We start from the raw sequence: 61,988 nt of genomic DNA on the forward strand, positions 1-61,988 counted from the left end.
AGCGAAACCACGACCAGCTCAACAGAGGTAAAGACGCGCCAAGTAGGTGCTGAAAGGATGCAGGCAGGGGACTGGAGCACAGTAAACAGTGGGCGGAAGCATCCTTCGAGGAGCAGAGAATGTGGAACAGGATACTGCCTGCATCCCCTGCATCGGGGTGGAAATTGTTATGCCCAACTTCCTTCTTCGGTCCTTTACCCTTATTACCTATCCCCCGTTTTTTGTACAGTCGTGCAGAAAGTGTTTACTCGCATCGGATGCTATTTTTGATGAGATGCAAATTGAGGATCTTCAGGATGATTCAAAAGATACGAAAAGAGAAAACTACAAGTTTCAAAAATCTCAAGTAATGTTTACTTGCGCTAGTAATCGTCAACACGAATTATTTAAAAATATTTATAAATCTTAGCTTATTCGAATAACACATGAAAAGATATCATCAGTTTCAGAAGAGGGTTTATCCTTGGAACGTTCTAAATAATTAGACTCTGGTGTGTTTGATACGATTCTAATGATTTTCTACTCATTTTACTCGTTCACCAGATGACCGAAAGTTCTCTGAAAAAGATAAACGAAATCTGACATTACAGTATCGTCGTAACAGGTGAAAGATACTGTTGTAAATGTTTTTTGAAGACTCTTTTCCTAACCATTAATATTCATCCCTAATCTGCTTATTGGCTGGTTATCGAACGTCTGTATCGCTCTCTCTCTCTCTCTCTCTCTCTCTCTCTCCTACATTATTATAACGACGTTGTATCGTTAAGCAGTGTGCATGCGGAAAGAGGTAATTGGTTAAGTTCCCTATAACGGGGAGAAGTACGTTGTATACCTGTATAGGTGTACCCAAGGGGAACTCGGTCAAGGCTCCGGCGTATAACTCAAACCAATTAGCTCGTTACTCACGGTTCAAAACTCAATTTATTTCCAACCGAGATGCAGCCACTGATCTCAATTTTTCATCAAGTTATCAGTTCAAGCGAGCGAAAGCGTATCTAGGCTCGGATGGTGGCTGCAGCTAGCTAGTCTCATTGCATCCGCCGCCCCGTCGACCGAGATAATCGAACTCCGATCCGCCGAGACTAAAGATAATCATCCGATTCATGGAAATATCATGGAATGAAGTTATTTCAACGCTGGTCGGACGTCAATTTTTCCATACTAATATCGCGGTTTGCCACGTTATAATTGAGAATTCTCACGAGAGAAACAAGCGTGTTGCCTTAACGGGACACGTCAGTGAAACTCTAAACTTTTTCGATTTGCTTGAAACCATGAAAATTGCAATCCAACAAGTTACCACCTAATTTTTATAATAATTGGTAATTGATAATATTCAAAAGAATTCATAGAAATTCACAAAAAATGTCAATTACCAATTATTGGGACAATTAGCTGGTAACTTGCCAGATTGCAATTTCCGTAGTAACTTTTGTTCACTACGCTCGTCTAATAGTTGTGGAATTTTTTCAGATTTTTACAAAGAGAATTGTGGCGCAAGGAGCTTTTTTCTGACGTTATTTTAAATAATAACTGGACACATGTGGAACGGAACTGATTGGAACCGAATAAAAACTACTTGTTTTATGGAGCTTTATTATGAGTTTAAGTTTCAAGCAAATCGAAAAAGTTTAAGAGTTTCACTGACGTGTCCCCTTAAAATTCATGGATTCTTGTTAGATCCATGATCTACGCGATTAAATCCACCCAAAGCTATCACTATCCGCCATCTTGTCCAAAAATGATTGCAGCGATAGTGAAAATATCAATGACTTTACTCCTGCTCCCATTGAGGCGATCATCGTACGATAATTTGGAAGCTGTTCTAACGATCAGGCTCAAATCCTCCATTTGGTAAACAATATTACCGGCTTAGCAGCTGACGATGTTTGAGCCTCAGCTTTCTTGACTGCTGCAGGCAGGACGATTTAGACTAAGTTGATAAGCGCGGTATTATCGCAGGGCACGCGGTATATAATATACGGTTCATTAATCATCATGAGACATTTCGCCGCAAACCGAAAGCGGTTTTATACCCTAATTGGTGGATCTCAGGGCCGCAGCTGTTTCTTGGCAATAATTTTCAATTCAACGCGTCTAGATATCTTTATTTTCCCTGACCTTCACGTTCGTGAATAAAAACGAACTTGTTTTTCATTCGTAATCTTAATGGTTAATTTTCTTCTCTAATTTTCTATAGTACGTTAGAGCGTATATAATTAAACCTACAAGTTCCAACCTATAGCCATCTTAAATGGAAATCATCTAGGGGTTAAACTTTTTACTGTAGGTGATAAAACTTTCTACTCGATTAATTGGTAAATGGGCGTCACTGCTAGGTCTCGCCACTCTTGACTCAGGGTAGTTCACGTTTTTCAACTCCACATTCTTCGTCTTGTCAATTATTTTCCCGGCCATGTTCCGCCGATAATCGTTGCGATTATATTCGACTAACGAACGAAAATACAACGCTAATAATCATGACACACTGTATATGCTAACCGAGTTAAAAACTTGATTTTTTGCTGATTGCAGAACCAACAAAAGATTGAGGATGAACCCTACAATGGACGCAAGAATTCTAAGGCGAAGATCTTACAATTCGGAGTGAAAAATTGAGATGACGATTAAAATACGGAAGTGAAAAACTACCGAGAACTATGAAACCGAGGAAAATGTCATCCCCGAAGTTTCTCACCCACGACATAAATCCGACCTAAGAAAAAAGATAGCTATTCACACATCGCCCCACGCCTCTGAATAAGATGGAAACTCTGGCTACGGAGACGCTGCCTACCTCCGTAATGGCCGAATTTACGACGAGCCTCGTGCCAGCGGTGACCAGGGTTGACACTCGACCGGAAACCAGCCCGGTAGCAGTGATCCTAGCGGTTTCCGTCGTCTTTATACTGTCGCCGTTAACGGTCAGCGGGAACTCGGTCATTCTCGCCGCCTTCTACAGGTACAAGAGGCTCAGGACAGCGTCAAACTGCCTCCTCGCCTCGCTGGCCGTTAGCGACTTTGGGGTGAGTTCCAAAAGTTAATTTTCAAATCCGAGAACAGAGTCGAGAAACCATGCAAGCCTGAAAATCAAATAAACGATTCGAATTCATTGATGTTGATTTCGGGTGATTTCTGCTGGTTTATACCATATCGTGTGATTCTTTCATTATGACTTATAGTCCGATATGACAATTAGTGATTGTTTCCATTAATTTTGCCTATTACCTCTGATTTTCAACGATTTCCATGTGCTCTGGGTGATTTTTACTGATTTTCTAGACTGGATTGAATCACAGGACATTATCTAGACGATGGCGAATCATTTTAAATCAATGAAAACAAATTGTTAAGCTAGAACTCAACGGAAGTAATGATTTCTATGATTTCAGTTATCCCGATTGACTACTATTTTCAAATTACATTTCAGTCATTCAAGTTGCTTTTATTATAACTCGATTTCCAAGTTTTAAATTTATCATTTACGCAGGTCGGCGTCTTCATGCCCTTCGGAATGCACCTCGAGCTTTCCAGCATGCCTGAGGACGGTGTTTCCTCCCTGTGCATCGCCCCTTACTGCATAGTCATCACCCTCTGCAGTGTCAGCGTCCTCGTCACCGTCGCCATCGCCGTTGACAGGCTCACTTCTCTGGCCCAACCTCTACGGTACAAAAACATCATCACCCATAGCAGCATAGAGAAATACATTGCTGTATTTTGGCTCTACGCCATTGTCGTCGGCCTATCGCCCCTCATTTACGCCAAAGTAACCGGCAGCACCCAGTCGCACAGGTAAACCACCTTTCTGAGCTCGGAGAGTATATGAAATATACAGATTTATCCATATACATTAATTTTTCATCATAATCTGCAGGACATTCCATTTATACTTATACTTATACTGCAGGGTGTTTCCGAGTAAGCGCCGCAGTATGTGTGGTTGCCTTTGCCTCAGGGGAATAAATATCGGTAAAAACTGTTATCAGCAAGAAGAGCGTTTGAAGTTTTCGCGATCGAGCTGAAACTGTCCCTGTTACCAAATAGTGTGGATTTGGCCAAGTAGTTGTTTCGTTGTTTATAACGCATGTTAAAGCGTTCAGCGATCGCGTTCCGAAGTCACGTTAAAGTGATTGAACGGTGACTTGACTCAATTGGTAGTGACTCGGTAGCTCTGTTTTACCGATATTTGTTCTCCTCAGTGGTAGGCAAGCCAACATACAGCGGTGCTTACTCGGTAACAGCCCATATGCAGAGTAATTAAATACCTGCTAATATTTTCAAGTTATATTTACCTACTTCGCATGCGTACATCGAAAATCGTCAAGGAAGTAATTGTTTCATTCTTATGTAAAAATTGTAACCTGGAGTCGACGGGAATGCTACTTTTGTCGTGAAAATCTTTCTGCAAGGAATGCAACGCGAAGAAAAGGTCCCCGGCAGTAATCGACGCCAATAATTTAAACCTCTTAGGAATTTCATTCCGTTCAAGGTGCGAAATGGTCGTCGATGCACCCTGTGAGAGATCCTATTGTCAATATCCTATTTTCCGATTCCCCGAGAGCGTATATACCGAGAGAAAAGAGGCAGGTTTCAGGTCAGGTCAACGGCTTCGAGTCTCAGAGTGGGGCAATTTTCAGGAACATAGCAGACAAAGTAGGTACGTGCGATGCAGAATTTATCGGCTTGTGTAGACGTGCAGCATCCCGTTATCGTGTATTGTAGATATCTTTGTATGTGTAAAGTCTCAAAGCCGGAACGTAGATGTACTGAATTCCGGAAGCCGCTGGAACTTATCGGCGATACGTGAGGTGCAATTTCAAAGTGCATTTTCCGGATCTGTTCTTTTTTTTAAAAACAGCCATTCAGTGGGTACAGCGGAAGTCAGCATTGCGCCATCCGTTCCACGGCTTGTATTGAAAATCCTGCGAAACTGGCTGGCGAAATTATACCAATTTTTCAAAATAAACCGGAGGAAAAAAGAATGCACCAGTATTTATTAACGAATAAATTCTTACCAAGTTAGGAACACGGCAATAAGCAAGGAATTTATAGCATTCTCAAAGATGCCTAGAAGCCACTTTATGCGGAATATATATCACGAATACAATAAAAAGACACAGTAAGACTTCCGCATAAATTGGCTTCTACGCATCTTTTAGAATGCTCATGACAATGATCGATCCTTTGGCTTACTGCTGCATTCCTAACTTCGTGAGAATTTATTCGTTAATAAAGTGTGGTATATTCTTTTTTCATCATGGATGCACCGTTGTGAATTTTGTAATCTTCTGTAATTTAGATCCACGGTTCACAAGACTTTGGTAAACCCGAGAAGAGCAATTACCCCTTGAGAATTACTCTTCTGTGATCTGTAATCATCCTGGAATTGAGACTAATTTGAGAAACTTGGGCCCGCAAAATGTTTCCCTCAAACTAGAATGAGGATAACTCTGGTGCGGAAATCTTCTTGCATTACCGATAGCTTTCCACTGTTCGTAAAGCCCAGGATCAGTAGTCTGCACCACTTAATTGCAATTTGCATTCAATTACGTTATAATTAGAAATTACATGTGTAATATAATGGAAGGAAATGCAATTTACATTTTCTAATTAAAATGTAATTAATTACAAATTGTATCTCACCTCAATGCACGTGTAATTTTTATTTCATTTTGTCGTAATCAGAAAGTATGAATGTAATTTCCCGAATTCACATTATGTTGCCATTTTTTAATTAAAAAATCAATACCACCTACGCTATTCTGAACGAACAATGAGACGATTCATTTATAAATAAATTCTTCACAAAGCCTCCGAGATTGACGTTGAATAGCAATTAAACTTATTTCTTGCTGGGTTATAAATTTCTCGTCGATAAATTACAACGGATGTGTCTTATCTGATTTTTTCACCTGCGACTAACGAACGCAAGAAATCTCTCCGAGAAGATTCATCCGACGGAATTAATCAACGAATAGAAAGATCTATTTATCACAAAAATTGGATGAACAAAGTGGATTTACATGTAAAAAAAATAGTCAAGTTATTTGACGTACGAATTTTTTGATAACAAGACGTTAAAATTTAGTGTTTAAAATATTTGTCCGCATCACAAGAACTGTTTTTTTAAATTGCACCTAACTTGGTGAAATTCAGTCGGAACTTGAAAGCTCCTTCTCGGCATATTTTTTTTTTTCATTATTCTTTCCACTTCTGTTCCGGCAGATTTTTCATCTCACCGTTCGTCTCGGAAGAATATATCCGGCGATTGTTTGCAGCGTTTTACAAAACGGAATCACGTTCAGTAAAGTTGAAAGGCCACCCGGTTCGCCCCTCACCATATTCATCAAACAATAATGTTTGTCCACGTGATTCGCCCCTTCCGCTTTTCCCTGCAAGCTTTCTTCGAACACCCCGGAATCGAACGGTCGACAAACCGCCCTCGGGGATATTGTCAAGGGAATTTCCTACTTCCTCTCATTTTCCCTCAATCGGCTCGGTGTTACACGTCGATGATTTCCTTCCACGTCTCGTTCAATCAGCGTCACGGGATAATATGTACCGGGAATGAATAACGCCTCGTGCACGCCGTGATAATCTCAGAAATATCTAAAATTACGCCCGAAGCTTATTTCATTAGAGATTAGAGCTTGCAGAAGCACGCCACGGCCATGCTGGTTTTCGGAACTGTAAAATTACAGACTTTCACACCGTTTTTGTAAATTTTATCTTGATTTTTCACTCAGAGACGCAAGTGCACCGGTCGAGCTTTCCCATTTTAATGAACTCTCCGCGAAGTTGAAGAGTTCTTTGATGAGCAAATAACCGCGGCCAATTTTCAAGCAGAGAGATATTAAAAATGATCGACTCGCTGCACTCGTAAATAGCGAAGCAACAGGTTAACGACGCGGTGCAAGCTTTCGTACGCATTCGTACATCGTTTCAATCTCGTTTACTCGTCTTCGGTGCAGATGAATCGTAATCAACAGCAGTATTAGTTAAGTGCAAATGAGAAACCGAAGCCATCCATTTTTCTCACCTTCCATCAACGGTCCAAAAGTTAAAAGCCCGCGTTCGATAAGTCGAGAGTCGAAGGCCTAAAAGCTGCTGTCAATCGGTTTCATCTCTTTACCGTGAAGATCAAGTGGGTTGGCAGGTTGTATACAAGCTATTTTTAACTTGGTCTGAGCTCATCGATTTCGACTTGAAGCAACACGCTACCTTCCACCTTTCACGCGCTTTTTCGCTCCTGCCGTTCGGTCAGGGTATTGTAAGGACGAAACCCCTTTCAGAGAACGCCTTCAGCCATTTCTCTTCTTCTTTTTCTTCTTCTTTTTCTCGGTCTTCTTCCCTGGTGAAGGATTCAGCGTCTACCACCGATGCGACAAGCTTAATACTACCTGCCTAAGTAGTTCTTTCAACTTCCGCGTCAATGAACTTACAACCTCAGCACAATCCGAGAGTTCACAGAAGCGACTAATTATTGTCAATCGTATGATTCCAGGATATTTCAGTCAATGAACAGACGTCGGGAACAGTCTTTCGTCGTACCAATTAAGAAGGTGTACCCAGAACGTGAAAATTATTTACTTTTCGAGTTAGCAACGTGATTTGAAATCTAATAAGAATTAACCTGAGCACTGGTATTATATATATACATCAAGTCAAGTTTTGCTAAATTAAATGACAAGCACCGTATCTGGTAGCTGTAAAGAAGGCTCGTTTTCTACGGCAATAGAAATTCTTATCTCCTATTTCAGTAGTACCAACACTTCTTCTCATTCTTCTTCGTGTAATGCATACCTACATACCTATAAAACAACTCAACGTTCCACCGAACTTCTATCACCAGGTTAGCTCGAAATTGCAGGACGAGGATCGGTTATTTCCTGGACATGACAACAGAAGCAGTGGATTCAAGCTCCTTCCAACTCACTTCACACAGCGCTTGCACCACTTCGCAATACCTCGCCAATATATTTTCACAGCAGGATATATTCCAGTACCGGTTATTCCCACGTCTCGACGTAAATATTCCTATCCATTATACGACATGTGCGATATACCGGGAAATATCACGTAGGTATAACCCACTCAACCGATAGTGAATGAACTCTCGAAATGAACGCAACTTTCACTACAAGATGTGTGCTTGAATAAATTCGCGATGTTTCCTCTATAAATACAAATTACTCTGCAGTATAAAGTTGGAAAATGAAACAACGAATTGAGTATATACCTAGTTTCAATTCTGGGGTCTGTTGCGATGGTGATAATTTTATTCAAACGTTTCTTTGTGGGTAAAATTTCTTTGCTGCTTCACATTTGTACCTTACCATAAGGTAATATTACAGCTCTGTATACATATATTTGTGATATAAATACAGCCATTTCATATGAATAAATTCATGAATATAAATAAATGGGCAAAAAATATACGCCGATTTTTGATGCTGGTCTCGTCCTTCTCGAGTGGTAGTTGCGAATTTTTTACCTGTCTACGTTTGCATGGCGTCTCCGACACACCGTCATGAGCTTGAATTAATTAACAAAAATCTTTAAGGCTTAACTCGAAATTTAAATCTCTAGACATGCGGTGACTAAAAATTTTCTTCCACTTCGACAATTTTGCTAATTCGACGTGCATAAAGGCGGCCAAAATCACACGCACAACTCGGCTGTGAATAATTTAATCACTGTGCACGAGCGGTTATAAAGAAGTGGGAAGAGCTTGTACGAACTGAACCTGGATCACGAGCAGTTGTGACGTATATACCGGATACGCAGGATGAATAATTTTATCATGTTGAAGAAAAACTGAAGCTGAAGCGATCGGAACCTGCGAATTCGCGAACTGAAAGCAACTTTTCAATACCGCTGAAAGCTCCTTTACCGAAGGGATGGGGGCGAAGTTCTGAACCGAAAGAAACTATTCCAGACTCTAATACGTGCGACACAGGAATAATTGAAATTCCGCACCGCCTGAGTACGATTAATTTAAATCACGTGAGAAAAAAATCACGAAACTTACTCCGCGCGGATCGAGGGAATCACGAGCAGCGGATCATCCTTGGTGTTTCAAATTCCATCAAGACTATACCCGATCCGCTGGTAATTCTGTCTTCGATTGATCCCCGACGTAACTTTTTTTCCTATTATTCGAAGCTGGTCTAAAAACGCGATATTGAAACGGCTCGTAAAACTCTCTCGTTATTACTACTCGCAAGTTGATTTTGGCACAAGAAAAAACTCGACGATTTTATGGAGAGTTTGCAAATAACGATAACAATTTCGCCCGCCTAGATGCACCAATTTGCGAATTTAATTCGTAATGCATTTTTGGAGTGTGAAGAAAAAAAACTGCGAAAGTGCCTACAAATTTTCCTTCATTTCTTACGCGGCTTAATGAACTCGTGAAAAGAGCGAGCCGTAGTGGTATATGTGTGTTCGTAAATCTAAGACACAGAAATGCTCTTAGTAATTTTCACACTATAGCCACGCAGCCCTGTCTGCCAATTATCTTTGCCCTTGGCTCAAGTTCGTAGCTGGTAATCACATTTCCGGGTACATTTACTAAACGATAACGCTTTCCAATTAGCTAATTGGCATGTAGTGACCCCGCCTACCTTCGCCTATCAATTCACTGACAAATATTTCATTTATTAAGTATACCTACTGAAATAGATATCTTGAAATTGAAATTTTAAATATCATTGAAATTGGAGGAAAATGTCTTCGAGTAACTATTCAACGTTATTATACAGTAGTCGATGCTAAATTTTATGATGATGAAACATGAAATCCACTTGTTAAATTTACATCATTTTTTCTCGTTACTTAAGCATCAAATTTCGCAATTATAGTTATAACAAGAAACTATAATACGAGTGACTATATTCAAAAATAATAGCAACACAAGTATACTAAAATTTCTGTTTGCAGTAAAAAAAAAAGTCGTTTTCATTTTGAACCAAAATCTATAATATTCGTTGGTTACAGGAAATGATCGACCGTATAAATATTATAACCACAACCGTAAATTTTCTGCGGTGTTATAAACCCAAGTCCCATCAGGACGTATAACAGGCTCGAATGAAGACACAAAGGTGATCGGTTTTCGCCATAGAGGACAAAATTCAATTTCCACCATCGCGTAAACTCTTTCTCTCTCTCTCTATCACTCTATAATCATATTCCGATCCAATTTTCCCAAAATACTCGGAAAAATACAGCGATAAATTGAGCCTCGTAAAAACTTGTCACGATAGGTAATCGACAGGCGATAAGCCTCGAACAAATTTTTTTACATCAAATTTTTCTATGTTACAGTGGCAGCTGCAGGTTCAGCGCTGCGGTTTTACCGCCCGTCAGGGTTTTCCTCGTCGTCGCTGTCTGGGCGCCGAGCGCTTTGGTCCTCCTCGGGTGTTACATGTACGTCTACCTGGTGGCCCGGTCTCACGCCAGGGCGATATACACCGTAGAATTGTCCTTTCGACACCAAACCCAAACCCTGGCCTTGCCAAGATACGGCCAGACGCTGGCCCTGACGGTCGGCGCCTTCCTGGTGCTCTGGTTGCCCTTTCAGGTGAAATTATTGAAATTTATTAAAATTTAGTCCATTTTTTAAATAAGAAATTACTTTCCTCAAAGTCGCAGCCTGATGGGACTTCCGAATTTACGTTACACAGAGAGTTCTTGGCTTTAGCTTCACTTTTAGCTTGCGAAATTACTCGCGTTTCTTACGTCAATTTCGAACTTTACACAGCCGTTTGATTTGGTTAAAATATCCATATATACTCCAATACGCGAATGTTGAAGCACGTCTGTACTTGCCTTATATATTTCAGAACCACTTTTAACTTTACAAAAAAAGAAAAACAGTAAAGTCAAGAGCGAAGGAGGAGAACAAACCCCAATCTACTATACTCATTCCTGTGTAAAAAAGAATTTCGCTCCTCTTGTTCGGTCACGAAAGAGATATAATAACTTGGAGTAGACTCGAAGTAGAGGACAGAAATAACACCGAATTTTTGGGTCGCGAAAATACGGTCTATATATATATTTATGTATAATATAATATGGGGCATTCCAAGTTAAGTGTAGGAGTCATTAGCCTCATGTCATCAGATCCTTGAATTAATTTTCTCGCTAGAAAATTCTTTAAAAAAATTAGGCTTCTTTTGAAGTGGAATCAATGCGAAAAAAAGTTATGCAAGGATCTGATGACATGAGGCAAATTCCTCGATTTCACTTGAAATGCCCCATATATATAAATATTGTACAGGAACTCGAGATTTTTCAATTTCTTAAATACAATTATATTCGGATGAAAACATTGCAACGAAATTTCTGATTAGAAAGATTGCCTCGTTTTACCGCAAGTGAATAAGTCTGATACATCGATGTTTTTAATATTAATTTTATATTATATAATCAGATGAAAAAAATATGAGATTATGTGAAAGAAGAAGTAAAAATTTTTTTTTAAATCTGCGGTAAATTTCTAGTGAAACTTTGCAAAAACACAAAGCGCAGAACTTTTAATGGAATATTAAGTAACGCACAGCTGAGAACGTGAGCATACATAATGCGAGGGTATGAAACGTTTCGTGGCTATGCGGCAGCTCAGATCAAGGCAAATGTATGCTGACGAATATTTTCATTTCCTTTTCTTCTCGCGTTAGTCTTCTGCATATACACTCTGGACATATATGTAAAGCACCTGAAAACGTATAATATTACGTACGTCTCGATCATACCGCCGCGATATTCGTGGGGGCAAATAAATTTTCAATCGCCGCGGGACAGAGATAGAAATTGATTACGCATTCAGACAAAATTTACATCCACTTTTATGGGGAATTTTATTCAAATACTAGAAGATCGAATCCATTACATTGTCGGGAACTTTTATCCGTCAAAATTTATATATCGTAGAGACAAAATCGAAGCCCACGTCCTGTTGCTTATACAGGGTGTCCAAGCTACAAGTGATCAAACTGATAGGAGTTACAGAGGAGGTCCAACTGAGTAAATTAACCCAAAGAACACGTGGTCTCCGAAGTTGCGTTCACGAGATACAATCGATTTAAAAATTGTCGCTAAGCGCCGGCATGTAGGCAACCGAGCACACAGCTCAACGTGGATAAATGATAAGGCTATTTCCATCGCACGTCCTCGTTGTTGGGATTGGCGAAAATTCAATATCAAAATTGTTTTCGTTTGAAATTCGTGAATTTGAAAACGTTATGTTTCGTATTAATAGTCAAACGCGCATCCACAAGACCGCTGCCTGCTGTGTACTCGGTTGCCTATATGCTGGCGTTTAGTTTGCGTGATTACCTACTTGCCGGCGCTTAGCGGGACTTTTTTAACCGGTTGTATCTCGTGAAGGTGACTTCGAGACCACATGTTCTCTGGGTTAATTCACTCACTTCGACCTTGTCTATAAACTCTATCAGTTTGGTCACTTGCAGCTGAGACACCCTGTATACAAATATTAAAAACACCTTCGTAATCCAATTTCAGCTATTCTTTATACGGTACTAAAAACATGTGCCGCCAAAATTCAGAGACTGGGTGCAGTAAAGGGATGAAAGATGAGAAGGTTATACTAACTCGTGAAACCCACCTGGGTATATAGGGAAAGTTGGCGTACATGAAGAAACGGTGCGAGCAAAGTTATATAATAAGCAGTACGTTTTACTGTATATTGTATATAATACACACGCTGTAGGTAGAAATAAAAGCTCGGCACGCATATGAGGGACGTAAAGTTGTGCGGTTCCGTTGATAAGCCGGTATTTATTATACACGCCACTGCAGCCTTTAGCAGCCCTTGCAGTTTACACAGGGATATGTGTTGTTGGTCAGTTTCACCCCTGCGTGCAATTATCCGCCTCGATTATCTATCAGCGTGTGAAATTCTGCCCCGAGCTGCGATGTCAACAGAATTATTGGTTCAAACGCAGGTGAGTTTAGTGCTTTGTATATAACAATCCACGCGAATCAAGTTTACAGTACAATTGATTCAATCGAATTTGGAGTACACATTTTTTCAATTTATATTCTCTCATTCGAGTCTACAAACACGGACGTAAAATCGCGAAATTGTAAAAATTGAGCTCTGAACATTCGTTGATAACTATACGACTACTCGAAAGAAATACAGAGTTTTAGTAAATAGAAAAACGCGGCCATTATGTCCTAAATGCGTCCACGTCTTGCGGTACACGCGTACCCACTCTGGGGGAGGGAAAAAGGAAAACTTGGAATTCGGCGAAAGCACAAGGGACAGGAATCTCACACGATACCTACACCATTTGCCAGTCAATTTGACAACGGAGAAAGGTTCGGGCAGGATCTCGACGAAGCGCGACAAACGACTCCAAGGCATGAAACCGCGTCTGGAGCCGAAACCTCGAACATTCAGAAACTCCACTCGGATGAAAAGGGTGGCTACATAAGCGAACTCCGCTCTCCAACTAACTAAATATATAGTATGGAGAAAAAAAAATGTACATAAAAAACATTTCTTCCACATCTGTATAAATTCGAGTTACTTATATTCATACGTATGTCGCATGCTCGTCGTTCTTCCATGGGAAACATTTTTTTTTTTTACATAACCAAATATCTTTACGAATTCTTTTGCAAGGCAATGAAAAAAGCTTTTTTGTATAGAAATGTAAAATTATGTACAGGTTTGTTTTGTACTTGTTAAAAGTACTTTTACAACAATTTACATTTCTGTATTTTTATAAAAAATTAAAGTTACAGTTGCTGAATAGAATGTCAATTTACAGGATTCTGAAAAATCTTTACAATTTTGCCAGTGAATTTCACAGCTGAACATGAAAATTTTTACTCGTCTAGATATGATCGCCTCCCTGGATTCGTTGTATTTCAATCTCGGTGTAGATTCATGGCTTTCAGATCTTAAACCGATTTCCACCAGTGGGAAAAATTTTCAGACATTTTAACGCTCAAAGAGACTTTCGACACAAGACACAAGAGACGAATCGATAGTCACAATGAGTTTTGTAGCGACGTAAAGCCGAAATTCTGCACATTTAGCGAACGCTTTGTAGTCGATGCGTCTGAACTAATCACTGAATTTGATGTTTAAGAGCCGTTTATTTTCGTTCCTTTATTTCATAGTACCACTGGCTATAAATAATAATACCAATTCACGGATATTCATATTATCATAAATTCGATCAACTGCCATTTAGCCACCGAAGGATCCTACAGACTTGATATTCATTTTTACGTTAAATTCCGTAAAAAAACGTCAAAAAGTCCAAAGCTCCATGCGACTTTTCGACTTCTAAAAATACGTTCAGTTACCTCGATCTCTATTTCGTAGGGAAATCGATTATTCATTGAACCGTACGTCTTCTTATTTCCAAAATGAGTAGAAGGTGAAAGTAAAATCAAGAGTCGATTTATATTTGGTTGAGAAAAAAAGATTTCCAAAATGAACACTGATTTTTTAAGTAATCCGATGACGAGATCAGAGCAGATATAGTCTCACTCTATTGTGTGTGTGCAAATGAACCGTCAAGCTACCTCGAATAACGAATACCTGGTATTTCGAATCTGACTACGTGTAAAACGCAGCTGCTAACATTTTACCTCGTTACGTATAACTCGAGGCTGATTTTCCTGAGTATAAGGATAACAATACAAATCGATAACACCTGTGAAGAACCTAAAAAAGTAGAGAACTTACGCGAAGCTAATCGGTTGGTGAATATTTCTGTTGCAGACCTGCATGCTCGTCGACATATTCTGCGGGACGAAGATCCTATCTGAATGGGCGGTAATCTGGCTCGGACTTCCGATCCTGGCCCACAGCGCGGCTAATCCTTGGATCTACGCCTTTCATCACGGCGAGATGCGCGTGGCCGCCGGAAAGATAGCGGAAGACCTCGTCGCCCTGGTCGGAGTGACGCCGAGTCGTTACGGATGTTCGCCGACGAGGAGAGGGTCGAATACGAACCTTGAATTGGCGGAGGTGATAAACAGCAATGACGGACACAGACCGCGGCCGGAAGACTGCTTCGCAGCGAAGCACCACAGCGTATGTGCGAGCCGGAAGTGCCTCGAGATGTCGAGCAAAATGGCAGACATATCACCGGAGAGAGACGCGGTGGTTGGTAACTCGTCATTGGAGAGCAGGGAGGAGGATATAGTCGAGGAGAACATCCACGACCTGACCAAGATGCTGGACCCGAAGTACATAGTGGACCGGAACCACGTGATAGACTCCAACCACAACATCGACAAGATAAAGAACCTGAAGTACCTGCTTGATCCGACCTTCAACAAGATCCGCCACCTGCGCAGACTGAACCACAAGAAGATGAGCGGCAAGAACTTCCCCAGGTTCCACGACCCGAAGTTCATATCATACCAGAACCTGAAGAGCGACGGAACCCTAAACCCCAAGCTACTTCAGCTCAACACCATGTCCGATCCAGTGCTAAACGCCGATAGTCCCGCCGTCGAGACGAAGGACTTCAGCGAAGCGATTTGCGCACCGAGCCTCTGCAGTCAGCGGAGAAATTCGAACCTGGCTTCGATGTCGGACCCAAACCTGAAGGCGGCAGCGGCCGGAAACGCGGCTGAGGTCAATCTCCGGGTCTTTCCTGCTTCCAGGGTTGTCCCCGAGAGTCACAGGTACTCGGTACAGAGTCTGGACCACAAAGCTGATCACTGTCAACTGCACTCCCGGCACGTCATACAGTGTCGACAGCTGATAGAGAACCAGAGGCGGCAGAACGGCTACGTGAAACCGCAGCTGACGCTCCACAGGCACGCGGATTCCGTCAGCCCGATACTCGACCTGCGGTTTCAGAACAGCGTACCGGTTCACACGGAGGACGGAATATCGTCGAGGTCCTGCGGCGCTCGGTTTTGCCACCAGCACCAGGTACTGTCCCCGAGGAAAATGACCATCACGACAAACAGGTTGGCCAACTTTTATCACCCGGAGTCGAGCACCGACCCCCTCAGGCGACTAGAACCTAGTATGGATCCCACGATGCGGTTGCTACAGGCGAGGCAAAAACTGGAAATCCTCAAGCACTCGGAGTCCATAAACACCATCGAGCCCATGTCGCATGTCCGACTGCTCGAACCCTCCAGGGTTTTGAACACCTTGACGGTGCCTACGATACACTCCGAGCCTCCAAGTCCCATAGAACCGATACCACTGGACCCACTCAAGGAGGAAGAGGCCTTCAAGGGCTTGGATTCTGGCCGATTTACCATGGCCGAACCCCTCAGACCTGAACCGCCGGTTCGCCGGAAGGTGAAAAGTCCCACAAGGCATTCAGACCCGATAGTCCCGCCGGTTTTACTCAACTTTGAAGACTGCAGCGACATTCATCCTACGAACAGGATTTCCGCTAACGGATGGGACAGCGATCGGGAACTCTTCGACGCGGAGAGCCTGACCGATGTCCTCGTTGATTCCGGCAAATCGAAACTTTCGGAGCCTGTTTTTTCGGAACACAATTCCACCCGGCACAACTCCAGAAGACCGTCTGACTCCCGGTGGTCCGAGTCCTCGCGGAGCCAGGAAATCCTCTCGAACATCACCGAACATCGCATGTTTCCTTCGTCCTACTCGGTGAACAATTTTCAAAACTGCAACAGCGGCAGTGACCTCAACGACGTGGAGTCCATCGACCCCTTCATGTGTCCAGAGGCCCTGAGCTCGTCACTCCAGGAGTCCTTCTTCAGCGCTGAACCCTCGGTACCGGGTTCGGACATATTCACGTCCTTTGACGAAACCGACGAGATCGGATTCACCACCGATCTTCAAGTGGAGAGGGAGCTGCCGGAAACGCCGGGCTGCTTCACCTCCTCGATGTCCACGACAAACCTCAAGAAGACCGAGACCTTGGAAATCGAGACCCAGAGCCGGTCGACGGAGTCGGTTTTCAGGGCGAATCTCGTTCCTGATCCCTGCGCCGTCCTGAGAATCGAACCATCGATACTCAGGCTCGAACCGTCGATACATCGGAGCAGACCTCATATACGACCCGGGAAGGGCTACATCCTGAAGGATCCCTCCAGACGGACTCTCAGACTTGCTCCACTCGCCATTCCCACACCGACGGACATCTCGACGCCAACTTTTGACTCAGTTTCCGAATTCAATGGTGAAAATGGCGTTGGCGTTGGCGTATGAGACTTGCGAAGGTCTGATAAAGTTCCTTCATTTTTCGCCAATGCCAAACTAAGTAATTTTACGATAGCAATTAAATCGAACGAATCGCTTACTTGGAAAGTGAAAAAAAAAGTTGAACAATCTGAGTCAATCAGTATTTCAACAGAAATCTGATCCTAGAACGGGACGCCTGATAGTATCAATTTGTTGTCATGATGTCCTTGGACGCGTCATCTTTAGTTTCATATAAGCTGTACTTTTCGCGCACTATCGACCGATCCATCAGCTATTGTCAAGGGTATGATATGCAATCGTGCGACCCTATTGTAAACGGGGACGGAATATCAATTGTATACAGCCTGTGCCTGCTGGATAAATAGATAACGGTTCCAGCAGTACCGAAGGTTAATCCGGAACGTAGATTGAGCGAGCCATTAGAATACATATTTACGATAAGCGGAACTCACGATCTGATTACCAATTGATGTGAGCCACGCGAAAGTACAATTTCGTATATTTCAGGTGCAAGGACGCGGCATGGATTTACCATTATCGAGGAGAATGCTGCAGTGCCAGCTGCAGTCTACCGTTTTCTGTTGGGGCAAAATTTTATAGGATATTATGTAAAAGTTGACGTTCAATAAGCGTGTATCATGCAAAGTGAATCGTCCACTTGATCAGCGTGTCTGGTTCCATAAATACGATCATCTGCATTCTGCGATCGGTCAAGATTTAGGAAATTTAAAGAAGTTATAGTGATCTTGAGGAGGATGTCGTGGGAGGAGCAGAAATCCTGAAAAAAAGGATGTAGTGAATGGATGGACAGGCAAGAATCAAAACTAAGTTTTAAGCTGTAAAGGAGATGTTATACACGTCGGGAACCCAAAACACCAACAAGATTTTCAAAGAATCCGTACTTTGATTTAACGGTTTGACTCTCATTGAAAATCTCCTTATTTCATGTATATCATATCCCATTTGAAAAAGTAAAAACCAACGATTTTGAAAAGACTGCGCAGAATGCAACTCTGAATGGTAATTAATTGAAGAATCTCAACTCGAAAGTTTACAAAGTAATCGTGGTGCTTACAACCATTGGGATTATTCACTTTCAGAGTAAAGATGGTGTGCTTAAAGGTAAATTGCTGCGTTATTCAGACGGCAGATCCGACTTTGTGATAACTGATCGAAGTGTCTATTGTCATCACTTACCTACTCTCTCTAATGACATGCATTGGAAATTCGGACAATGGTAAAATATATGATGTTGATTTCTTCGATTAGTGATCGCGAGGTAAAAAGAATACACGCCAAGTTTTATGTATATTGTCCATGTAATTGGCTAACGTACACAAGGGACTTGTCCCAAGCGAACAATAAATGATTATCATTTTTATTGTTATTATTATCATTATTATCGCTAGAAAAATTTTACCGTCTAATTGCGGCAGTCATGCAGAATTGATATACATTATTATACCTCTTAAATAATTTCGACGTTTGACAATAAAACGATCATTTATCTGTACCTATGTAAAATTGAACAATTCACGAATGATAATATGTATGCCATATAATAACATACCATAATAATATCTGAACAACGAAACTCGATCGTATAGTGAAACTTGAGAAGTGTATCTGTTATGCGTAAAAACAGGGTCTGATATAATATCGATTCGTCAAGGAGATTCCCATTTTGTTCTGTCAATTACCACGTAGGTGTTATTCTCAAACGCTTGCGGCGGTGTAATATTATGTTTAAGGGAAAATAGTTGGAAATTGTTTGAGAAAAAGAAACAAAAATGATCTCCCAATGTTTCTCCCCATACCGTATACGTGTACTTATAATACATAGATAATATGTACATACATAAATATCATGTAGCTAGAACGTAGAACAGTTCTAATATTACATTGTTAATTATTATTACTATAAATATCAATTCTATATTATAATATTATTCAAAACATTTTTCGTATTTGGAATTGAGAATTTTTGTAAAAACATGAGTAACTTTTACCGTTACTAGCTGGAAACTATACAAATGTGTATATCCGTGTAACCCGTGTAACACACATATGTATAGGTATGGTATACATTAAATGGAGTCAATTTGTTACGAGGGAGCGTGTAAATAGCTGGAGGAAAATTTTTATCCGTGACGTCACGAGGTGTACCTGTATAATGACGTCACGACCGTGCAAGGTTGGACTGTGATAGAATAACGTGTCCTTAGTGGAACAATTGTGAATTTGTTCGTTCAAAGAAACGATGCTAATAAAGCTGCTGTAGTGTAATTATAAGCCCATGTAGATAAAGTCGTACGTCGGAATTTCAAAGAATTTCGTATATAGTTAAATAATAAGAAGCTTGAGAGAATAACTATAGAGACATTGGTATTTTTCGTGCAAAGAAAAAAAAATTGTCAACCACAAATAAATTATATCATGGTATCCATAGCGAATAGATTATAAATTGTAGCTGTTAAATCTAGCGTTCAAATGAACTATGCAGATTATACTCAAAGATTGCAAACATAATGCGCGACTGTTATAATCAAATTATACATATAAATAGGCAGATTTTTTAACACATCCTGCATCAAACCATAATTATAATTGCATTATCTTATTGTTATTATTATTATCATCGCCAAACACTTGACGATTACAAACTATGATTATTCTTTTCGAAAGTTCGACTAAAACTACACTGCGCTAATTGATCAATATTAAGCTGCCAAATATGTGTACACGTACAGTTCCGTAACTTTAACTTGTTACCGTTCCATTAAAACTCGCTCAACGATTTTGCTCTACTTGATCCCCCCTCCCACCCTCTTTCATTTCACCCTCTCACCGTATCTACGGTATATATTTCACCCCCAAACACAGTGATCAAAGGTTTCACTCTAGTCACCAAATGACAAGACTTAATATGTGCTGCAGTAGAACGATATTTTCTTTTTTTTTTTAAATATCTACTTATACCAATAACGCAAGATGGTGAAGTGTGCGTAGTGGTACCCCAAATTTCGTTATTAAATTCAAGATATACCTCAATTAAGTTTTCACGTATAATTGAAGTTGCGTGAAGACAAGAAATATCGGTGATTCTTACTTCTAAACATTTATGTTATTCACAATAATACCTGTTCAAGTATTCATTAGTTAACCTAAGATCCAAATACTTAAACTCTGTGTTATACTTCATGTGATCACACTCCCGTCTACTACTTACCTGTCATATTCCATTCCTTATACCGACATACCTTTATCTAAATTATTATACTTGTCTTACAATGAATATACTTGTAATGCCAATTCAATATGAACTACTTTTTATACTTTGTACATTGCGTATGGATGTGATTGTTTCTATACTAATTGACGTAATATATGTTATGTTATTCTGTGCTATTATACATTTACCTACTCATGTACCTAAGCGGCGTCTTAAGTTGACATAATAATTAATCGAAAAACTCTGGCTTAAACTCGATTTTTCTTCATGAACGGGGACGAATTTTTTTTCCATTCCATGTAGCAGAACCGTCCGTGTTGTATATTTTGATAAAAGGCGATAATTATTTAAAGAAATGTTAATAGGGTTGAAAAAATCTTGGTGTAATCGTACACGCATGATGGAAAGGAATGATCGAGTTATTGCTTGCAATTTGAGACGCTACCCGATTGCTAAAAATTAAACTGCGTTCGTCAAGCTATATTAATTATTTATATGTCTGTACAAATTATAACCACATAAGGTATTTTCTTGATATATTTTTTACAAAATACAATCGGTTTATTATTATTAATCAAACCCTTCTTTAGATACGAATTACTAGTGACGTTATTTTTATTACTATTATTTACCAATGAAATGTAATTTATTAAATGCTGAAACGCACTTTTATTCGAAATAGATTTAAGTCTGTGTACACGAAGCTTGAGTGATCGGAAAATAAAGAGGTTTGATACTGTTGTGCCCTGACTTGGCGAGTAGCATTCCTTAAAATGTTATGAAATCATAGCTTTGCTCCAATTGTAATTCATAAGCGTTGGATCAAGTGGGATTGTGTTCTGCATTTCCTCGATCGTACCAATCTGAGTTGTATCAGATCCCCATCAGATGGCGCATCTGTACTCGGATTTCTAACCGGAGCTGTGAGCCGTTTGTGCAGTTGCCGAAAATCGGCAGATCAGTGCGGATGTTGTTCGAGCCTCGTCGGTCAGTGAATTATGTTTCAATTCAGTGCAATTTCAGTGGATTTTGAGAAAGCGATGACTTAGATTCCTTTCTTCTGCCCTGTGCAAAATAGCAAAAATGGCTAAGTTACCTACGTTTTCAACAGATAAACTCATTCTGTTGCAGATTCTAGGGCAAAAAACTAAAATGAAATCCCATTGAATTCCCGCGGGATTCCTAACTCGAACTTCAATGATTCGCAAACCCCTTCCAGTTTTGTTGCAACGGTAACGTAGATTTCTTCTTAATCAGATGTTACTTGGGCATGAATGATAGCTACAACTGCATCAGAACTTATTGACAAAAACAATAATTTACCGACAAACGTCGGCTATCATTATTCTGTTGAGGTGAGTACGAAATCTGTGATATTGACAGTCGGTAAAAAAAATCTATAATTTACCTGACTGCAAATCGTAATGGAAGCACTGCATGAAGCGTGTCAGCGTCCTGAAAGCTCTGATTGTAAAAGCGTGCAGTCTTCAATGACTCACATGTTCACAGTTGGGAATATAACCTACAATTAGTTGCGTGATCTGACATATGACTGATTACAGAAGACCGGAGGACCGGAGTATAGCAGTATTTGATTACCAATTATTTAAGTAATAGTTTAAAGTAACGATGGGAGAAACCGAGATTGAAAAACTGTCGTTGGAGCCAGCCGGGGACGAAGAGGATGTGGTAAACCCATGGAGTGTACAAAGCAAAAACGATGCCGGAATAGATTACGAAAAATTAATCAGTATGTAAAACATAGATAAGTAAAAATGTTTATGTGTAAAAAAAATTAGTGTTCACAGTTTCCTGTGCTGCATTATGTTATTATTTACTTCTACACGATGGCTTCTGTCAAACCATAGAGTTGGATTAGTATTGCATCATCTTAATCAGATTATTTATTGTAATCAGTACACAAGTTGAAAAAAATTCACCACTTTTATATTTTTCAGAAAGATTCGGAAGTTCGAAAATCGACGAAGAGCTTTTGACTCGTTTTGAGAAGCTGACCGGGAAAAAACCCCATCACTGGCTGAGAAGGGGGATATTTTTTTCCCATCGAGATGTTCACGTGATACTGAACATGTACGAGCAAGGAAAGCCCTTTTACCTTTATACAGGAAGAGGGCCGAGTTCAGAGTCCATGCATTTGGGTCACTTGATTCCGTTCATGTTCTGTAAATGGTTACAGGATGTATTTGACGTACCACAAGTAATTCAGCTGACCGACGATGAGAAGTCAATATGGAAGGACCTAAAGATTGAAGACGCAATTAAAATGTCTTATAATAATGCCAAGGATATTATAGCATGTGGATTCAATCCGGAGAAGACGTTTATCTTTTCTGACTTGGAGCACATCGGAAATAATCCAGCATTCTATCAGAACATGATCAGGATACAAAGATGCGTCACCTTCAATCAAGTTAGGGGAATATTTGGATTCGGCGACAGTGATCCAGTCGCCAAAATATCTTTTCCTCCGACGCAAGCGGCACCTGCATTTTCTAGTACCTTTCCATTCATATTTAAAGGTGCAAAAGTCAACTGCCTCATACCATGCGCCATCGATCAAGATCCGTACTTTAGAATGTCCAGAGACATAGCACCCAGGATAGGATTCCCAAAACCAGCTTTAATTCACTCATGCTTTTTCCCTGCACTGCAAGGATCAAAGACCAAAATGTCAGCCAGTGATAGTAACAGCGCTATATTCTTAAACGACACTCCTAAGCAGATTAAGAACAAAATTAATAAGCATGCATTTTCGGGAGGTCAAGCAACAGTCGAGGAGCACAGAACACTAGGAGGAAATTGCGAGGTTGATATTTCCTATCAGTGGCTCAGGTTCTTCTTAGAAGATGACGAAAGGCTGATGGAACTCGAAAAAGTGAGAGAAGTATTAGTTTTAGCTGAACCAATGAATTTATTCCTGACCAAAATAGTCATTCGATCAATGTACAATAGTTCACGAAAATTTTCAATGTTCGAGGTTTATTTCTGACACCTAGCAAAAATTATTTTTTCCAGGGTTACACGGCTGGGGAAATTCTAACTGGAGAGCTGAAAAAAGAATTAATAGAGGTACTGCAGCCTCTGGTTGCAGCGCATCAAGAAAGAAGAAGCAAAGTAACGGATGAAGTAGTCAAGCAATTCATGGTACCACGAGATTTAGGTTTCATTGCGAAAAAATAAATAGCAAACTGTTTTGGTAAGATGCTAGCATTATGAAAACTGACCACAGCTTCTGACATTTATACATTGCAAATTTTATTTATTCCGGCAAAAAAAAAACAATAAAACAGTTGCTCCAAATAGTGCAAATTTTAATGATTTAGCAATCCTACTATGCATTAGGACTTCTACAGAATTATCGTAACAGTGCGGATAATGTGAGACACGTGTGGTAAGAGAACATTTCGAACGTGTCTGGCGTTTAAATTTGCGCGTGCTGTCATGACTCTATATAAATCAGAGCTCATAAACAGCTCTGCATCATGAATGAATAACTGACAATATCACAGAATGCGTTAATTCTTTTTATTCGGTAATGAGATTGCTGGGAATGCGCATGAGCTCAGTAGTACCACGCGTCGTAGCGAGGCTGCGTTCACGCCGCACGCGTTCATTCAAGAAGCCCCAAGGCAGCAGCTGTAAAGGAGAAGAAACCGACGAATTGGATGGCTCGAGGCGTACGTACGAGAATTTTCAAATCATCTTCACATACAATATGTTATCCCCACCGTCATTGATACGTTGCAAAATTTACCCGTTATAAATAAAGCGATAAGATAAACGTTCGCACGGTGGTTAGTCGAAGCCACGATACGGGAACGATAACGCGAGCGCGAGGTGTCGAAAATTTAAGCCCTAAGTTGTTCGGCACCAGCGACGGTTTGACCCGCGAAAAATAACAGCCGGCAAGCCGATTGGACGGCGATGACGGCATACGAGGGTCTATTTATAACCCGGGCATGCGCAGTGGCCGAGAAATAAGCATCCGCCATTCATACGAGTCGATTCCGTTGTTTCTGTGTGTTGAGCCTGGTTCGACGACGGGACATGGTGACGGTAATATTTGTGGTCCCTGAGAAAAACATGAGCCGATTCAACTAGCGACGTTTAAATAAGGTGACGCGAAAAATGCGTTGATAGAAGATCTTAAACTGTTGTACTGAACCGCTGCTTAACCCATAGGCATTAATTAGCTCGAGTTTAGTAATAATATTGCTGCAGTTTTTACCCACGTAAGTTTTCGTTGGAAGCTTATAGTCGCGAGTCGCGAGTCGGTTGCGAGTCGTTGATAGTAGCGTGTGCGAAGGAATAACAAAACTATTTTTGTCGCTAAAATCGGCGTTGCCAAATCGAGAGACTCAAAATTGCCCCAATAGAGAAACCGCTATTTTCTGTCAACATATAACTCGGCATTTTCACATCTCCGTATCTCATATTATCTAATAATTTACAGGCGAGAGAAAACGAGCTGGAAACCTGCTGCAAAGTGTTGAGTGTGAGAAAATTGATACGACGAAAAATGCTCGTCAAATAATAAAAATCTGGATTTTTACGGCTGAAAACAGCGAACCACGATAGTGAGAGAGAGAGCTACAGACTATGGGGGCATTTTTAGATAAACCGCAAACAGACAAGTACAACGAGCATGGGGCTGGGAACGGTTTGCGATACGGAGTCGCCAGCATGCAGGGCTGGCGGGTTGAAATGGAAGATGCTCACCGAGCCATAACCGGTCTCGAGGGTGGTTTGTCGGATTGGAGTTACTTTGCCGTCTTCGATGGGCACGCAGGTGCTCTTGTGTCTGCGCACAGCGCGGAGCATTTGCTAGAGTCGATTATGCAAACGGAAGAGTTTAAGGCGGAGGATGTAATAAAGGGTATTCACTCAGGCTTTTTGAGATTAGACGACCGAATGCGAGACTTGCCCGAGATGATCACAGACAAGTCCGGCTCGACGGCGGTTTGTGCTTTTATTTCTCCCAGGCAAATATACATCGCCAACTGTGGAGATTCCAGGGCTGTATTGTGCCGGTCTGGTAATCCAGTGTTCTCAACCAGAGACCACAAACCTGTTTTGCCTGCTGAGAAGGAGAGAATCCAAAAAGCTGGAGGGAGCGTCATGATCCAACGGGTTAACGGGTCGCTCGCTGTTTCTAGAGCCTTAGGAGATTACGAGTACAAAAATGTCGAGGGTCGTGGCCCGTGCGAACAGCTAGTCTCACCAGAACCTGAAATTTTCGTCAGGGAAAGAGACGACGTTAATGACGAATTCCTCGTTCTGGCATGCGACGGGATTTGGGACGTTATGACCAATGAGGATCTCTGTGATTTCATTCGTTCTAGGCTACTCTTGACTGACGATTTGGAAGCAGTCACCAACCAAGTCATAGATACCTGCCTATATAAGGTGAGTCTTATCATTTCTTCCAGTCATCATTCTTGTCTTGATAAAATGTACAACTTTATCATCAAAGTGAAAATAGATAATGGATATCGTAGTGCAAAACTCGAGCTTTGCACCTTTGGAACAAAAATAGCTTGCTTCTTTTCCAGAGTCTTAAAGCTGTCATTTTTCAATCCCTTAATTTCATTTTGTTTTTTAAACAAGTTAAATTCGTCGTGTAAATTCAAGTATTCTTGTATTTTCCATAGTACTGTGAAGATAATTATATCATATTAATCATTGGGTACACGTTTGCCAGCCAGGAACAAATATTGTTTCTAATATATCTCAGATTAAAATAGAAACAGCAATGACTTGTACTATAATGTAGCAACAAGTAAAAATCTCTCACAGAATAATGAAATATTCTTAAATTTAACGAAGCGTTCGTTACCTCTTTGCTGCTTCTAAAAATTATAGCATCATTCGTCGTTGATTATTTACTGTATTGAAAACCGAGTAAAAGAAGTAATCACTTGCCTGGGCTATAAATACTTATGAGTTGGTTAATTACGCGAGCCTGGGTACTTTAATCATGATAATAAACACTGGAAACTTTGAAGGAAGATAAAATATGGCTTGATAAACATGACCAGAAATTTATATTTCACCCAATTCTTTACTTTGAATATATTGAAATGTTGAAGGAACAGGAAATACACTTTTTGTATATTTTTATACTCACCAGCACTGCTTTTCTACAAATATATGAACAAATTCTAATGGAATTGTAGGAAGATTGCATGTGTGCCATTACATTTCAATTATACAATTTTAATGATTATGCTTGCATAGGTACAAAAATTCTCCGTAGATGGAATCTACAAAAATTAAAATTATGTGCAACTGGTTTTCCATGGAGTTGATTCGTATCTATATCGAAAAACCTGCTCACACTTTTATATCAGTTAATGTGTAATCACAAAAACACATATCTAGCTTTCCGATTTATTAATTCCTGTAAAATATTGTGTCTGTTGGTTAAGCAAGTACCAAGCTGATGGGCAAAAATAATATCGAGTGAACGTGCACTGTTGATTCCTTGTCTGAAGGTTTATTTATTTTTGGCATTATTTGTGAACTCATGATAAGAATGCTGCCAGCTCATATGCGCAAACTCTCACTAATATAAGACATTTCTACTTGGGGAAAGCTGTAAATGCTGACCCATGAAATTATCCAGCTTGATTATCTTTTGGTAAAATACTTTTTTTCTGCCTTTCCAGGGCAGCCGAGACAACATGAGCATAGTTTTGGTAACGTTACCTGGTGCCCCGAAGCCAAGCGCAGATGCACAGAAGAAAGAAGCTGAATTGGAAATGGCCATTGAAAGGAGGATCAAAGGTTCATTCTCTTTTTCATACTCTCACTCTTTTCTCTCGTTTCTATGCTGCACTAACAGACGTATTTCAAGACGTCGTAAGCGCACTTGACATACGTCTGTGGTTTGAATAAATTCTGTGCAATCGTAATCAAGTAACCAATCTACAAACCAACGTATAAAAGAGATAATTGCAATCTTTTTTAGGGGTTGTCTATTGATTATTGATCTATTACTTGTGTTGACCGTTTTATTCCGGATTGATTTAGAAAAACCTGCAAGTAATTCAATCCCAGAGAGTTCAACTGTCGTAAATTGATCTATAAATCACTAACTCTTATAACTAACTAAACCTAAATGGGTGCATGAAATTATGTCAAACTAGTCCTACCTTAACATTATGTCACCCAGTGGTGCTTTTTCTCAACTGGAATCTCAACGTAATAAGTGAGCAATAAACCAAAGTATCACGCGATAACATTTTATCACTATCGTTTTGATGAATCGAGAAATATTTCTGCTAGTCATCAGACAGTTTTAACACCTGAGTATTATATTTTCTTCCATTAGTTCTAAAATACTATTTTTTTCCCTTTTGTATCATATTTAGAAAAATAGTTGAATAACAAAAATTGGTGTCTACTTTCTAATACTTCTTACTTAAGTATAAAAAATTGAAACACCAAAATAGTCGAGAAGCAATATTATTAAATAATGGAGCGTTGAATCCAACACATAGCTTATGTTAGAAGGAGCTCGTCTACAAAAATGAATCGGAGCAAAACTGAGCAGATAAGTCCATCTTAGGGTATCACAAGCTGATCTTAAACTATGCCTTTGATTCGACAATCTAGAAAATGAGAAACGGTAAGAACCATTTTTAAAAGAGATTATTAAACTCGCGCATAAATAGGAAAAGAAGGATAGGGGCGACCAAAAGAGAGAAAAACAGGGAGAGAGAAATATAGCTGATAAATAAATTCAATCTTGTAACTGAAGCGTGTGATATGATAATATTTGTTAACATCTAAGCAACTATGGAAAGCTTCTAGAGCTTGACATGTTCAAAATTCGACCAAATTGAATCTCACGTATGATTTGATATCATATATGTAATGTAAAGACATAAGTATTAACTTGCAACGTTGAATTAATGAAGACATATTTGAGTTTTTGTCAAAATGAAAGGAGTCTTAGATTATATAAAAAATCAGCCGAAACAATATGTATACTATCGATGTTCATGGTATCTGTTTCATAGGTAACAAGAAGCAATTCTTAATAGATCTTCCTTAGATTAAAGAGTAACGAGATATTCTATGCATATTTACCCCATTATTATATTCGCTCGACAGAGCTTAAAATACTTCATCTTCACAGTCACAGCGATTATTCTCAATTCCTATTTGAATAGAATGAACGAACAAAATTGCAAATAGTTTGCGTAAAAGCTAGACTTTGTACATTAGCATCTATTTAAAGAAAAATAAGATTATTATGGTGTCAATTGCATACATATATTTACCATGCTTTCGAGATATTATCTCATCAAAGAATGTTCTAACGTAAACATATTTGTTATATAGAACCCACAAGCCTTATAATGCAAAGTAAAAGATTACTCTATACCAGTTGTTTATAGATTATCATGAAACTTTCTGTTTCATTCGTGAAAATGTATTCAACGTTTTGGATAGTTACAATACTTTTAAGTGCAACTTACGTTAATATGTAGTAATAGTTTTAATAGAAACATTTTAGTCTTGAAATGTTTAATATATTTTATTAAAATTCAGAGTTTAAACGATATATTACAAATTTCTGAATAAGCAAATTTGTACTCGGGTTCCAAATGGATGGAATGCAAATATTTTACTATCAGCTGAAATTATGTAAAATCCGGTGAACTAAGGAGCCAAACAACATTTATAAACAAACATTTTATTGACATTTTTCGCTAACAATTGTATTTGTAGAAAATAGCTATGTTTACGTGCTTATATTATTAGTGGAAAGGAGATATGAAAATTTTACACAGTATTACATTTCATTATTCTCCATTCAAGTATGGAATATATTTCCTTTCAAATATAATATTAATTAGTCGAATTTCAAGTCATTCCTTTTAGATTTCATTGTTAACAAATGTTTGAGATTCTACTATTCAGACCAGTCTTACATTATAACTTGCTATTCCTATAGCGTTGAATTTACTGTAGCATCTATTGTGCTTTCAGAAAATCAACCTATTTTAGTCGTTTGTTTGTTGTGAGGAATGTAATCATGTACTTTAGTAGTCACAGGAAGATTAATTGATGTTTGGAAAAATGGCTATTCATTTGACTTTACCTTGGCACAGATTTTCTTTTACTCTGTACAGTGTAATAGAATTACTGGGCCAGAGTAATTTTACAATCATCTAGTTTTTTCACTCCAATTTCAACTATTGTGTTATACTACATCTTCAGAGACGTATATATGACTTGCTGACATTCAGCTAAATTTTTACAAAGAGAAAACTCATCTATTATCAGAGCAAACATGCAGAGACAAATAGATCATAAATGCAATTAGCCTATGAATGCATCAGTGTAAACACAGTGAGCCAGTGTTATTATGGTATATAATGGTAAAGATAAAATCTTAAGATTCTCGACTCCACAATCAGTAGTTGGAATGAAGTAGAAAAATATTAGCTCGGAATAAAGGAAAGTAGTCAAATCCCGTCCGATGATTCTGTCAGAAACATTCTATTCCCTGTAACGTAATTTCATTGATGTCAAGTTTTTCTAGAAATGGACGTCAAGCATTATTGCACAGTGCTATTCCTGAAGTATTATATCTCATAGAGATAACAAGAAAATAGATACATAGATGTATATTATATATATTAGTCATTATTCATGTTATGTAGTCAATTTAATTATTACCAAAGATATATGTTACCACCGTAGATATGATTGGTGTTTTCAACCAAGTTTCTTAAACAGTCAAAATTGAAATTTATCCAATTGATAAAATTGAAAGTTTAGACCAATAATTAGAAATCGCATCTTCTACACACCAATATAATGTCAATTGTAACTGACTTTTTAAATCGTTAAAATTATATATATATATACACGGATCGAGAGATCATTGGCAATTGATGAAAGTCAATATATTACTGGAACAATTATCAGATAAAACGTAACTTAGACAGTTGTGATATGTAACTATTGTTAAGAATATTGAATTTGTAAGTGGATTTTTAACTTTGTTAAAGTTAGTTCCGTAAGATACAAATGACGAAATTTTTGAAGGAGCTTACGTGAGTAAAGGAATATTACGATAACATTGGATATGAATTTTGTGAAGTAGTCCAAATTGAATTTTTTTACCTGTATTCCAAGAAGTTATTGTAGTGGAATCAATATTATCGAACGCATTTCTATTTTTCCTAAGAATTAGTATTGGTACAATCCAAGTGGTCAATTCAAATATCTGTATGTTAGGTTTCGCAACTTGTCATTATTTACTGAAAAAAATTATTGAATAATATTGTTTAATTATCACCTTTGGACTTGGTCAATATGACATACCCAAGTAATTTCCAAACTGCAATAGTAATTAATCCATAGAAAACAAAAATAAATTGATAAGTATTTTCTTATATCAAAACATGCATGTTTACGAGATGAAACAGGTACGTGCAAACTCAGTTTCAAAATACTCGATTCTGTTTCATTTTCTTGACATTAAATTTTAGTTCATTTTCCACGTTTAACGGCAATGCATTTCTTATGGAAAAAATTGCGATTGCCGTTACTTGTAAAGGAACACACTTGTTTCCGAAATTTCCTGTTAAGTAAACGAAGTATCTGAAACAATTCCAAAGGTGAAGAAATTTTTTGTTTTTATATTTCACTCAAAGCAAGATCAATGTATCTACTTATGACCGGAGTATCTGTGTTTATTACTGTTCCCATAAGAAATGTACTGTAACAGTAGTTTATTCCAGTCCTAAGTAGCTGCATGTTTAGATATTTTCATTTGAATATTTAGCTAATTAAAAAATATTTGTCACTTGAAGGTTTATCACTAAACAATTACTCGCTAATCTCACCGATTATTACATCTCTATGTTATGTAACACTTAATTCTTATTTACAATGTAGAAATTTTTAAATCCCAAAGCCTTATATCAACTAAGTTTCAAAGTGTTTCTCAAATGTCGCCATCCAATGTGTAACCAGGCTCAAATCTTGACAGCAATTTCGCATATGATTATTCGAATTAAATTCCAAAAATGACCAACATTTTTCAAACATTAAATGACAAAAAGCAACAATAGTTTATATCGTCAATCAATATCGTAATAAACACACAACGAGTATGTGTTCATGATACCGAATGTTTTACAATTTCTCTGAATTCTATTTCGAATAAGCAGACACTAGAACACTTTGAGTTAATCATTGTCATTGTGTTGACAGAAATAGTAACGCAGCAGGAGGGTCAGGACGGAATCGATTTCCCACAGCTGCTCCAACATCTTATAGACCAGGAAATGCCCAATCTTCCACCCGGAGGTGGTCTTCCTGCCAAGTAAGTTGATTTCTTAATGCACCTTGAATCACATTGATGGCTGAATGCAAGAATAAACTGAGCCCTTTCACACCCACGGACAAACTCTATACAGCCTTATACTAAGTGTCGCCATTGAATCACAATGTGACATGACACACCTTCTCATTGACTGTAAACTTTTACATGAATTCATTTACTCAGGAATTTTGCCTCTTCTTCCTTTACAATTAAATTTATCCATACCAACAATTGAATCAAGTTTAACTCACCATCGCTTCGAGCGCACCTCTTATGTTTTATGGCAACCAAAAATTTTCGTTTTTTCTGCAGCACGGGAAATTTTTTCACTTTTCAAAATGCCATCTTTATTACCTTTAACTATACTACCTTTATTTGTATAATATTTGTTAACGCTACTTTGTTTGTACAAATTTCGTAACAGACACTTGTATTGTTAAGGAAATGTGCAGAATGACTTAAACGTTTGCCTGCTCCTACAGAGGCATGTCGACTAACTATTAAGTCAGCCTACCATACACGTGTAGCAGAGCGAAGCTGTTGAATGCTTATATAATAAAATTGTGTTAGGTTGGTTGTTAACGCAGCACACAACACAAAGAAAGAACATAGTCTATTAGCAATTTGGCTGGATACCAAAGTACATAATTAGATTACTCTGGCAACAGGATGATCAAGGTACCCTCGACCTTGGGTATAACTGTATCATGATACAAGTTTACTTAAAATAGGTATTTTTAACACACTGCAGAGCGATAACGACTAACTATTTACTTTTCGTCGCACAGCAGGCTGCTGTAGTGGTGTCCTCAGTCATAATTTTTCTTTTTATCTCGATAATTTTTTGTTCCTGAAATTTATATCATTACTAATTGTATACCGTTGCAATTTTCAATCAGCATTGACTAATCATCCCATTTTCTTTGTCTTCTCCACAGGCGACCGTTCATCGAACAGGTGTTCCGGGAAGTTTGCCCCAGCAGGGCGAACAGTGTAAGTCTTGGATACGATTTGCCTTCATATTAACTAACCCACGACTCTTATTCCGTGACACACACACACACACACGCACATACACAGACACACACCAAACGTACAATTATTACCCATTTCACACATCAAAATCCATTCTTTATATTCATTCAAGTACAATAAAACATAAAACAGTGGAATTTGTTCTTCGCTGAATTCATATACGCATGCATCAATAAATACCATTTGTCGACGAAAAAAAGAAAAAAAAAGTATGAAAAATCTGCCGTTACATCACAGGTAATAGTAATTCATATGTTACCCAATCTCGATCAGGTGAGGCGTTGAATGGTAGGAAAATTCTCTATGGAATGCGGTATTGTGCTAAACTTTACTAAAATTATAAAGAACATAAAAATTAAAAAATGAATAAATTATTTGAAAAAAAAAGAAGAAAAAAACAATATGAAAAAACTCAGGGAATGTCACTACTTTTTGAAAGATATATAATATATTTGATACCCTTAGTGTGAAATAGTTAGGCTAAATAACTGTTACAGCATTATAACGTACAAGTATCAGCGGCAGATTTTATCATTAATTAAAAAAAGAAAAGTTATAGGAAAAAAGAAAAAACATAGAGTGCAAGCACTTGAGGAATTATTCTATAATTAAATGGAGTAATTTCCAAAGTGATATTAAACAGTGTGTCCATTCATTCATTCGATCATTTCATTTCATTTTATTGCATATCTATACCATATAAAGGCAAATTCAGAATCAATAATTAATTGTACATAAATTACATCATATTTGTTCTCAACATAGACCGGATTGAGCATTTTTACAACCATTAAATATGAATAAATTTATCGATATTGCGCTCCATTATTTTCTAACGGCTATTGATTCTGGTAATGTTGTTTCGCATTCAAAAAACAAAAAAACACTGGCTCTTTTCCTATCGAATATGGCAAACGACAAACAATGCATGGATCAATACTATATTTTTTTTTATTTTCATCCGAATATTTTTCTGTTATTGTTAAGCTCAACTTGACTAATGTCTTAACCTTGTCTCAGTCAGCTACAACGAAAATGTATTTTTCGTGTACCACATATTCGTGCGCATATATATTTTCAGATACTTGAAAAACTTTAAAACTGCGTTGAGAATATCTCTATAATCTGAGGAATGATTATTATTATCAAATCCGTAAAGAATACATTTTCTTGTAACTATACCACTGCGAGTTCTGAAAAATGAAATAAACGTGGAAAAAATTTGATACTGTAACGAAATTAGAATTATCATTGAGCGACAATTGGTAATAGTGGTAATGGTTTCACTGCAAACTGCCATGTAGAATGAACTTGAACGACAGACTCTGGTAAAGGCAAATCATGAACGTGATTGATATTCCTAATTTTTACCTAATACCTACTGGTACCCATTGTTGGATTTTATACAATTTCCTCCCATAAATATATCTAAAGGTATAAGCAAGAAATGAAAATATATTCAAATTATTATGCAGAGTTTTGCCAAATATTGTATTGTGTCTATAAGTCATACTTTCTTATAATTTTTATTCTTCGTGAGTTACGACTTACTTAAGATTTTCCAAACGAGTTGAGGACTCGAGATTGCTTGATCTCCTGATTGTACGAATGAATTCTGATGATTCGCCCTAAAATCCCAACCTCACGATAAATGTGCCAACAATTTCAGATTTTTTAAACATCACTTTGTTTTGTAGAATTGAGATTCGAGTATAAAAGAACATCGTTAATATGGTATATTATTTTACAAGTTTCACCTGACTATGTGTTTGTTAACTTATCCGCAGTGAATAAGAGACTATTTGGTCAAGAAATGACGTTGGCAAGAATGGGAAATATTTAAAAAGTCTAGATTTGTATTTGATAAGTTGTTAACACAATAGAATATTTTTATGGCACCCTCTGCTGTGTTGAAATGCGTAATATTACAATATAATGATTATATATTTTTGTAGTTTTAGAGGACTCATGCTCAGAATATTAAATCATGACTGGTCAATTTTCTCAGCTATAAAAACAAGCAATCAAAGAAAACAAAAATTATAAAAAAAAAATGTTATGAAAATAATGTCTTGCTTTAGGCAATCTTATGGTTTGTCAGGGTTCATTTTAAAATGAGCTTGTACTTACTTATTTACTTACTTAATGGACAAATTGGCCCAAAGCTTTAAAAAAAAACGAGCAGTCCTGTATATAATATTTAGAATCGGTGTCTATGGATATCTGTACTGATGTTATGTTTATGCAATATTGGAAATCTGTCAATAATATTATAGCAGCGAAGGAGGCCTTGAATATAATTCCATATATACGATTTTGAGAAATCTTATCTGCTCACGTATTAAAAATTATCTCATATTAGGTTTGGTATCATATATTCGTATCTGAATTCGTAGTCAGGACTGAAAACTCCCCATTCATATTATTCCATTGCAGAAGTTGGCCAAATTTTTATTAGCTAAAATGAGAAAACTTTCTGAAATCTATCATTCAATTTAAGGGGGTGCACTAGTCATTTCGACGTTGATGTATACATCTTTAAACATCAAAGTCCACATATATCATGATAAATATGATAGACATTAATTAACAGCCGCATTTAATACACAATTATGAAAAAAAGAATTGAAATACATTTTTATTTGACGCAGAATTACCGCTGAAATAAAGAAATGACATGAATTCTACGAATTTACTATTACGATTTCGTAGAATCCGTGCCATTTCTTTATTTCTGCGTCAAATGAAAATTCGTTGGAGTGTTTTTGTCCAGAATTGTGTCTAGAATGTCTAGGCCTGTTGAGCCTCTTTTCGCGTTTGCAGTATGTGGACTTTGATATTTGGAGATAAAAACATCAATGTCGAAATCGATCAGGGCACTCTCTCAACTCCTTGAACTAGAATTGTACCTGTATTTAATTGTGATTAGACTTCTAATCAAGTTTCTAAAACAAATCCAGTCAAGATTTATTCCCAAGTTGATCAACAAACGAATAACATTGATTGAAACTTGTTTCTATTCATTAAATACCAATTTCAATATCGCGTTACTTTTAAAATCGAAATCATTGTGACACTAAAACTATTAGGTCACAGCAGCAGTGCAAAATTTCTACAAATATTTCCATTATTATTTGAATAATCGTATTTCACTATTACAACGTAAATTAAAAATGAACATTCGTCGAAATATTATTTTTGTGACAGATATTTAAAAGTAGTACTGACCAATTAATCTATAATATACGTCGCGACTCGAATTTCCTTCCCTTCACGATTTAATCGTAAAAAAAAAAATGGAAATCAAGGCCTTCACCGAAATTTATCAATGTAGCACACACATACCAAAGTATATTATTGTCCCTCCCCCCCTACCCCAGTAGTGAAAATAATAATAAGAGAAGTAGCAAAGCTTAGCATTTCACTGTCTTTTGGAAATAAGAATTTTAAAAAAAAACCCACAAGTGCGGTTCCAATCATAAAATTGTATTTGACAATGCTTCTTCAATCACCTCGAAATTATGCGAGTATAAAAAAAGACAAGTTGAACAGATTGATTAGTAGTTGTTCCAGATCATTTTTATTGCATTCTTATTTTCAGTTGACAGAAAATTATATTATATCAGGTCAGAGCAAGAGTAGAAAACTTCGTAAACTATATTTTTATTTCAATATTTTGAAATCTTTACAAATCTTTCTTATTACCTGCTGCTATTCTAAATCTATTAAAATCGGCGGGAAAAAATACTTACAAATTATAGTCAAATAGTAGAACTGTTTTTGATCTAACTCAAATCATCAGAGATATACGAATGAAACAAGTATAGAAGCATGGTGTATTCCTTTGGTCGATTGGAACGTTTATTTTTTACGATAACTGACTCTTGCTCTTGAGTGATGCGCATGTAGTTAGCTTGCTTTGTGCATAGTCCTATTCTGTATAAACTTGCTTCTGGCCTGGCGTTGAAAAGGATGTAATGTCGGAACTCGATTGTTATTGTCAATTTTCCTTGAGTATTATATATCAATTATGAAAATTTATATTTGTAACAGCGTTGTAACTTGTAAATACTTGTGATTGTAAGGTATTTTGTTAAGGAAAGCGGAGAGACTTGTACCTTTCAGAATAGGACTAGTATATAGCTAGAAATAAACTCATATATTATGTGTATAATCAAAAACCAAACTATTTTCTCAATGACTACGTTATGCCGATAAAACTTTGCTGTTGCTTAATTTATATATTTCTTTTTCGAACTGCCTCTTAAGACATTATACATTTTGGCAATGCATCTCGTTTAAGGAATGCTAAAAATAACAGCTCTACCAAAACGAGGACATTGCTACACATTCTTATTGTTTGATGCAGGCACTGCCTAAACCAATAAGAGTGCTCAAATAAATTGGAATTGGTATTAAAATACTGCGATATCTTTCACACATTCGTGAATTTCAGTACAGAGGTGTTGTCCATAACTTTCACCATGAATTTTCAACAGACGGAAATTATATTACATACATCTTTGTAAATATTGATAATGTTCTTTGCCATCACCTGCATCATGCAATTGCGGCCTTAGTTCTTAAAAATATATGACTATTAGTCACCAGCATTTGGTAAAAGCATCAAAGATTATATTTACATTTACATTATACAATATGATTAACAGAAGCTTGAGACAGAAAATCATGGTATAATCCATAGAAGTTCTATGATGATAATTCCACCATATTCCAACTAAACTCAAGATAATAATATAACTAACTCTTCTCTCCTTATTTAATTAACTTTCCATAATTTACTACAATATATCAAATATGCGAGAAGAAATTATTTAGCGAAAAGAAATTCGTTATGTCCAGTGAGGGTCAATAGATCATACAAGTGAACAGGAAAGTAACTATATTATCTGAAATTCCTTATATCGATAAAAATCAGAACACGTTATCGTATTGGTAACTGAAAGTGTCGTTTAATCGTGTATTTATAGGCATCGTAATATTGATTTTCAAAATCTCTTTTCATCGCTCGTACAACAGTTCAAAGTATACAAAATCCATTTGATGCTGCATTATTTATAATACGCGCTATGTTGCAAATAATTTATGTCTTATCGTAAGAACTTCATCTGAGGAATAATAGACCTTATTGATTATCTGAACCATAAAAATTTTTTGTCGAGCAAACTAAACTTGAAGTAAACAGACCTAGCTTAAACTTTAACACTGAATAATTTAACATCGAATAAGCCGATGTATTTATACCCATTCTTAATGACTAATTTTATTGAAATTCGAAAATGGTAACATTTTCTCTGCAGGATCAACGTGGAGCAAATGCGATGAGTAATGCAACAAGTGGGTACAGGTGTCATTTGTAGAATGAATTCTATATTAAAACTTATGAATTATATGTTGTCAAGAATTATTACAGATTTCAAAAAAAAAAAGAAATGGTATATTTCTTCATGACTTGCCATAAAATTATGGATTATAAATATCATGCAGGCACATTATAGGGTTTTTTACAACCTACTAAAGGTATCAAATGTCCACGAATGGAAAGTTTTTTCTGCATTTCAATATTCCTATTCCAAATCCACAATTGATATAATTTTCGCTATTATTAATTTTTTCCCTTTATCCTTTAGATTGAATTGAGCTTGTCCGTCATTCCTTTCCTTCCCGAGGAGAAGAATCCTGCTTTCAATGAACTTACTAACAGTTATTAATTTTTTGATTTATTCTAATTTTGGTTCTTCATTTTGTTTTGTTGGGTGTATCACCACACTAGCAATAAATCTTTGCCGACTGATAACAAACGATGATTTTTGTGGAAGTTCAACAAAAATATTCTACTTTCTTACATTGCTCGTATTATATAGTCATGTTGAAAAGTGATTTTTCCTGAAATTGTCATTTATGCTGACGAACTACATCTTTAGTATATTTTTTTGTCATTGGAACTCTTGTAAAAATTTGTAGTTCTGAATTTTCTGAATAAAATCATAGAATCGAAAGTTGAAATTTTTCAAAAATTTAAACAAAAAGAAGTAACGGCAATTATAGGATAACTTGACCTTAGAACAAAATGTACTTTCACATTTATTCGAGACTTAATCATTAACATGATTAAGATTATTTACTTAATTTCTGTACTTACGGTTACGGCATGCCGACTCCACCTTCAATTGTTACTTTAAACATTTATCGTTATGCGATTTTTCAAAGTTAACACTATGCCAATTGTTAGGAATTTCAAAATTCCTGTGTCGTTACTTGTACTTTTCGTTGTTCAGTGCATCACCCAGCCACAAAGTAATTACTATTGAATGTTAGCTTCCATATTTGTTTCTCATTGCTCATCTCTCTGCGAGTGTATGAATTATTGTTTGTTAACCAATTGTTTGGAAATTTATCAAAAGTGGAGTTTATATCCTTTGGCTGTAATGAACTTGTATGTGAATTGAAATTTCAGCACTACCATTAGTCCATTGTTTTTTTCTCCTTATAATTATAACTTCTTTTGTTGAAACAAGCATAATATTTTACACTAATATTTATTCGTGTAAATGAATATAATTTTTGTATGTTAATTAGTGTAATTTGGGACGTTACTTACACAATACTATATATTATATATATATATATATCCATGTTGTTATATATAATATACATAATTAAAATCATTTCGTGGAATCTACTTTATCTTTTTCGCTATATAAGTAGTAATCTTTAACATCATTCACGAAGGTGGTGAAATTTATATCTTTGTAGAAATAGTTTAATCCATTTTTTTTCCCCCTAAAACCGTTCAAGTTTCGAAGACTGCAAAGGAATTAATTTTATTGATATTAATTTTCTGCCAGATATTACAGAAGTATTCAACACTGAAAAAGAAAACAAATTCTGGTTATTACTAAATGGAAACAAGTGTACCTAATGAGCAGGTGATTAAGGATAGGTAAAGTTAATACGGAGTCGTAATCACACTTTTGTAAATACATATGTGATTTTCATTTATTTTCATTAATTCAATTCTACGGATCGAGAATTGATTATTGATTGTCTAAATGTGACGCGGATACAATAATTACAGCATATTTCTCACTCCGATATAATCGCTGCTTTTTGTTCAGTAGATAAAATTAGCGTCAAGTAAATTACAATTAATGTCTTGGCTGCGGGTTGGTAACTCTTCAAATAGTTTGACGATGCGTAGTATTTGCAACAAATTCACTTTGCATTTATTGTAATATAGAACTAAGATATTTTAATGTTATTTTTAATTTTTGCATTAATCATAGCCATCAATGACAAATAAATCTCATGGAACTACTCAGAGTGTTTTATTGAATTGTGTTTAGCCTGGCTCTAAATATTTCTGCAATAACAAATCCAGCAATCGTATTATGCTATTATAAAAAATCTATTTCATTGCAAAAATAATAAGCTTTGAATGATTATCGTGTGTAACAAATTATAATGCTTTTCATAATATTATTACGAAATGTAGCTTCAGAAAGAAAAACCAGTTTGTAGCTTTATATTCATAGCCTGGCTTATTTTCATTGTAAATACAAGTCCCTTGATAAAACTACATTATTGATAAACATATTTTTTTCTTGATATTTCTTTACTTATTCTTAGATCTAGTCACCTTCACATTTGTAACGAAATTGTCAAACATTTGTCATACCATTAATATGTCGAGCCAAATTTGGTAGATAGAATTTGGTAATTTTGATAGTCAACTTTTATAGATAGAAGAAGATGAGTCAAGGAAAGTTCGAATTATTCGTTGTATATACAACTCGATGCGTCTGCATTCTAAACAAAGCTGAACATAGAAAACTGATACAAGGCCGGCCTAAGAATTGAGCAGTATTCCGCAGTTACAAGGTAATTTACAACAACATTTGCTTTAAGAATGAAGAAATTGATTTTGCTTGTGGGCATGGATTCCCATCTGTTGAAAAATTATAATAATCAGAAAAACTAAATACATGCTCTTGCTCCATTTTTACGCCACCCTGTATTACGACTAATCGATAGGCTCATTGAAATAAAGTTTTAAAACAGACTGTTCAATGTTTATTACTGTGTAGAACATGTCTATTCGGGACTAAAAAATGAAAAAATTTTAGTACCATTTTACCTTTGACGATCGAGGAATTATGTATTCATAGAATGAAGCATTTAAACCAGACCTCACATACACATACGGAAAAGTGAAAACAATCTTCAAAATTCACAAAACTGACACATATTCTATTCTTCTATGAATATATACTTTGATAATTATCCGGCTGTGATAAAGCTGACTTATGAAAAGTTTAAGCTGAATCTAGGTACCTACTGATCTATCTACAACAGCGCTGAGACTCGTAGATGTAAATAACTGAGTTTTCTAATAATTGTGTAGAAAGCTGTAATACGTTAATTTTAAATCGTGAGCAGTAGAGAACTGTAAATAAATTAATGAATATGTGCGTGAGATGATTTCAGCCTAACAATCTTTAATCCTGTATGTATTAAGTTTTAACATAATTAAAGTATTTATATTATATCTTCTTGGCGGGACTAAAGACAGTTGAAATTTATTCAGTATGTGAATATTTTAGGAGCAATTGAATATTTATAAAAAGTGCCTCGTCAATTTCGAAATTTTAAAAACTAAACCATTATAAACTAAAAATGCATATTAATCATTAGATTTTCAATCGAAAAGTTTTTAAACGCAACAATTAAAATACTTGTATAATGATGTGTTTACAGGAGTCAAGGACTAGTTAGTGCATACAATATGTATACCATTTTATACGTGTCGTATGGAATAATCTGGCGAATGAGAGAACAGCAGATTTGAGACATCGTCAACAACAGCTATGATGGGTTTGCCGCATTAAGTCACAATTGTATAGAACAATAATTAATCATTAAACCACACATTAGTCAATACCAAACAATATACCTTGCATTACATTACACTTGTACAACTGACAAAAAAAACCTACGATTTTAAGAGTTTACTGTATAAAGCGGTTTAATATGATACTAGCCAAGGGTGAGATGTGTAAATTAAATTAAATCACATAGTAGCATATTTATACGATTAAGCCATTACCTCACAATACCTACTTCCATCACAATGTAACTTATATTAGAGAAAATTTTGGATTGTATCTCTTTGTGAAGATCCAATATTATAGATATATTTTACTTTTAAATTCAGGTAGTAGGAAAATAAAGAAACTAATTTTTATTTAAGAGTAAAGCAGCTTTTATTATTTCGCACTGTAATTTCTGTCAGTTTTCATCATACGATTTTCGTGTAACCGCTTCAGTACAAATGTGGGCCAGATAATTATAGTTTTCTTCAAGCTGTACTTAATTTAAATCATATATACCCGTATATCTCAATAATTTCGAATATTCTCATCCGTATTAATTGAATAAAATAATCTTGTTGTTAGAAAATCAATTGAGTTATGTGAAGTAAACTATTGAATCGAAATAAAGTACTTATAACTATAGTATGTATTCACAAGTAAACTGCAACCCATCCAAGATTTAATGAATCAGAACATTTTTTACTAATCCCTACTATATTTTTCTTCTAAAAAGATATATTGTCACATTGATACTCGGCAATCTTTTCAGTTTCCAAATATTCTTGTTTCCAATTCTGATAGCTATTATGGGTGATTGGGTGATGCAAACTATGGCAATTTCATTAGTCTGTCGATATTTAGTGTAAAAAAAAAATTATAAAAATTGCTGTATACAAGTTGCTGCTACAGTACGAAAATACAATATTATGAAGTCAGGAATTGTTAACATTTTTTACTACTTTTATACGTATTTTCAACCAGGTACATTTTTTTCTGTATTTTTAATTAATATAACAAAACAAGAAACTTTTCACACATGCAAACTCACCATTCATTCGATTACTCGAGAATTATAAAGCGTATATTTGACTTTATTATTCATTAATTATTGATGATCTTACCTTTGGCTACAGGTTTAGATAAAATACCTTGTTGTAAAAATAACTATTGTACAAATCAATGTACTTTGACTACTATAGCATAATTGAAAATTATTTACATTTGTCTATAGAGGAAACTTAGAAAAAATTTCTGTCATGTCATAACAATCTTCAGGATTGTCATATAAAACTGAAGAATATTATAAGTTCAATATCGTTTTGTAGTGAATTATTTCATAAGACTCTTCCGCAGTTGCAGAGTTTGCAATGTTCAGAATTCATATATCCAAGTACATTGATTTAAAGTTTTCAACTTGAAATAGTTTATAGTGATTAGACATAGGCGTAGAATCTATTGCTAGTGGATTTGAAGGCATTGTGCACTACATGAAATTTACTAAAGAACGATAAGGAACGTTTTTATTCAGTGAGATGAGAAAAAGAAGCTATACTAAACTAACAACGCTAATTTAGCTCTATTTAGCAAATTCAGCTAACATCATAACAATATTGTAGTATATTACCAGAAAGCTGAACTAAAGATTCATGGATATTATCAAATAAATTATCAATCGTTTATTCATATAAGTCTGACTTATACTTTACCCATCACTCAATTTGATCGCATTTCCAGTACTTTGCATTCCACTGCGAAATAAAATGGCAGGCTAAGCAATTCGTTAATTTCCTTTGAAACATACATGTGCAGGTCAAATTTCAGCCATGACAAGCAAATATTGGAAAGAGTCATAAGTCATAATTCATAAAGAGAGCTGAATGAAGACTGTTTTCTTGTTTGTTTTTTTTTTTGTTTTTTTTTCAATTGTATAATTATCTATTTCTTTATTTTTAAAAGTTTGCAAATTTTTACCAATTATAATAATTTACAATCAACTAATTCCTAGTAATTATACAAACCTATTAGAAGTAAGTAAGATCGCGGTATTGTACTAAAACTTACAATAAATGTTGTGGAGTATATTTTATTAAAATTTTTGAATAACTTACAATGTTGAAAAAAATAAAATAAAATAAAATAACGTACGTGGATTCGAAGAGAGTTTGACAGTGGCAAACTTACATGTCCGTCAGCTGTTGACTGAAAGAGATATGGCTGAACACATCAGACCCAAGACTTCGATTGTACGTTTAGGATTCTTTGCTTATTTGCAAGTAGCACCATTGCTACGGATATTTAAACATAGTCTCACACGGTGAGCTACTATTAATGATGCCAACGAGATAGCTCATTAGCCAAAGGCAACTGGAGAGAAATTTTTTTTTGTTTACCGAGACAAAATATATTTGCTTAATACATTTTAAAAAATTCATTAATGATCGTAGCTGCACCGTGTGAGCGATGTTGGTTTCTTAATTTAAAATTAAAAAAATCGTTTACAAATCTTAAAGACACATGTCGCAAAAGAGAATAATATTGTGCCTAATATTCCACGTGTATAACAAGAGCTGATGTGCTCGGTTATTTAGCGAAGATCACAATTTCGTAAGAGAAATATCCTCAAAAAAACACCGAGGCATTTTCTCTCAAAGCAGGAAAAACCCCTTTGGGTTTATTTCCTTCCACTCACTTATTGTGAGTCCTTTTGTTTTCATTTTATAATCTATTTATTGGTAGTCCACCCTCGCCAAAACGAGGCTATACCAGCTGCTGCACTTGTCACAAGTCCACCGGCCACGCTTTGGTTCACCTGCATGCTTGCTGATGATTGATGGCCTATTGTTCCCTCTGGAATTGGCACCATCATCTCGGGGCAAACATGTGGTACCTTGGCATACAGATCGACAAAGTTTAAAATTCAGTTTAGACCTCTAGTGAAACTTGAAGCATGGTACGAATTCATCACTCGCAACGGAGCAATACTCACAGCCTCCCAATCCCAATTGCGAGTATCTTCTTCTTCGTCTGAAGCGGAATCATCGCTAGCGTCTAAATCCGGAATCAGTTGACTGTGCATCAGCGAAGCAGTTGGTAAATCCGTTTCCAATGGACCAGTTCTAATTGAAGATCAACAAGACATAGTTATTCAAATTTACATGATTTTGAATATAAATTAATAAACGAAACTACTATGAATATTACGCCAAAATGTGGAAATGAAATGGCAATAATCACTACAAGAATTTTTCGTTGAAAAAGATTGTGATTCACACATGAATCATCAACGGTGCATAATATTTACCTTCCAAGATTGGTAATTTCAGTATTGAGCAAGTGCATAATGTTCTGCAATGTGTGGGTGGGATGTAAATACGAAAGATTTGTATTTTGCATAAAACACAAGTGCAGCACATTGCTATTGAGCCTGGCCACTTTTCTGGCAAATTTCTGGTCCGACATTTCATTGCCGCAAAATTCACTGGAACACAGTAACAAAACAAAAAGGTTGGTATAAAGAAAATTTGAAAATACAAATATGCTATGCATCATAGTGTAGCTAATAGAAAATTTATCTACTTTTAAAAATTATGAAACAAACCTATAGGGAAGTTTATATGGTAGTTTTACATTTAGGTAAAACGCGAGAACATTAACGAGTTGTGTTGTATAAGTTAGAGCTGCACTAATATTGTAGCCTGGATTGTGCATGGCGTTTTCCTTGTTTCCACCTGGTACACCATCTTTGTTGGCTGCCACTAAAAATTACGAACATCTTTAATTTCCTTCTTCTCAAAAGTCTTAAAGCAAGTTTTGTCGTTTCAGATTTGGAAAATCATACAGATTATATAAGACTGTGATTTACGTTAAACGATTGAGAATCTACTCTAAGCAAGAAATCGAAGGTATTGTGAAACGTCTAAAAATTTGTATCATTCTCCATTTTTTCACAGCTCAAAGAGAATAATTTTTTTCAATATAATGAACAGTATTTTATAAACGATATGTACATACCCCAAACAGAATAAGCAGAATAATCTCCTGTTCCTGGTAAAGTTGGGGCTACAATGCAATGTTGCATTTCCAAGCTATTCTCAGTGTCATTAACCCATCTACCCCTAACATAAGATGTCCTGGAAGCATCTGCAAGAGCGCAACTTACCAAGTCCCCACAGACACTCTCGTCTTCGCTGCTGTACAAACTTTGAAAATAAAATAGTTATAGTAGTTTTTATATTGCTCACAATTTTCACCTGAAAATGAGTGATTAAATGTGACGTCAAAGACTATAGTATCATTGTGTGAACAGTAATCATACCTTCGGCTGGGCTTTATCTGGGATATAGGAAAAATATAATCAATCAATTGTTGGCTAGCCATCCTAACAACTTTTTTGTGCAACTGCCTCTTTCTCTCAACAGCTTCCCTTTCCTTCTCTTGTTTCGCCTTTATTCCTATTACATACCGTTGCAATTTATCTACTCGGTCTTCATGCCTTGGCAATCTCAATGCCAATTGCGCATTGACATCTCTGAGGATGTTTAATCTTTGATTACCTAAAAAAAGAAGCAATAATATACGTGCCATTTCTTCCAACACTATTAAAACTCAATTAGTGCCATGATGTACGGCAAACATAGTATTTAAAATTTATGACTTTACAAGATGTCAACTAAGGAAACTTTTTAGCTCGTATTCAATGAAAAATAAAAGGTATAAATCATTTAATAGCTAAATATTTCAACATTCTATTATGGTTTGACAAAGCAACTGCTTAAACAGAATCTTTATTTTGATGATTTGATTATATCAGGGTTTTTCGGTGGCTAGACACCATGAGTCTACGACATACTTCACCTGGATCTTGCTTATGCAATACCTGTGTTTATACTTTGCTTCGTCTCATTCACCAAAGACTGGAGTAGCCTGACTCGCTCTTTATAGGTGTTTATATCACATATCTAAAAGCAGAGCAATAAGTTATAAGAAACTGTATTTTTATAGGAAATTACTTAATTTATATTACCACTTTGTCCTTGTATTTAATTTTTTCCAGAGTTTTCATGCATTTTTCTTCAAGTTGGGACTTTGCGGCTTTCAACCGTAACAGCCGTAATTGTTTATCCGCAAACCTGAAGAATATGAATAAATTATGATTAACATTGCTAATACATATACATGAGCGCTCTCTAAATTACTAGTCAATATTGAGCTACAAAATTATCCAGAACTTAAGCGATACACCCAGCAACTACTACAAGTCAATATCTTTGCAACAACAGAGATACAAGCGTTTCCATTGTTTAATTCAAGTCTAGTTAAAAGGAATAAAAGAACCCGAGTAAAGTAATTAATTCTGCTAACTAATATTGACTGCAACGTAATCATATCAGTGTGTTTTCACCCTAATGCGCATATTTTCTCGAGACGATTTATGACATGCATAGTGTGCACGAAGATTACAGGATCAGAGGAGAAAGAGTATATTTGGAATAAATAGATTAGTAAGACAAATTTAATGTTGTTCTAAAATGATATCACGTAAAATATGTAGCTCACGCAGGTGAGTCATAATACGTTGATCAGAGCCAAGTGGAGAGAGGAATTCAACATAAAGAAGATATTTTGTTGACAGCATTTTCGGATAGCCAGGAGATGATTGTTGTAAATTTATCAAACAGGATAAACAATAGTACATGAAGGATATTTGGATAAATTGATGGCGATAACAATAAAAATGCTGTTTAAAAATACAGGGGAAAAACAAAATATGATACAATAACAATAGGTATGGCAGGATGCATCTTCGCACGAGCCGACTGTACCGTTCAGAGTAAACAGAAGTTGAATGTACGAAATCCCCATTCTGAATGCACTGTCTGCAGTAGAAAATTCTACGGGTGTTGTGGCACAGCGGACACTTTAGTAAATTGATGCTCAGACGGCTGGCAACGACTTCCAATTCGGCTGAAAGCTGAAAATCTGCGGGCGCTGCACAAGATCCGTCAGAGCTGCTTGTCGCCATAACCGAAAACAATGGGCCTCGTCTGTCTGTTGCCACTCATCAGCTGATCCGATGTTTATCACAATTTAATTTTGTCACTTTTCCTAGGTTTTCTTACGGAACTGCCGTTTATCAACGCATATATTTTTTTGAAATAGAAAATTTACGTTTCTACAGGTGAAATTCACCTCGACGAATAAATGTCAGTCAAAATCAACTTGAATTTCGTCTCGCACACGCCATTACTGCATCGTGAGAGCAGCTGATTTCTTAATATTACTTACGACGCGCTCGGTCGCTAGTGTCTGTGGCCCGATGCGACACACCTAACCTAGAAATCAACACATCAAGCTATACATCTTGTTTTCGTACTGACTATGTGTTCTCGTCGTTTCAGATGACGTGAAATGATATTTTTACTCGCTAGTTTTTAAATATCACCGTTACTCTACCAGTACAAGGTATAACCGAGTTATTCGTCTATAGGAAATCGCTGTATGGTCAATATTTTCTACAGCAATTAAAACATTTCGTTAGCAGGTTATAATTATGACCAAAAGATCAAAATTTTTCTCTACTATATCTACTCCCAATGCTAGCCTGACCCAGCCAAATATTGAATTAAACCTCGGCTCATTTTTTTCCAAATTGACTTACACTTCGATGTAAATTTTTACAGCACTTCGTTCGATGTTCTGTGCTTGTCAGGTACAAGAGATACTCTGTCTTGACATATATGACAAAACGGCCTTGTTTTAGGTGCATCGACCGACAAGTCATCATGACATCGATCATCAAACTTCATGCCATTTCCGGAGCTATGGACGAATCCCCTCCGTGTTATATACTCCAAGTAGACGAGCTAAGAATACTCCTTGATTGTGGATGGGATGAAAATTTCGATCAGGATTTTATCAAAGAGCTCAAGAGGTGAAACTTGTCTTCTGATTTTAATTAAACTGTAGAATACAGTTTTCACACTAGAATAGATTTTTTTGTCGGTGACAGAAACCTGACCTTCCTCTCATACAGGTGTTAAAATGCTAAATGTTATTGCGTTTGCAAAGTTTTGTTTTTGCAACAGTCAGTTACTACCATTGTACTGTCCAAAAAGTATTCATTTTACGGTAATTTCCATTTATCTATAGTTGGAATAGTAAGTACAATTTGGTTTAATTTGTCCATTCATTGCCTATAATTATAATTTTTTAGGCACGTCCACCAAATCGATGCAGTATTATTATCATACCCAGATCCATTGCACTTAGGTGCTCTACCGTACTTAGTGGGAAAATGTGGTCTTACTTGTCCAATATACGCTACAATTCCAGTCTACAAAATGGGTCAGCTGTTCATGTACGATATGTACCAGGTGAGCATTCGACAGAACTATTGAATGTATTCAAACAATAACTTGGTATTCTGGAAAATAACACTCAATTAATTTCATTCTAGTCTCGTAACAACATGGAGGATTTCGACTTGTTTACTCTAGATGATGTTGATGCAGCATTTGATAAGATAGTTCAGCTAAAGTACAATCAGAGCATTTCAATGAAAGGCAAAGGCTATGGAGTAACATTGACGCCTTTGCCAGCAGGCCACATGATTGGTGGAACTATTTGGAAGATTGTTAAGGTTGGGGAAGAAGACATCATTTATGCAGTTGACTTCAATCACAAGAAAGAAAGGCACTTGAATGGATGCGAATTAGAAAGGCTGCAGCGTCCCTCCCTGCTAATCACTGATGCTTTCAATGCTACATACCAGCAAGCCAGGCGGAGAACTAGAGACGAAAAGCTTATGAGTGAGTAGCTTTGACACTGAGTATTCGATTCTCAAGACAACACACTTCTTGATGAAAATTTAACATTGATTTCATCACCAGCAAATATTCTGCAAACCCTTCGAGGCGGTGGAAATGTTCTAGTGGGAGTAGATACAGCTGGCAGAGTATTGGAGTTGGCGCACATGTTGGATCAACTTTGGCGGAATAAAGAATCTGGTTTGCTTGCCTATTCGCTAGCACTTCTCACCAATGTTAGCTATAACGTTGTCGAGTTTGCCAAATCACAAATCGAGTGGATGAGCGATAAACTGATGAGGAGTTTTGAAGGGGCCAGAAACAATCCGTTCCAATTCAAGCATTTACAGTTATGTCACAGTATGGCCGAGCTCAATCAAGTTCCGAGCCCCAAGGTGCGCGATAAAATATTTTGACATCATTAGGCATAAAGTTAGAAGCATATTTATATCTGAAATAGACTAATTCAAACTCATTCATTAGGTTGTTTTGGCAAGCACACCTGACATGGAATGTGGTTTCTCACGAGAACTTTTTTTGCAATGGTGCAGCAATCCGCAGAACAGTATTATACTTACCAGCAGAACCTCTCCGGGTACGTTAGCAAGGGATTTGGTGGAACACGGCGGAAACAGAAACATCACGCTGGAAATAAAAAGGCGCGTCAAACTGGAAGGTGCTGAATTAGAAGAGTATCAGAAAAAGCAAAAGTTGAAGCAGGAACAAATAAAACAAGAAGCAATGTGAGTGTAATTCAGGCTAGAAATTATTTTCAGAATACCTAGATGAAAAAAATTCCCCTACTTACCTGAAAAAATGTAGTATTAACAATGATGCAATGTTTAATATGTTTTTTCATCAGGGAAACAGCAGATGTGAGTTCAGAATCTGAGGATGAGATAGAAGTTGGTGGTGCGAAAGGGAAGCATGACTTGTTGGTGAAACAGGAAATCAAGCCAGGCTTTTTCAAGCAGAGTAAGAAGCAGCATCCAATGTTTCCTTTCATAGAAGAGAAAATCAAAGTGGACGAGTACGGGGAAATTATCAGGTGAGTAGAAAATATTTATAACAAAATACATTTACGATTAGATACATTTTAATCGGAACAGCATGATGGTTAATCTCTTCTCGATTATATTTTAGACCAGAAGATTACAAAATAGCCGAAGCGACGCCCGAAATGGAAGACAATAAAGAGAACGTTGAAGTAAAACAAGAAGACGCCACACCACAGCCAGAAATTGCTGCAGATATACCAACCAAGTGTATTCAAATGACACGCACGGTTACAGTCAATGCTTCTGTGACGTACATAGATTTCGAGGGTCGCTCTGACGGTGAATCTCTGCAAAAAATTCTTGCACAGCTCAGACCCAGACGGGTTGTCTTAGTCAGGGGCTCCCAACAAGATACCGAAGTTCTTGCTCAACAGGCTCGGAACGCTGGAGCGAGGGTGTTTATCCCTGGCAGAGGAGAAACTCTAGATGCTACGACTGAAACACATATTTACCAAGCACGTAACTTCTTTTCTTCAACACTTTGCATGAGTTGAACATTGTTATTTACATCGGTTTAATTGCTAACTACTTTGGGCTTATAGGTTCGTTTAACAGACGCATTGGTTAGTGGATTGAATTTCTCCAAGGGTAGAGGAGACACAGAGGTTGCTTGGATAGACGCACTGATGACCATTCGTGATCAAATACGTCGTGATGCTGTTGCTGATACAGATTCTTCAGAAACCGTTGATCAAGCGGACCAAATACTTACCCTTGAACCTCTACCGCTCAACGAGGTATCAGATTTATTATTTCATCAATCAAGTTTGAAAAGAACTTCTTATGTTTGACATTTATATTATGCGTTAACAATTTTTATTTATCTTGGTGGTGAAGCAAATCGGTACCTTGGGTTTTCTTCTGTTATAGGTTCCAGGACATCAAACGACTTTTATAAATGAGCTGAAACTTTCTGATTTCAAGCAGGTATTAAATCGTAGTAACATTCCGTCAGAATTCAGTGGTGGAGTTCTATGGTGCTGTAATAACACGATTGCAGTTAGAAGGGTAATTAGAGTTCTCGGCACTGAGTTCTATATGTACTTAGGTTTTACGAAAAAAAAACAAATATCTTTCATTAGCAGAATAACAGTTGTATAAAATATTACTTATTAGAATACTATGCATGCAAAATATGAAAATCAGTAACTGCCAATGGTTACAGATAGGTTTCTGTTTACAGCACGAGGCAGGTAAAGTGATCCTTGAGGGATGCATTTCCGAAGAATATTACAAAGTGCGAGAACTACTGTACGAACAATACGCAATTGTTTGATTAAAAATTTTATTTCATTTCTAATAAAGATAACGGACTGAAAATTACCGTAAAAAAATATTTTCGCTCATTTTACTTTCACGTTCTGATAAGAGCACATTCAATAGACAGTATTCTGGAACCCGAATTCAACATTGGTAATCACAAGGTGAAGTATCAGCTCAAGATTTGTTATCAGCACGCAGATATCAAAATCTGATCCGAGTCCCTGCACTTTGACTGAGGAATATACTTTATTAGGTATAATTAGTTCAGGAACTATCTGCCCAAGCATACAATTTGTGTAATTTGAGGAGTCTGTTAAAATTAAGGAGAGTAGGTCAATAGATAATGAAGAACACACTAATTCTGGATAATCTGTCATTCCTTTTTCAGGTATATCAAATTACTTCATGAAACAGTAACGGTTTTATTCGTACTTCTTCAAATTCAATTGCAACTGACAAAGATGCTAATTCGTACATACATATGAATGGTTCAGCACCCGAGTAGACTAACGCACGTTGTCTGTAAGGATCATTTTAAATGGCTTAGGATAGTGTCTAGCACTGAACCCTTCATATAAGCCGCGTTAATTCGTCCATTTGCGCAACTAGTGCCATCTCTGACACCGGCATGTTGGGTATGTTTGTTACGACAGGTCAGGTTTGCTCAAGGACTCCATGGCATGGATTCGATGGGCCTAATAGCTTTTCGTTGATACCGCGTGATACTTCCTACCAAAACACGATCCAATGAAGTACAATTTCCTATAAATGTACTTCCTCCGTTATCCAAGATATCATCATATCGTAACTACCTCAAACTTTTCAACATTGCCATTCTGATTAAGTAAATCTTCAGATATGCAATCGACATCTAGCCTTCAAGTACCGTCTGAGAGTACGTTGAGACATGCGATTCTTCAATTGAAAGAACCAGTAGTCTTTAATAATTTGCTAAGAGATTCAAATGGCAAAAACTTGTGGAAATTCCTTGATTGGAATCTCAATGATCTCGCTGAAAAACTTGGAGATTTAAAGCTGCCATTTAGAATTGGTCTCAATGCCAAAACGACGGTATATGAATTCAAACATTCATATTCTAGAATTTATGGGTGTATCAATATTTCAGACTCTTTCGTACTTTTAGGAACCACAATGGGACTTCAAATGTGATGTGAAGAACATGACCATGAGCAACTTTCTTGAAAATGTAGGATCTTTAGTTGAGAGTAACAACTGGCAGTACTTTGATTACAAGTATATGCATGAATGGTTTAGTCATCATCCTGAAATACTTTCATCATTTGATTGGCAAAGATTTGGGTTTGATCAACGGGGCGAAGATTCCACATTATGGATTGGAAGCCAAGGAGCACATACCAATTGCCATCAGGACACTTACGGTTGTAATCTAGTGGCTCAAATACATGGAAGGTAACTAACAATTATGCATCGGTATTATTGACCTTCTTTAACATCGGTTGTTTACTGACACATATAACTATCTGTGCTATGATTTTCTATCAAGTACAGAAAGCGATGGCTTTTATTTTCACCAGAGTCTAACAACAAACTAAAGCCAACAAGAGTCCCCTATGAGGAGTCAACAGTTTACAGTAGCTTTAATTTATTTTGCCCATCAAAAGATGATGAAGAAGCTCTACTAAGAACTGACCCGAAAGCAAGGATGGTAATACTGGAACCTGGACAAGTATTACTGGTCCCTAGTGGGTGGTGGCATTATGTTGAATCCATTGATTTAAGCGTCAGTGTCAATATATGGATTCCACTGTCGGCAGATTGTCATTCCAGACTCGGCGAGGCTCTTGTTAATTTAGTAGTTCAAGAGATTGGAAAAGGATTCATTCCTTCATCTGATGAAACACTTCACGCACCAAGTGAGGCTCTGCGATTGGTAAGAGCAATCTCTTTCATTATTTATGACTCGTTACATACAATAAAGCTATCGATTCTGAATTGAAACCATACTAATTCGTTGATTGAGCGCATTTGCATTGAATCTATTTGGATTTCAGATAAAAACGTGTATTGAGAAGTGCAATGTTGAAAAAGTAGATTTACCGTCAGATAAAAAATTCAAAGAAACTCGATGGTCAGTGAAGGAGTTGGTCGAGCAATATTTTACTTATGTAACACCGATTCCTGTACTAAAAAATGAAGAATTGCAAGAATTACTTTCGAAAAATCGAGACAGGTTCTCAGACATTGAACACAAATATTTGGAAACGAATAGCTCCAACTGCAAACGTGATAAAGATGCTGACTGGGTGAATCAACAAATAAGAAATGACGTAGTTAACGCCTTTTGTCATCCTGATATTATTAAGAAAGTGACGCACCTCATCCTACACTCAAGCCATCTGAGGTGATCTAGAACAACTAAATATGAGTTGTTAAGATAATAGTTGTTAATATATGTTAAGTGTTATAATTGTACTGAATAATGAACAAATACCTCTCCTTTGCTCAAAATTATACTATATACATTTATGCATAAATTGTCTAATTATGATTTCGACATCAAGAGATTTCGTTAATTTCTTTTTCGAATCACGCTAGTACATGGTTTTTGTCGACCAAAAAACAATGAGAAATTTTCTAATTAGGACTCCTAGGTCTAACGTTTGTAAGATTTTGTAGGTTTTGAAAATAAATACGATAAATGGATTGTACGCAATGCGGTCATAATTTTGCAAGAGAAAACGATTTCTTGTCGTGTAACGTCGCTGCCAACAGCAGATCGAACGTTACAGCCCATAAGCTTGGGTTTCTTCGTAACTTCTCAGCTGTTGATTCTACACCGTTTTAGATGTCTTGTTCACATGCCTGGGGGTCCAATTGGTTTGAAGATGTTCATTAAGTTCGATTTCGAGACGAGAGATTTTTGCTAAGCAAAAAAAAAAAAACACAATAAGGCTAACTCCTCTGAACTTTTGGTGAAAATTTTCACGATTTCTGAAGATGCTAAATCAATTCTTTGATGCCCTATTTCGATGTAATTTTGCGAGAGAAATCTATTGCGCATAGTCCGAATGCGCTGCGAGCAACGGATAAAGAGTTACAGTCAAAAAACATCGAATTCGTAACTAGGTTTTCGGAAAGTAGGGGAAGGAAAATGACGAATTTAGAGCTACAAAGTATTTGTTTCAATTCAGTTACAGTTTATTCAATATGCCTTGATTCTAGTACAAGTGTTCAGGTGTCTCGGTATAGTACGTCAACAAGTTGTCAAATAATATAGAAATAAATGAAGAAACAAGATAGAAAAATGATTGAACACTCTCTAATGAAGTTGACTATATATTATACGACTATTATATGCTCCAGCAGCGTAGGATAGAAAGTAGCATATAAGATGGCAATTTTTATAGTTTGTAAGTATGTATTGAGTTCTGCACTGCGCACAGGTGAGATGTATGTATACATCGGCAGGATTAGATATGTATAAAATTGTATTGTTTTATATAACTTTGGATGGAATAAATGAATGGGGAAATAAATAAGTGTGTGTTTTCCTCGTATCTCCTCAGCTGTCGGTCCTACGCTTTGTTTCTTATCTTTTCTGCATTTCTGAAAGTCCGAATCGTTTATTACCGGTCAGACAAATCAATTCAGAGACATAAAATTTTTAGATCCGAAAAAATTTAAGGCTGACCCCTTTGTATTTTTTGTGAAAATTGGAACCTTTTTGAAAAATGTTAGAAACAATTCGTCGATGCTGCATATCGACGTAATTTCGAGGGAGAAATCGATTGCGCACAGTCCGAATACGCTGCGAGCAACGTATCGAGAGTAACAGCCGAAAAACGAAAGACATATTGACACCATTTTTTTGCTGCTGGTCTTTGCGTCGTAATGTCTCTGCTGTGGGCCTACGCTCTTTTTTACGTGTTTTCTGAGTTCCTGGGGGTCGATTTAGTCTAGAAAGAGTCAGACAAATCGATTCCAAGACGAAAAATTTCCGGCTCCGAAAATGACCAGAAAAGTAAGGCTAACCCCTTTGGATTTTTGACAAAAATTTCGACGATTTTGGAAAGTGCTGCGATCAATTTTTGCATGCCCTATTTTGACGTAGTTTTGCGAGAGAAATCGATCAAGCGCAGTCCCAATACGCTGCGAGCAATAGCTCAAAAGTTACGGGCAAAAAACTGCTCATTTTCATCCTCATTTCTCTGCTGTTTGTCCTACGTTCTTTTTCAAGTGTTTTCTGAGTTCCTGGGGGTCAAATTAGTCTAGAAAGGGTCATACCAATCGATTCCAAGACGAGAAATTTCCGGCTCCGAAAATGACCAGAAAAGTAAGGCTAACCCCTTTGGATTTTTGGCAAAAATTTCGACGATTTTGGAAAGTGCTGCGATCAACTTTTGCATGCCCTATTTCGACGTAATTTTGCGAGAGAAATCGATTAAGCGCAGTCCCAATACGCTGCGAGCAATGGCTCAAAAGTTACAGGCAAAAAACTGCTCATTTTCATCCTCATTTCTCTGCTGTTGGTCCTACGCTCTTTTTCATGTGTTTTCTGAGTTCCTGGGGGTCGAATTAGTCTAGAAAGGGTCATACAAATCGATTCCAAGACGAAAAATTTCCGGCTCCGAAAATGACCAGAAAAGTAAGGCTAACCCCTTTGGATTTTTGGCGAAAATTTCGACGATTTTGTAAAGTGCTGCGATCAACTTTTGCATGCCCTATTTCGACGTAATTTTGCGAGAGAAATCGATCAAGCGCAGTCCCAATACGCTGCGAGCAATGGCTCAAAAGTTACAGGCAAAAAACTGCTCATTTTCATCCTCATTTCTCTGCTGTTGGTCCTACGCTCTTTTTCATGTGTTTTCTGAGTTCCTGGGGGTCGAATTAGTCTAGAAAGGGTCATACAAATCGATTCCAAGACGAAAAATTTCCGGCTCCGAAAATGACCAGCAAAGTAAGGCTAACCCCTTTGGATTTTTGGCGAAAATTTCGACGATTTTGTAAAGTGCTGCGATCAACTTTTGCATGCCCTATTTCGACGTAATTTTGCGAGAGAAATCGATTAAGCGCAGTCCCAATACGCTGCGAGCAATGGCTCAAAAGTTACAGGCAAAAAACTGCTCATTTTCATCCTCATTTCTCTGCTGTTGGTCCTACGCTCTTTTTCATGTGTTTTCTGAGTTCCTGGGGGTCGAATTAGTCTAGAAAGGGTCATACAAATCGATTCCAAGACGAAAAATTTCCGGCTCCGAAAATGACCAGAAAAGTAAGGCTAACCCCTTTGGATTTTTGGCGAAAATTTCGACGATTTTGTAAAGTGCTGCGATCAACTTTTGCATGCCCTATTTCGACGTAATTTTGCGAGAGAAATCGATTAAGCGCAGTCCCAATACGCTGCGAGCAATGGCTCAAAAGTTACAGGCGAAAAACTGCTCATTTTCATCCTCATTTCTCTGCTGTTGGTCCTACGCTCTTTTTCATGTGTTTTCTGAGTTCCTGGGGGTCGAATTAGTCTAGAAAGGGTCATACAAATCGATTCCAAGACGAAAAATTTCCGGCTCCGAAAATGACCAGAACAGTAAGGCTAACCCCTTTGGATTTTTGGCAAAAATTTCGATGACTTTGGAAAGTGCTGCGATCAATTTTTGCATGCCCTATTTCGACGTAATTTTGCGAGAGAAATCGATCAAGCGCAGTCCCAATACGCTGCGAGCAATGGCTCAAAAGTTACAGGCAAAAAACTGCTCATTTTCATCCTCATTTCTCTGCTGTTGGTCCTACGTTCTTTTTCAAGTGTTTTCTGAGTTCCTGGGGGTCAAATTAGTCTAGAAGGGGTCATACAAATCAATTCCAAGACGAAAAATTTCCGGCTCCGAAAATGACCAGAAAAGTAAGGCTAACCCCTTTGGATTTTTGGCAAAAATTTCGACGATTTTGGAAAGTGCTGCGATCAATTTTTGCATGCCCTATTTCGACGTAATTTTGCGAGAGAAATCGATCAAGCGCAGTCCCAATACGCTGCGAGCAATGGCTCAAAAGTTACAGGCAAAAAACTGCTCATTTTCATCCTCATTTCTCTGCTGTTGGTCCTACGTTCTTTTTCAAGTGTTTTCTGAGTTCCTGGGGGTCAAATTAGTCTAGAAAGGGTCATACAAATCAATTCCAAGACGAAAAATTTCCGGCTCCGAAAATGACCAGAAAAGTAAGGCTAACCCCTTTGGATTTTTGGCAAAAATTTCGACGATTTTGGAAAGTGCTGCGATCAACTTTTGCATGCCCTATTTCGACGTAATTTTGCGAGAGAAATCGATTAAGCGCAGTCCCAATACGCTGCGAGCAATGGCTCAAAAGTTACAGGCAAAAAACTGCTCATTTTCATCCTCATTTCTCTGCTGTTGGTCCTACGCTCTTTTTCATGTGTTTTCTGAGTTCCTGGGGGTCGAATTAGTCTAGAAAGGGTCATACAAATCGATTCCAAGACGAAAAATTTCCGGCTCCGAAAATGACCAGAAAAGTAAGGCTAACCCCTTTGGATTTTTGGCAAAAATTTCGACGATTTTGGAAAGTGCTGCGATCAATTTTTGCATGCCCTATTTCGACGTAATTTTGCGAGAGAAATCGATCAAGCGCAGTCCCAATACGCTGCGAGCAATGGCTCAAAAGTTACAGGCAAAAAACTGCTCATTTTCATCCTCATTTCTCTGCTGTTGGTCCTACGCTCTTTTTCATGTGTTTTCTGAGTTCCTGGGGGTCGAATTAGTCTAGAAAGGGTCATACAAATCGATTCCAAGACGAAAAATTTCCGGCTCCGAAAATGACCAGAAAAGTAAGGCTAACCCCTTTGGATTTTTGGCAAAAATTTCGACGATTTTGGAAAGTGCTGCGATCAATTTTTGCATGCCCTATTTCGACGTAATTTTGCGAGAGAAATCGATCAAGCGCAGTCCCAATACGCTGCGAGCAATGGCTCAAAAGTTACAGGCAAAAAACTGCTCATTTTCATCCTCATTTCTCTGCTGTTGGTCCTACGTTCTTTTTCAAGTGTTTTCTGAGTTCCTGGGGGTCAAATTAGTCTAGAAAGGGTCATACAAATCAATTCCAAGACGAAAAATTTCCGGCTCCGAAAATGACCAGAAAAGTAAGGCTAACCCCTTTGGATTTTTGGCAAAAATTTCGACGATTTTGGAAAGTGCTGCGATCAATTTTTGTATGCCCTATTTCGACGTAATTTTGCGAGAGAAATCGATTAAGCGCAGTCCCAATACGCTGCGAGCAATGGCTCAAAAGTTACAGGCAAAAAACTGCTCATTTTCATCCTCATTTCTCTGCTGTTGGTCCTACGCTCTTTTTCATGTGTTTTCTGAGTTCCTGGGGGTCGAATTAGTCTAGAAAGGGTCATACAAATCGATTCCAAGACGAAAAATTTCCGGCTCCGAAAATGACCAGAAAAGTAAGGCTAACCCCTTTGGATTTTTGGCAAAAATTTCGACGATTTTGGAAAGTGCTGCGATCAAGTTTTGCATGCCCTATTTCGACGTAATTTTGCGAGAGAAATCGATCAAGCGCAGTCCCAATACGCTGCGAGCAATGGCTCAAAAGTTACAGGCAAAAAACTGCTCATTTTCATCCTCATTTCTCTGCTGTTGGTCCTACGTTCTTTTTCAAGTGTTTTCTGAGTTCCTGGGGGTCAAATTAGTCTAGAAAGGGTCATACAAATCAATTCCAAGACGAAAAATTTCCGGCTCCGAAAATGACCAGAAAAGTAAGGCTAACCCCTTTGGATTTTTGGCAAAAATTTCGACGATTTTGGAAAGTGCTGCGATCAATTTTTGTATGCCCTATTTCGACGTAATTTTGCGAGAGAAATCGATTAAGCGCAGTCCCAATACGCTGCGAGCAATGGCTCAAAAGTTACAGGCGAAAAACTGCTCATTTTCATCCTCATTTCTCTGCTGTTGGTCCTACGCTCTTTTTCATGTGTTTTCTGAGTTCCTGGGGGTCGAATTAGTCCAGAAAGGGTCATACAAATCGATTCCAAGACGAAAAATTTCCGGCTCCGAAAATGACCAGAAAAGTAAGGCTAACCCCTTTGGATTTTTGGCAAAAATTTCGATGATTTTGGAAAGTGCTGCGATCAATTTTTGCATGCCCTATTTCGACGTAATTTTGCGAGAGAAATCGATTAAGCGCAGTCCCAATACGCTGCAAGCAATGGCTCAAAAGTTACAGGCAAAAAACTGCTCATTTTCATCCTCATTTCTCTGCTGTTGGTCCTACGCTCTTTTTCATGTGTTTTCTGAGTTCCTGGGGGTCGAATTAGTCTAGAAAGGGTCATACAAATCGATTCCAAGACGAAAAATTTCCGGCTCCGAAAATGACCAGAAAAGTAAGGCTAACCCCTTTGGATTTTTGGCGAAAATTTCGACGATTTTGTAAAGTGCTGCCATCAACTTTTGCATGCCCTATTTCGACGTAATTTTGCGAGAGAAATCGATTTAGCGCAGTCCCAATACGCTGCGAGCAATGGCTCAAAAGTTACAGGCAAAAAACTGCTCATTTTCATCCTCATTTCTCTGCTGTTGGTCCTACGCTCTTTTCCATGTGTTTTCTGAGTTCCTGGGGGTCGAATTAGTCTAGAAAGGGTCATACAAATCGATTCCAAGACGAAAAATTTCCGGCTCCGAAAATGACCAGAAAAGTAAGGCTAACCCCTTTGGATTTTTGGCGAAAATTTCGACGATTTTGTAAAGTGCTGCGATCAACTTTTGCATGCCCTATTTCGACGTAATTTTGCGAGAGAAATCGGAGAAGCGCAGTCCCAATACGCTGCGAGCAATGGCTCAAAAGTTACAGGCAAAAAACTGCTCATTTTCATCCTCATTTCTCTGCTGTTGGTCCTACGCTCTTTTTTATGTGTTTTCTGAGTTCCTGGGGGTCAAATTAGTCTAGAAAGGGTCATACAAATCAATTCCAAGACGAAAAATTTCCGGCTCCGAAAATGACCAGAAAAGTAAGGCTAACCCCTTTGGATTTTTGGCGAAAATTTCGACGATTTTGTAAAGTGCTGCGATCAACTTTTGCATGCCCTATTTCGACGTAATTTTGCGAGAGAAATCGATTAAGCGCAGTCCCAATACGCTGCGAGCAATGGCTGAAAAGTTACAGGCAAAAAACTGCTCATTTTCATCCTCATTTCTCCGCTGTTGGTCCTACGTTCTTTTTCAAGTGTTTTTTTGAGTTCCTGGGGGTCGAATTAGTCTAGAAAGGGTCATACAAATCGATTCCAAGACGAAAAATTTCCGGCTCCGAAAATGACCAAAAAAGTAAGGCTAACCTCTTTTGATTTCTCGCGAAAATTTCGATGACTTCGAAAAGTGCTAGAATTAATTCTTTAAGGCACTATTCCGACGTAATTTTGCGAGAAAAATCGATCAAGCGCAGGCTGTATACGCTGCGAGCAACGAATCGAGAGTTACAGCCAAAAAACGATAGAATCTGCTTCTGAGAGTTCGCTCGAAAACAGAGATTGACTGATGGATCGCTTGTGATGTTCTCGCTGTATGTCTGAATGCATGCTTACTTGTTCGAGAGAGTTTGTGATCGCTTGCTGAGCGATCCATTGATCGAAAGTAATGACAAAAAAAATAATTTGCAATCACTTCTTAAAGAGGAAGGAAAGATAAATGACAAACTCATAGATTCAAAGTTTTAGTTTCAGTTTATTGAATATGCCTTAATCGTAGTACAAATGTTCTGGTGCCAGTGTCTTATGATACTTTAACAAGTTGCCTGAGTGGTGTAAGACAAAAGAATGATTGAACATTACATAAGAAATCCAACTATCAAAAAAATTTTTGCTTAGAAAGGCGCAGAAAAAATAAAGGCAACTCATTTGGGTTTTTCGTCATCATTTTTACCGATTCACGAAGAGATTAGTGGATTCATTCGAAGCGTTGGCGAGAGTCGGCCAATCAGAGTCTGCTAGATCAAAAAGGCATATTATGCTTTCTTCAAGTGTATATACTTTAAGACACACATACCTATAACCCAGGAATATCTTTGTTCGTAAAAATGGTCTCAATTCATGTTTTTCAACTTGTTAATAGTGAAATGAAATCGCCAGAGTGTCAAGAGTATGAATTGATCAA

The 61,988-nt window shown here is 37.2% G+C and overlaps 6 protein-coding genes and 1 long non-coding RNA gene across 14 annotated transcripts; 5 read left to right on the forward strand and 2 right to left on the reverse strand.

The window, feature by feature from the left end:
* Nucleotides 1-2,552: 2,552 nt before the first annotated feature.
* LOC124405340 lies at nucleotides 2,553-17,266 on the forward strand. Its single transcript, XM_046880157.1, has 4 exons — nucleotides 2,553-3,026; nucleotides 3,491-3,792; nucleotides 10,330-10,585; nucleotides 14,771-17,266. Exons 1-4 carry the CDS (start codon nucleotides 2,766-2,768, stop codon nucleotides 17,201-17,203), a joined length of 3,252 nt encoding a protein of 1,083 aa, XP_046736113.1. The 5' UTR covers nucleotides 2,553-2,765; the 3' UTR covers nucleotides 17,204-17,266.
* A 4,616-nt stretch (nucleotides 17,267-21,882) lies between these two features.
* LOC124405346 (tryptophan--tRNA ligase, cytoplasmic) lies at nucleotides 21,883-23,750 on the forward strand. Its single transcript, XM_046880165.1, has 3 exons — nucleotides 21,883-22,179; nucleotides 22,388-23,325; nucleotides 23,466-23,750. Exons 1-3 carry the CDS (start codon nucleotides 22,059-22,061, stop codon nucleotides 23,628-23,630), a joined length of 1,224 nt encoding a protein of 407 aa, XP_046736121.1. The 5' UTR covers nucleotides 21,883-22,058; the 3' UTR covers nucleotides 23,631-23,750.
* A 616-nt stretch (nucleotides 23,751-24,366) lies between these two features.
* On the forward strand, nucleotides 24,367-42,589 carry LOC124405347 (protein phosphatase 1B). Of its 6 annotated transcripts, none has more exons than XR_006929101.1 (7): nucleotides 24,367-24,506; nucleotides 24,904-25,856; nucleotides 27,119-27,236; nucleotides 31,689-31,800; nucleotides 32,739-32,793; nucleotides 40,599-40,737; nucleotides 41,614-42,589. XR_006929101.1 is itself a non-coding variant. In XM_046880166.1 (6 exons), exons 2-6 carry the CDS (start codon nucleotides 25,050-25,052, stop codon nucleotides 38,565-38,567), a joined length of 1,173 nt encoding a protein of 390 aa, XP_046736122.1. In that variant the 5' UTR covers nucleotides 24,413-24,682; nucleotides 24,904-25,049; the 3' UTR covers nucleotides 38,568-38,651. The 6 variants fall into 6 exon arrangements, 3 of the variants coding, with proteins under 3 accessions (XP_046736122.1, XP_046736123.1, XP_046736124.1); XR_006929099.1 differs by having other exon boundaries at nucleotides 24,415-24,682; XR_006929100.1 differs by having other exon boundaries at nucleotides 24,415-24,566.
* LOC124405349 lies at nucleotides 31,733-32,389 on the reverse strand. Its single transcript, XR_006929102.1, has 2 exons — nucleotides 32,200-32,389; nucleotides 31,733-31,793 (listed from the first exon to the last, which is right to left on the reverse strand). It is a non-coding gene; the product is annotated as an uncharacterized LOC124405349 (long non-coding RNA).
* LOC124405343 (beclin 1-associated autophagy-related key regulator) lies at nucleotides 42,440-47,773 on the reverse strand. The gene is made up of 9 exons (XM_046880161.1): nucleotides 47,552-47,773; nucleotides 46,753-46,858; nucleotides 46,606-46,687; nucleotides 46,045-46,282; nucleotides 45,741-45,928; nucleotides 45,328-45,484; nucleotides 45,031-45,207; nucleotides 44,716-44,845; nucleotides 42,440-44,616 (listed from the first exon to the last, which is right to left on the reverse strand). The coding sequence occupies exons 1-9, from the start codon at nucleotides 47,749-47,751 to the stop codon at nucleotides 44,452-44,454; spliced, it is 1,443 nt and encodes a 480-aa protein (XP_046736117.1). The 5' UTR covers nucleotides 47,752-47,773; the 3' UTR covers nucleotides 42,440-44,451.
* Nucleotides 47,774-47,868: 95 nt separating this feature from the next.
* LOC124405341 (probable cleavage and polyadenylation specificity factor subunit 2) lies at nucleotides 47,869-51,912 on the forward strand. Of its 3 annotated transcripts, none has more exons than XM_046880159.1 (11): nucleotides 47,869-47,982; nucleotides 48,490-48,660; nucleotides 48,943-49,102; nucleotides 49,186-49,537; nucleotides 49,619-49,929; nucleotides 50,018-50,277; nucleotides 50,397-50,582; nucleotides 50,678-51,047; nucleotides 51,135-51,329; nucleotides 51,463-51,600; nucleotides 51,776-51,912. In XM_046880159.1, the coding sequence occupies exons 2-11, from the start codon at nucleotides 48,512-48,514 to the stop codon at nucleotides 51,866-51,868; spliced, it is 2,214 nt and encodes a 737-aa protein (XP_046736115.1). In that variant the 5' UTR covers nucleotides 47,869-47,982; nucleotides 48,490-48,511; the 3' UTR covers nucleotides 51,869-51,912. The 3 variants fall into 3 exon arrangements, with proteins under 3 accessions (XP_046736115.1, XP_046736114.1, XP_046736116.1); XM_046880158.1 differs by lacking the exon at nucleotides 47,869-47,982 and adding an exon at nucleotides 48,045-48,191; XM_046880160.1 differs by lacking the exon at nucleotides 47,869-47,982 and having other exon boundaries at nucleotides 48,578-48,660; nucleotides 49,226-49,537.
* Nucleotides 51,913-52,679: 767 nt separating this feature from the next.
* On the forward strand, nucleotides 52,680-54,254 carry LOC124405345 (HSPB1-associated protein 1). Its single transcript, XM_046880164.1, has 4 exons — nucleotides 52,680-52,926; nucleotides 53,000-53,286; nucleotides 53,386-53,767; nucleotides 53,889-54,254. Exons 1-4 carry the CDS (start codon nucleotides 52,714-52,716, stop codon nucleotides 54,240-54,242), a joined length of 1,236 nt encoding a protein of 411 aa, XP_046736120.1. The 5' UTR covers nucleotides 52,680-52,713; the 3' UTR covers nucleotides 54,243-54,254.
* The last annotated feature ends 7,734 nt before the right edge of the window (nucleotides 54,255-61,988 follow it).

The sequence above is a fragment of the Diprion similis genome, chromosome 4 (assembly GCF_021155765.1).
Source record: "Diprion similis isolate iyDipSimi1 chromosome 4, iyDipSimi1.1, whole genome shotgun sequence".
In the NCBI taxonomy this organism is placed as follows: Eukaryota; Metazoa; Arthropoda; class Insecta; order Hymenoptera; family Diprionidae; genus Diprion; species Diprion similis.

Excerpts from the sequence above, each read along its gene's own strand:
- LOC124405340 (XM_046880157.1), top strand. The coding sequence starts at position 2,766 with ATGGAAACTCTGGCTACGGAGACGCTGCCTACCTCCGTAATGGCCGAA. Across the intron at positions 3,027-3,490 it reads TGGCCGTTAGCGACTTTGGG|GTCGGCGTCTTCATGCCCTT; the intron begins GTGAGTTCCAAA and ends TCATTTACGCAG. Across the intron at positions 10,586-14,770 it reads TGCTCTGGTTGCCCTTTCAG|ACCTGCATGCTCGTCGACAT; the intron begins GTGAAATTATTG and ends TTTCTGTTGCAG.
- LOC124405346 (XM_046880165.1), top strand. The coding sequence starts at position 22,059 with ATGGGAGAAACCGAGATTGAAAAACTGTCGTTGGAGCCAGCCGGGGAC. Across the intron at positions 22,180-22,387 it reads AGATTACGAAAAATTAATCA|AAAGATTCGGAAGTTCGAAA; the intron begins GTATGTAAAACA and ends TATATTTTTCAG. Across the intron at positions 23,326-23,465 it reads GGCTGATGGAACTCGAAAAA|GGTTACACGGCTGGGGAAAT; the intron begins GTGAGAGAAGTA and ends TATTTTTTCCAG.
- LOC124405347 (XM_046880166.1), top strand. The coding sequence starts at position 25,050 with ATGGGGGCATTTTTAGATAAACCGCAAACAGACAAGTACAACGAGCAT. Across the intron at positions 27,237-31,688 it reads CATTGAAAGGAGGATCAAAG|AAATAGTAACGCAGCAGGAG; the intron begins GTTCATTCTCTT and ends TTGTGTTGACAG. Across the intron at positions 32,794-38,486 it reads GCCCCAGCAGGGCGAACAGT|ATTGAATTGAGCTTGTCCGT; the intron begins GTAAGTCTTGGA and ends TTTATCCTTTAG.
- LOC124405343 (XM_046880161.1), bottom strand. The coding sequence starts at position 47,751 with ATGGCGACAAGCAGCTCTGACGGATCTTGTGCAGCGCCCGCAGATTTT. Across the intron at positions 45,208-45,327 it reads CCATATAAACTTCCCTATAG|TGAATTTTGCGGCAATGAAA; the intron begins GTTTGTTTCATA and ends ACTGTGTTCCAG. Across the intron at positions 44,846-45,030 it reads GAAATTACCAATCTTGGAAG|AACTGGTCCATTGGAAACGG; the intron begins GTAAATATTATG and ends ATCTTCAATTAG.
- LOC124405341 (XM_046880159.1), top strand. The coding sequence starts at position 48,512 with ATGACATCGATCATCAAACTTCATGCCATTTCCGGAGCTATGGACGAA. Across the intron at positions 49,103-49,185 it reads TCATGTACGATATGTACCAG|TCTCGTAACAACATGGAGGA; the intron begins GTGAGCATTCGA and ends ATTTCATTCTAG. Across the intron at positions 51,330-51,462 it reads AACCTCTACCGCTCAACGAG|GTTCCAGGACATCAAACGAC; the intron begins GTATCAGATTTA and ends CTTCTGTTATAG.
- LOC124405345 (XM_046880164.1), top strand. The coding sequence starts at position 52,714 with ATGCAATCGACATCTAGCCTTCAAGTACCGTCTGAGAGTACGTTGAGA. Across the intron at positions 52,927-52,999 it reads GTCTCAATGCCAAAACGACG|GAACCACAATGGGACTTCAA; the intron begins GTATATGAATTC and ends TCGTACTTTTAG. Across the intron at positions 53,287-53,385 it reads GTGGCTCAAATACATGGAAG|AAAGCGATGGCTTTTATTTT; the intron begins GTAACTAACAAT and ends TATCAAGTACAG.